Raw genomic sequence first — 69,387 nt, forward strand, 5'->3', positions numbered from 1 at the left:
GGATGGGTGAGATGCAAAGAGGGATGGAAAGAATGCATTAGAAAACCTGTACAGTGTCTGTGTTTATCAGGTGACCATCCACATCCTGGAAGGGGATGATTTAATTTCTATATTTTTTAAATAAATGTATTTAACAAGTCAATTTTTATTGTGCCTCACATTTTTGGCCACCTTCGTCTCCAGCTGAGCTTTCACTGCACCAAATTTCTTGCTACAGTGGCAAGAAGCATCTCTGTATTCTTCTCCTGACCTTCATTCCTTGTCCTCTACCCGTCCCATCCCGCACCAGGGAGCGGGGACCTTCCTGGGGCAGATGCAGGAGGATATCCAGGACAGTCATTGCCTGGGACGGGTGTCAAGGAGATCCAGGAGGGTGCAGTGTCCAGCTCTAAGTCCTGGGACACCCTGTGCCGTGCTCCCAACAGCCCCGATTTTCAGGAAGGAGCCACAGCAGCCTCCTGGCCATCCATGGATTTTTCTCCCAGGAATTCGCTGTGGAGCTTGTTTCTGTTTTCCTGCTCTTTGTGAGCTCCTGTCCACATGGCATGGAGCTGGAAGAGGTGGGAGGGGGCAGAACACACAGCTGGGGAACTCTTGAGGGCTGCTGTGTTTCTGGCACCCTGCTTTCCTCCTCTCCTTTCGTGTAGCTGTGGGCCGGGACGGAGCATTTTTCTGGGGGAGCTCCCGGTGCCCTGGATCCCTGCCCTGAAAGGGGAGGGCCTAGAGACGGCATCTCTGCCCTGCCCCACGCAGCCAGGCTGTCCCACAGAGCTCCTGCAAAGCCCTGCTCCTGCCCGCCAGGGCATTAATTAGCGAGGTTTTAATGAGGGAGGAAGGAACGGCGTTCATTAGGGAGGGGATGGCGGGGAGCCGCTCCGAGCCGAGGGGGCGAGGCCTGAGCGGGGTGGGCGGGGCCAGCGCTGAGGGGAAAAAGGGCGGCAAAAGGCTCAGCCCTGCTGAGGGGAAACGTCGGGAAGGAGAAGACAGAGTGAAATTGTTGGGGAAAAGGGAGACACGCACCCCGAACGGTGGCTGGGGAAAGCTCCACACATTCCAGCCTGCATAGCCCAGCCCCAAACCCAGGGGAAGCCCTGGCTAAAATCCAGGATAAACAGTGCTGAGGATCCAAGGAATCGGAGCCATGATCCGTGTGGAGAGTGTCCCTGACAGGAGGAACGTGAATGGAAGTGAGCGAGGCTGGGGCAGGAGGGTCAGAGCGAGCAGAGTAGGGGGAGCCTCTGTCCATGGCAAGGCCCAGGGCAGCCCTGTCCCAGCAAGTGAGCAGGGAGCGGATCCTTGAGCTGCTGCACGTTTGTGCTGCCCTCGCTCAGCCGGGAACCCCCTCATTGCCCAGGGGGAGCTGGTGGCAGTGGGGAGTGGGAGAGGAAAGAAGCGGAACACAAGGATCTGTCCTACAGCCACATGGACTGCAATGCCGTGTTCATGGGCTGTGCCAAATGGCTGCCCTGTTGGGAACAGAACCAGAAACCTCCACCAACATCCTAATTTACTGCTCTAGGGAAAGAAAAAATTCCCAACTTTAATATCAGGGTGGATAATTTAATATCTCCTTGGCATCTGGAGATCTATTATCTGAATCCAGTCATGAGTTTCCTTCAGGTCTCACCCTCGGGACCAGTTAAAAGACAGTGGGGTTAAACTCTTTCCCACTTGTTAAATCTGGATCATCCCGTTCTGTGAGGGACTTTCTTGGTTGCCACAGCCTTAACTTGCTGTGAGGCTTTAAGGATTAGAGAGCCTCCTACTCTCCTCACTTACCACTAAAGCCGTGGCTGCACAAGTTTACAAACAATGGGGCCACCTCTCGCCAAGTGGTCTAACATTTTAGAAAAAGGGGCCATTGGTCTTCAAGAGCTGCCCTGTGGTGTTCTTGCACTAGAACTCCTTTGGCCTGCTTCTGTTCAACACCCACATAAAATTCAAATTCTTTTTCCCTGTTTGGAAGGGCTAGGGCAGGTTCTTCAGTTTATCTGCTTTTTAAGACTTCAAAATTCTGACAGTAGTTTTGCCCATTGAAAAGTGACATCAACCTGTGAACACCACCCTTTAAACCTTAATCCCAGGAATTTCTCTTTCTCTTTGGTTTCTGGCTTTTGAAGAGGTCACAGGGCTCCAGTTCAGCCTCCTCCCCCCCAGGTCTGACAAGGGCACGGGGGGAGCAGGGCTGGCCGGAGTTCTGCGGTTCCCGGCGGGGGATGGAGACTGTGAAGTGACAGGAGCCCCTTCCCAGAGGGAAGTACTCCCATCTGTACTACTGGACTGCTCTGATTGTCAATCTTTGACTTCTTCAAAGGGTCATTGCTAAACAAAACCTTGGTTTTGCCTGCTGACATTGCTGGTCAGGTGGTGTCCCAGGAGATGCTCTTGATGGTTTCCTCTTTTCCTGGTCATGGCACTGGAGGAGGTCCAGGCCCAGGTGATGCCACTGAAGGAAATGTGCCCTCATCCCAGGGACGCTCAACACGGACTCCCCCAGCCCCTCAGTGCCCCGCTGCTGGTCACAGCAGCCCCTGCCTGGCTCCTGCCACCCACACTCTGGTCAGCCCTGCCTGCTCCTGGACATGGGGCTCAGCCAGGGCTGGTGCTGTGTGGGCTTTGCTGGTGGTACCAGCTGGACACTGGGGTGAGAGCTCCATGTCTTTATTGGAACAGAAGAGCTGTGCTGGGCCCTGCCCTGGCAGGAGGGACCCACCTTCAGTCCAGGCCACAGAGCAGGGCGGGTCCCTTCAGGGACACAGGGCCTTGCTGTGGGTGCTGGCAGCATCTGCACAGCAGCAAGCTGGTAATGCAGCTGTGCCAGGGACATTGGGCATGGGCATGGAGATGTGAAATGTGTGGTGCAGGTGTCCCTGAGGGAGGTGTTTGGCCTTTCTTGTGAAGCTGCAGAGGGGCACCTATTGAGAGAGGAGATGGCTGAGGTCCCAGCTGCAGCTGGCTCACAGGGACCCTCCTGCACAGCGGGAGATTCTCACTGTGCTCAAAGATTCCCTCTGAAGCCTAAGAGGGGAGCTTGTCAGAAGTCCCGAAAAATATCTGGGGAAAGGTCTTAGGCTAGTTGTTGAGACGAGGTACAAATCTCCAGCAGGAAAAGAGCCTCTCCAGTAGGCTGGGTGTTTTGGGGTGTCTTAGTTCTTCCTAGAATAAAGATTACCAATTGACTGCAATTTCAGTTTTTATTCTAGAAGTGTAAAATGTTCCAAGTTTTTCTGAATTCTAAAACTACCTTGAAAAATCCAGAACTACTAAGGAAATAAGTAAAAAAATGTTTGTAGATTTCTCTCTACAAAAAATATTTCTAAATATTTCTAAAAGTTTCAAATTTCTAAGAATGAAAAGCAAAGACAAAATGGGGTCGCCTTTACAGAATTCTAAAACTAATTTGAAAAATTCTAAACGACTATGGAAATTGGGAAGACATATTTGGGGTTTACTTTCTACCAATAATAATTCTAAAGAGTTGTAAAAGTTTCTAATTTCTAAAAATGAAAAACAAAGTCAACATGGTGCCCCATGCCTGGCTGCTGCCTGCCCAGCCAAGGCTGTGGCCAGCCAAGCAGCTGTGCCAGTGCTGGTGGTACCAGCCAGAGCCCAGAGCAGAAGCCCAAAGGTGTTGCTCAAGCCCTTCCCTGGCAGGAGGGGCCCACATTCAGGCCTGGCCAGGCACCAGGGCCAGCACCTGCAGGGACAGAGGGTCCTGTTCTGGGTGGTGGCGGCACAGCAATAAGCTGATAATGCAACTGTGGCAGGGACAACGGACACTGGCTTGCAGATGGAGGATGACAGGTGCAGGTCTCCCAGACTAACGTGTTTGGCAGGACATCTGGAGGTGCAGAGGTGCTCCTGTGGAGAGAGGAGGTGGCTGAGGCCCCCAGCTGCCGCTGGCACGCAGGGACCCTCCTGCACAGCAGGGCCCAGAGCGGCCAAGGCTCCCCAGCACGGCTGGAGCTGCTGGCACAGCTTGGCCCAGCTGGACAGCTGCCCCTCAAGGCCCCGGCGAGCAGGGGATGGCTCTGGGCAGGGTCCCTGGCCAGGAGCGGGCCCCAGAGCGCCTCTGCCTTTCAAGGGCAATCTCGTCCCCGCTCTTTCTCCTGCCCACCTTGCTTTGCCTCTGCCCGCTGCTCCTGGGGCTGCTCTTGGCCAGGCAGCCTCAGTGGCAGCCAGCACTGGCTGCAGCCCCAGCGGGGCTCCCCAGGACAAGGCCCAGCAATTAAGAGGCCAATTAAAAGCCTGGGCAGCAGCAGAACTCTCGGCAGAGTTATTTGGGCAACCAAGGACTAGCCACAAGTGCACAGCAGCCTCACTGGGAATGTTTCTATTCTACAATAGACTTTCAAAAGAAGCTGTTTGAGGGAAAGATGAACAAAACACTCACCGTTTTGTCTTCCAGCAATACCAGATTCCAACACTGCATAAAACGAGTACATGCACCAAACAAATCAGGCCTGCCATTACTTCTGGCCAACAGCGTGTTCCCTGACAGAAACCTCTTCCGATGTCCTTCTGGGAATTGGGAACACGTGTTGTGGTGCCGGCTGCATCTGTGGGAGCAATGGGCAGTGACAGCCCGTGCTGTGCTGCGCTGCTGAGCTGGCAGCATGATGGGTATGTCCAGGATGTTCTCTGTTTCCCCCAGAGCTGGGGCCTGCAGGCACCTTGTTGGCCCTTGGCACAGGCTGTGCCACCCAACAATAACCAGAAGGCCGGGAGCAGAGCCCGGGGGACAGCACAGCTGCTTGGGCAGTGGCTCCTTCCAGGGACACAGGCCAAACCCATCCCTGAGCCACTGCCACCCCTGACCCTCCCTTCTCCATGACATCTCCCCCAACCCAAGGGGACAGAGCCAGGCCCTGTCAGGGGCCAGTGCAGCCCCTGCCCAGTTGGGAGCCAGGGCTGGCTGTGGCCCTGGGCTCGTGGCAGGGCTCCCGCTCGGGGCTGCTCCTGTGCCTTGGGCCTCTGGGCGCTCATGGCTACCTCTGGGAGCAGCTGCAGTGGGATAGATGTTGGTGCATGAGTCCCATTTCCCAGGAGCTGGAAACGAGCTCCAGAGGCCTGGAAGCCGAGATGCCTCCAGCTTTGGCTGCTGCTGGGTCATGCAAGGGCCAGCCCTAGGGGAAGAGCTGCTGGCACACAGCCCCGCCAAGGGCTGAGCCCAGCACAGCAATTACCTCCTGTGTCTGGGCCTGTGCCTGGCATTGCCTTCTTTCCTGCCAATGAGCCACTGCTTCCTCTGGGCAACGTCTCCACCTGCATGGTCTTTTGGTCCATCCCTTGAGAAAGGAAGAGGCACAGCTGAACCAGATGGAAAAGTTCTTGATTTGGGTGCTGGCATTTTCAGGACCTCATGCTTGTCAAATATGGGGATAAGGTTCAAAAAATGCCTTGGCTTTTGGGCCAGGGCCAGGGCCCTCCCTCCTCCAAAAAGCTGCCAATTCTGAGCAGTAGTGAGGGGATTGTGCAGGGTGAGGGCACACACATGCACGGCTCTGTCCTGACACCTGCAGCGATGCTGCCCTGGCTGAGCTTTGGGCTCTGAGCTGGCAGCTCTCCCAGGAGGAAAGGCCTTCACCTACCCTCGCCATCTCCCAGGGCCTCAGTCCTGGACGTGGGTTGGGAAGCCAGATCACCTTCACCAAGAGGCTTGGCTGCAAGGAAAGGCAGGACAGAAGAGCTCCTGTGGATCTGTAGGAGATCCTCAGGCTCCCTGGGGCTGGCAAAGGAGCTGCACAAGGCACAGCCCTGGGCCCAGCCCCTTCCCTCTCTGCTCCTCTCCGTGGCTGCACAGAGCACATGGAAGGAGACACTGGCATTGCACATGGGAAGAAGATTGACAGCTAAATGCTCCTTTCTCCCACTGACAGCGATGCTGGGGGATCACTCAAGGCTCCAGAAGGGAGCAGGGCAAGGCTTCCAGAATCCTTCAGCCCTGAGATTATGTTAAGGGATATGGCACATGAGTGAGCTCTTGCCGCCTTGACATTATTCCATCAGGAAAAGCACATTGAGAACTTGCCTCCAGCATTCTCCAAGTCTTGCCAGCTGTCATCTAGCTGGGCTTCCAGATAATCCATGTCCTGATCCCAGTCTAGAAGCCAGTACAGATCAGAACCACGTCCATGGTGCGCTAGGATCCACTTCTGCCTTGGGGTAGTGGGCACTGCAAGGGGTTTGGGTTAGATCGTGAGTACCAGATGTCGATGGACATGGCCAAAGCTGCAGAGGGGCCTGGGGAGCTCTGGGCTGGCTCTGGTCACTCTCCACCCTCTTTGCAGTCCCTGTGCAACATCCCTGGTGGGGAGTGACAGGGCTAGAGCAGGGATCCTGGCTGCTGAGACAAAGGAGAAGGCTGAGGGACATGGACCCACCTTGTCCTCCCTGCAGCATTTCCTTCAGCATTTGTTTCATGGGTTTTGATGGCACATGGAGTTTCTGGTGTCCTGCAGCTTTGTTCTTTCCACTTGGAGGACCTTAAGAGAAAACAGTTCCCCTTTGCAGGAATGGATCCCAGAAAACCAGTGCTCAGCCTGTGGGGTCAGGAGGGACACACCACTCACCCCTGCGATGGGAGCCGGGCTTGCATACAGTTACCAACCCAGGAGCTGGGAAAGTCCTCGCTGCAGACACACCTGTAACTCAACAGCCACAGAAGCTTCTGTCACCTCTGCTCATCTGCACAGGCAGCACTGAGCCACGGGAGAGGTGAGGGGAACGTGATGGGCGAGGGCACACACGTGTATGTCTCTGTTTTGACACCTGCAGTGGTGCCAGGACATTGAAACTGCTTATTCTGCCAGGAAAGGACCATTGAGAACTTACCTCCAGCATTTCTCAAGTATTTCAAGCCATCATCCAGCAGGGCCTCTGGATAATGCAAGTTGTGATTCCAATCTAGAAGGGAGCCCAGATCAGAACCCTGCCATGGTGTGCTGAGATCCCCTTCTACTTTTGACAACTGGGCACTGCAAGGGTGTCGGGTAAGACCCTGGGTGCCAAATGTTAGAGGACAATGGCCAAAGCTGCACAGGGGCCAGAGGACCTCTGGGTTGGTGTCTTGTCACTCTCCAAGCTCTTTGCAGTCCCTGTGCAACATCCCTGGAAGAGGTGTCTGTATGGATGCTAAATCTGAACCACAGTGCCTGTACAAATTGCAGGCCGCATGGCTCCTCCGGCTGCCTGAGAAAGTATCCTGGGAAAAATATGAGAAGGAATTAAAACAATTCTCAGGGACACTAAACAGCCTTGCAGGTGTTGTTTTGCAGTCTCTTGTTTTCCCTTGCAGGAGGGAGTCAGAGGGGTAGAGTGCCCCTGACCAATGATGGTGATGTAGCACTTTGTTAACCAATAAGAGTTTCCTTTCTGTACTTTCCACGTATCTGTCTATAAGACAGGCCTGAAGCAATAAACTAAGGAATTCTCATGTTGTGACTCCCCTGAGAGTCCCGTGTCGTTCTTTCTTGCCGTTCCCAATTGGAACGACATCTGGTGACCGCCGACGTGAAGTTGAACCGACCCCCGAGGTCCGGTAACCCGACATAAACTGCAGCCGACCCCCGAGGTCAGAAAGCAACCGACGTGACTTCTGCTAATCCCCTGAGGGTAAGCAGCGAGCGGGAAAAAGCCAGCCCTTCCCCCTAGAGGGGTAAGTGGAATTCTTCCGGGCTTCCCTAGAGGAAGCTGGTTCTGGAAACCAACGGGATAGTGGAGCCCTGCCGGTGAGCGGGCTTGGAACGGCCTATCTTGGTGAAGCAGAGCTCAAAATCCCGGGTCCGAGCCATTAGCGTGTGCATAATTGCATTCGCGGAGCCGCCAAGATAAAGTCCTCATAATAGGGAACTGTACTTCAGCTGATGAACAGCTTGCCTACCTTGCATGGCAGGATGCCCTGCCCTGCATGGGACTCAGTGTTTCTGAAGATGCCATGCGTGCTTTATTTCAGTGGGTGAAAGAGCAAGGTTTTGATATAACTATGGACAATGCCTTTGATCTCGAGACTTGGTCGTCGATAGGTGACTATTTATGGTCGGAATTGACTAACGGAGATACCAGCGTGGGTGGCCTGGCGGCCACCTGGGGAGCGCTTTTTAAAGCGCTGAAACGGAGCCAGTCTGAGGACAGTGAAACTGGGAGGAGAAACTTTGATGCCGAAAGTTCCTCCGTTGTACAAGATAAGGGACCGGGAGATGAAACCGTAGATGAGCTGCATAGTGCTCTTTTAGCTCTGCCCAGACCTTCAGATGACTTTAGCGGCGAGCGGGAGCAATCTACAGCCCGAAAATCTCCCTCTCCAGAGAGGTTTGAGCGGCCGCCATCCGCGGAGCTTGGCGCGCGAGCTTTGCCAACGGGAAAGCGGCAGGAAAGCAGAGACTGCCCGCCTCTGCCTGTGCCACCCGCAGAGCCTCCGCCGGCGCCAAAAGCGCCACCGCCAGCCACCGCAGAACCCCCTTTCTCCAGCCCCTCCACGCTGGCCGAGCTTCTTCCTTCTGTGCCGCGAACAGAAGCGCAGACATCCCCGCTGCGGCCCGTCAGCGCGGCGGGGGAGGGGGAGAGAGTCAGCGCTCAACTCCCCCGCGCCCGGCGCGCGGGGAGCCGCTGGAGAGTCCGAGCGCAGCTCCGAAACACGGCGGGCCGCCGCCGCCGCCACCGCCGAGGCGGGGGAGGGGCCCGCCCAAAAAGACCCCCTGTGTACCAACGCGGCGGGGCACGCGGCTCCCCCCGGCAGAAAAACGGCGGGGGGGACCGGCGGCTTCGCTCTCCCCGCGCGTGCGCGAACCAATCCCCCCGGTACCAACGCGGCGGGGCGCGCGGCTTCCCCCGGCAGAGGAGCGGCAGGGGGAAGGAAAACAACAACCTCGCCTTCCCCCTGCGCCTGCCCGCCGGCGCCAGCCGCGAGAACCCCGAAAAACCCGAACTCAAGCCCAGATCTGGGGCCGGGGCCAGGCCCGTGGCAGGCATCGCCCCCCCCGCGCGTCCGAAGCACCGGCGAGAAAGCGCGGGGGGGGCCGGCGAACCTCGCTCGCCCCACGCGTGCGCAGGAGGCGCTAGCCCTGCGCCCACTTCGCTCCCCCCGCGCTCCAGCGGGGAGGCGCGGGAGAGAGAGAGAGCGCTTGCCGTGCTGCACTCCCGATCTGAACTCTAACAGCGGCCCCCCCGCACCCATAAAGGTGGCGGGGGGAGAGAAAGACAACGGCGGGCCACTCCACCGGGACCTTCTGCACCGACCCGAGGAGATGCCTCAATGAGTCCGTCGGCTCCAGCGGCCTGAGCCGTGCCAGCATCCATTCAGTCCTGCAGTCCCTGCGGGACCCAAACTTACTCACTAATTTGTATCTTTTAAATTTTGTGTTTACAGAACTGACAAACAGCCGTGAAGAGATGGTAACTTCAAATTCCCTAAACCTTCCTGAAATTCATGAACTACTGTTCAAACCCGACGAACAATAACAGGAACAACAATAAAAACTTTATAAATCCCTCAAAAATCCCTCAATTGTATTTGAAAAAAGAAAAAAAAAAAAAGCGGGATAAGAAGAGGGGATCAAAGCAGCATAAATTGCATATAAATTGCATTGTGCATTGTTTTTATCACTTTAGTGTTCTTTCAAACTACTCTATTGACATGTTAGACTGTCAATTCGAACAGACTAACAATGTTGTATATAGTTTTGTATAGTGTGTGTATTAATTCACTGAATTAGAAATATTAGACTCAACCATCAAGTCCTTGCAAAGAGAACAAATCCTAAATACCAAAACATAAATCAAAATTCTAAATTAATTCTAGATCAGCATCCATTCAAAGTTCTAGCAAAAAACCTCTTGAGCTGTGTTTGTTCTTTATTCTACAAGGGCCCAGTAGAATATAGAACAAACACTGCTTTTTTATTTAACAGAAAAGGGTGAGTTATGGATGCTAAATTTGAACCAGAGTGCCTGTAGTTATTACAGGCCACATAGCTCTCAGGCCTGACTGAAGGCTAGCCTGAGAAATTCATGAGAAAGAATTAAAACAATTCTCAGAGATACTAAACAGCCTTGCAGGTGTTGTTTTGCAGCCTGTTGTTTCTCCTTGCAGGAGAGAGTCAGGGGGGCAAGTGCCCCTGACCAATGATGGTGATGTAGCACTTTGTTAACCAATAAGAGTTTCCTTTCTGTACTTTCCACGTATCTGTCTATTAAGACAGGGCTGAAGCAATAAACTGGGAATTCTCATGTTGTGACTCCCTTGAGAGTCCATTGTCGTTCTTTAAAGCCGTTCCCAATCGGAACGACAGTTTTGAGAAAATTGAGAGAATTTTGTGAATTTTTTCTGGAATATTCTAAGGATTTTCATGAATTGTGTATGATTTTGAAGAGCTGTGGGAATTTTGTGTGATTTTTCTTCAATATTATGGGCATCTGTGGAGATTTTATGGGATGTTGCTGGAATTTGGTAGGGGTTTGGGAAAATGTAGGGAATTCTGTGAGATTTTCCTGGAATTTTGTGGGGCTTTTCAAGAATTTTGTGAGATTTTGAGGAGACTTGAAGATTTTCGAGGCATTTTTCTTAGATTTGGTGGGAGTTGGTTTAGATTTTGTGGGATGCTTCTGGAGTTTGGTATGGTTCTGGGAAGATTTAGGGAATTTTGTAGGATTTTTCTTGAATTTTTTTGACATTTGTGGAGATTTTCTGGGTTGTTTCTAGAATTTTCTGGGATATTGAGATGATTTAGGGAATTTTGTAGGATATTTTCTGGAATATTCTAAAGCTTTTCAAGAATTTCTTGGGATTTTGAGTAGCTGTGGGAATTTTGTAGGATTTTTCAAAAATATTGGCATTTCTGTAGATTTTGTGGGATGTTTTTGGAATTTGTTAGGGTATTGGGAAAATATAGGGAATTTTGTAGGATTTTTCTGAAATTTTGTGGATTTTTGTGTAGCTTTTGTGGAATGTCCCTGGAATTTGGAAAGATTTTGAGAAGATTTAGGTAATTTTTTAGAATTCTTTGGGAATTTTGTGGGATGTTTCAAGAATTTTATGAGATTTTTCTGGAATTTTATGGAAAATTGTGGAGATTTTGTGAGATGTTTCAGGAGTTTTGTGGATTAATGAGGATATTTAGGGAATTTTAGGGCATTTTTCTTGAATTTTGTGGGCATTTGAGGACATTTAGTTGGATGTTTCTGGAATTTGGTAGGGTTTTGAGAAGATGTAGGGAATTTTGTGGGATGTTTCTGGAATTCGGTAGGGTTTTGAGGAAAAGGCATTTTGAAGGCATTGAAGAAAACAAAGAGAAACACCTAAGGAAGTTCAAACTGCTGGCGGCTGATGGGAGTTTGTGTCCTCGCCAACAGCTGGCCATTTCTAAGAATTGACAGCAGTTTTAAGCACTGCAAAGTGAGATCAAGCTGTGAACAGCAGCTTAAGCCCTAAGGCTGGGAATTTCTTTGTCTCTTGGTTTGCTGGCTGTGAAAGGTAACTGAGCTCCAGCTGGCTTCCCGTCCCCGGCCCAGCCCATGCGGCCCGGGCAGGGGCTGGGCTGGGCCTGCCGCGGCTCCCGGCCGGGAGATGGGGCCTGCGGGGCTTGCCCCGGGCTCTGGCCGGGCCAGGCCGCTCCCTGGCTCGGCTGCACTTTTTGCTGGGACTGAATTCACCACAGACTGCCCAGGAAAGAAAGAAAAAGCTCTTGAGCTGCGGCGGGCTGAGACAGTGACCACACTCTCCAGAGCAGCCATGAAGAATCTTCCAGCGCACACAGCTCCAGCCGCTGCTCCGGCAGAGATCACAGAACCATCTACAAAGCCTGGGCAAGATTTTAACCTTTTCATTACCCAGATGAGACTTGCAGATTAATCCTTTTACCCAGAGAGAGAAAAAGAGAGGAATCAACATGTAAAGAGACTTCATAAACTATTAGAGACAGTAAAGAATTAAGCTTCAGAAGAGGTAGAGAATAAGGAGATGCTTTAATTAATCTGAAATATTTTTCTGTTAAAGCTATGGAGATGGACAATAGTGATCTGAAAAAAACTCCTTTAATTCATGACAGAGTATATTGGGAGGAATGGAGTGTTCAAAGTGTGGATTTTCAGCAAGAGGTGGAGTAATTGTGATACAGTGAGGTGCTGGAACCGAGCGGGGAGAAGTAATAGTTGAAGATTTGAGGCCTTGAGAGGCAAAGAGAAAACTTCTGTTTCCAGGGAGATTCACAGAGACAGATGCAGAGAACTTTTGCCTTTGAATAACTCATCCTTAAAATGACACCCCTAGACTCATTGACCCATACACACCTCAGAGTGATGTGAAATGGGAGGAGTGAACTGCTGACAGGATTTCTGGGCAGCTGGCATCAGAGAAATAGAAAACTATAACAGAAATAATTTTCTTGTGAGAAACTCCACAAATCAGCAGAAGAAGACTTCTGTTTCTCTACAAAGGGTGATGAAAAGACTCTAGCAAGAATTTGGACTGTTTTAAACACCAAAGGTCCAAAGTTTTTTGTCTCTATGTTGTCATGTGAACAAGAGAATGGTTGGGTAGTGGGGGATAAAGGGGTTTTCTGGAGGTTTATTCTGGTGTTCTTATTCTTGTAGTTTTGTTAATAAACTTTCTTTATTCCTTTGAAGTTTTAAGCCTGTTTTGCTCTTGTTCTAATCCCTATCTCACAGCAAAAAGTAACTACATTTTCTAGTAGTTATTTAATTTCAACTTTAAAACCATGTCAATGTCTCATCAAAATCCCACAAAATTCCACAAAAATCCACAAAATTCTACAAACATCCCAGAAAATCTCCACCAATTTCCACAAAAACTAAGAAGAATCTCTCAAATTCTTCAAATCTCCTCAAAATCCCACAGGATTCCTGAAAATTCCACAACATTCTAAAAAAATAGCACAAAATTCCTGAAATCTTCTCAAAACCCTACCAAATTCCTGAAATTTCTCACAAAATGTCCACAAATTTCCACAATAACTTTCAAAATTCTTAAAAAGACCCACAAAAGTACAAAAAATATCCCACAAAGTTCCCTAAATCTTCTCAAAACCCTGCCGAATTCCAGCAACATCCCACAAAATGTCCACAAACGTCCACAAATGTCCACACAATTTCGGAAAAATCCCACAAATTTCCCTACATCTTTTCAATATCCTTCAAAATTCTAGAAACATCTCACAAAAATTCCACCAATTTTCACAAAATCTAAGAAAAATCCCTCAAAATTCTTGAAAAGCCACACAAAAATCCAGAAAAATCCCTCAAAATCCCCTAAATCTTCTCAAAACCCTTCCAAATTCCAGCAACGTCCCACAAAATGTCCAAAAATGTCCACACAATTATGGAAAAAATCCCACAAATTTCCTCACATCTCCTCAATATCCCACAAAATTCCAGCAACATCTCATAAAATGTCTACCAATTCCCACAAAATCAAACAGAAAAATCCCACAAATTTCCCTAAATCTCAATATCCCAAATAATTCCTGAAACATCCCAAAAAATTTACTAAGTCTTGTCAAAATCCTACCAAATTCCTTCAACATCCCACAAAATGTCCACAAATGTCCACAAAATTATGGAAAAATCAAACTAAATTCTTGAAAAGCCACAGAAAATTACAGAAAAATCCCATAAAATTCCCTAAATTTTCTCAAAACCCTACCAGATTCCTGAAACATCTCACAAAATCTCCACAAATGTACACAAAATTCCAGAAAAATCCCACAAAATTCCATAAATCTCCTCATTTCCCCACAAAATTCCTGAAGCATCCCACAAATTCTCCACAAATTTCCACAAAATTCCGGAAAAATCTCTCAAAATTCTTCATTTCCTCTAAATCCCACAAAATTCTTGAAAAGCCCCACAAAATTCCAGGTAAATCCCACAAAATTCCCTAAATCTTCTCAAATACCTATCAAATTTTAGAAACATCTCACAAAATCTTCACCAATTCCTACAAAATTTCAAAGAAATCCCTCAAAATTCTTCTAGTCTCCTCTAAATCCCACAAAATTCCTTAAAATCCCCACTAAATTCCAGAAAAATCCCACAAAATTCCCTAAATCTTCTCACAACACTACCGAATTCCAGAAACTTCCCACAAAATCTACACAAATCTCCACAAAAATTCAAAAAACATCCCACAAAATTTTTAAAATTTTCTCAATATCCCACAAAATTCCAGAAACATCCCACAATATTCCCTAAATCTTCTCAAAATTCTACCAAATTCCAGAAACATCCCAGAAAATCTCCACACATTTCCACAAAATTCTATAAAAATCCCTCAGAATGCTTCAAGTCTCCTCAAAACCCCACAAAATTCTTAAAAAGCCACACAAAATTCCAGGAAAATCCCACAAAATTTAATAAATCTTCTCAAAACCTTACGAAACTCCAGAAATATCCCACAAAATGTCCTCAAATGACCACCAAATTCAAGAAAAATCCCACAAAATTCACTAAATCTTCTCATTATTTCACAAAATTCCTGAAATATACAACAAAATCTCCTCAAATTCCCACAAAATCCCCTAAATCTTCTCAAAACCCTACCAAATTCCAGAGACATCCCAAAAAATCTGAACCAACTCCCACAAAATCTAAGAAAAGTCCTTCAAAATTTTTCAAGTCTCCTCAAAATTCCACAAAATTCTTTAAAAGCCCCACAAAATTCCAGAAAAATCCCACAAATTTCCACAAAATCTAAGAAAAATCGCTCAAAATTCTTCAAGTCTCCTCAAAATGCCACAAATCTAACAAAAATCTCACAGAATTCTGAAAATATCCCACAAAATCTACTCAATATCCCACAAAATTCCTAAAACATCAAACTGAATCTCCATAAATCTCGCAAAATCTCCACCAATTCCCTCAAAATCTAAGAAAAATCCCTCCAAATTCTTCAAATTTCCTCAAAATCCTACAAAATTCCAGAAAATTTCACAAAATTCCAAAAAAATCCCACAAAATTCCAGAAACATACCACAAAATTCTTAAAATTTTCTTAAAATACAAAAAATTCCAGAAACATCTAACAAAATCTCCACCAATTCCCTCAAAATTCTACCAAATTCCATAAACATCCCACAAAATCCACAAAAAATTCCTCAAAATCTAAGAAAAATCCCTCAAAATTTTTTTCAAATTTCCTCACAATCCCACAAAATTCCAGAAAAATCCCACAAAATCCCCAGAAATTCTCACTAAATCTAAGAAAAGTCTCACAAAATTCTTCAAGTCTCTTCACAAATCCCACAAAATTCCAGAAACATACCACAGAATTCTTAAAATTTTCTTAAAATCTCAAAAAGTCCAGAAACATCTCACAAAATCTCCACCAATTCCCCCAAAATCTAAGAAACATCCCTCAAAATTTTTCAAATTTCCTCAAAATCCCACAAAATTCCAGAAAATTTCCCAAAATTAAAAAAAAAACCCAACAAATTCCAGAAGCATCCCAGAAAATTCGTTAAATTTTCTCAAAATCCCACAAAATTCCAGAATAATCCCACAAAATTCTTGACACAGCCCACAAAATCTCCACAAATTTCCACAAAATCTAAGAAAAATCTCATCAAATTCTTCAAGTCTCCTCTAAATCCCACAAAATTCCAGAGAATCCCACAAAATTCCAGTGAAATCTGATGAAATTGTTGGCATTCAGGAACACAGATGATTTTTCCCCATGGCTGCTGTGGGGAGTGTGGCCATTATCTGAGCACAAAGCTGCAAGCTGCTATCTTTCCCTGCCTTTAGTGGCAGCCTGTGGTGAAACTGAGCAGCGGCACAAAGTGCAGGCCAGGCAGGGAGCGGCCTGGCCCGGCAGCCCCGCTGTGCAAGGCCCAGCCAAGCCTCTGAGAAGGGGCTCCTGGCACTTGCCAGTCTCCATCCTCCCCGGGAAGCGCAGAGCTGCGGCCAGCCCCGCTCCCCTCCCGTGGCCTTGGCTGGCCTGGGGGGAAGGAGGCTGAAGCCGAGCCCTGCTACCTCTTCAAAAGGCGCAAAGCAAAGAGAGCCAAGAGAAATTGCCGGCCTTAGGGCTTCAAGTGCTGTTCCCAGCTTGATGGCACTTTGCAATGGGCAAAACTGCTGGCACTTCCCAGCAATGGCCTCTTATGGGCCAGGAGAAAAACTCCTCTCAGCCTCCAGCAGCTTCAACTTCCTTAGGTGCTTCTCTTGGTTTTCTGAAGTGTCAGTCCATCAGACGTGACATTTTGAGAAAATGTAGGAAATTTTGTGGGATTTTTCTGGAATTTTGTGTATTTTTTGTGGAATTTTGTGGGATATTGCAGAGATTTAGGGAATTTTCTGAAAGTTTTGTGGAATTTTGTGGGATTTTGAGGTGGTTTAGGGAATTTTGAGGAGTTTTTCTGGAATTTTGTTGGACTTTGAGATAATTTACAGAATTTAGTTAAGGTTTTTTGTAGGGTGCATTTTATGGACTATTTGTGGAATTTTTCAAAGTTTTCAGGAATTTTGTGGAATTTTCTGAAATTTTTGGGATTTTGAGGAGAATTCAGGAATTTTGAAGGAATTTTGTTGGATGTTGTGGGAATTTGAAGAGATTCAGGGAATTTTGTTGGGTTTTTTGTGGAATTTTGTGCATTTTTTCAAGAATTTTGTGGGATTTAAGGAAAAATTAAAGCATTATGGGGTTTTTCCAGTACTTTTTGTGGAATTCTTCTGCAATTTCGTGGATTTTTTCGGCAATTTGTGAGATTTAAACAAAGTTTAGGGAATTTTGTGGAATTTTTCTGCCATTTTATGGGATTTTTGTGGGAATTTTGTCAGATTTTACTGGAATTTTTTGGGATTTTTTTATTAATGGAGAAGACAATGGATATTTTGCCAAACCTCCTTTCAAACAACAATACATCGATCAGCACGACAGAAAAGAGGAAAAGAAAATCTTCCCCAGTTAGAACAGAGCCAGAGTCCCACCATTTTCCCCTCCACTTTCATTTCTTTTCTCCATTTAGAGGCAAACCTTCCGTCTCCAAAAGCTTCCATCTCTCACTTCCTGATGCCGTTTGCCACCCTTTAGCCTCGACCCCCACGGATCTGAGTGCTGTCCATGTGGGGCTGGGGATGCTCAGCCTGGAAAGAGAAGGGGCTGGGGAGGCCTCCCTGCAGCTCTAGGAAAGATGGGCACAGAGAGGAGAAGGCTTTCAACTGCAGGAGTGAGATTGAAGTTGGATCTAATGCAGCTGCTCTTTTCCACTCCGGCTGCTGGGCCACTGGCCCAGGCTGGGCACAGAGGCTGGGGATGCTCCATCCTTGGCAACATCCAAGGCCAGCTGGGAGCGGGGCTCTGAGCAACCTGTTCTGGGGGAAGATTGCTCAGCTTGGAACAAGATGGTCTTTAGGGTCCCTTCCAAGCCCAAGCACCCAGGGATTCCATCATTCTAGCATCTCCCTTGTCCACTTCAGCCTGGGCCTGGGCTCCTGGCACTGATGTCACAGTGCACGCTCCAGCTAGAACTTCCAGCATCCAGCAACGGCCACAACACAACCCTTGGCTCCTTGTGTCAGCACGCTCTTCACCCTGCTCCAGGCCTACCCCTGTCACCTTGTTGTCACCTGCTCCCTCATACCCCCAGCAGTCCCAAAAGCTCCCCGTTGAGTGCATTTTGCTCTCCATCCCTGCAGGATGTCTGCATTTGCTCCAAAGAAGGTATGGTACTATTCCACGGAGGTGGACACCCCGCAGCTGCATGGCTGGGCTGGAGCTCTGTGGGATAGTGTGGGAAAGGGACCCCACTGGGAGATTTTGCTACCTCTGCAGGCTGGCACAGACACAGAGGAGGAGATGGAGGTGGATACACAGATGGATACGGACGAGAAAATGGAAATGGATGGAGAGAACACCAGAGAGGAAGAGATGGATGTGGATGAGACAGAGGAAGAAATGGAGGTGGACGTGGAAGACAGTATTGAGGAGATGGATATTGATGTAGAAGACGAGGAGGAGGACATGGTGTTGGGATGAAGAGCGATGCCAGCAGCAGAACAGGCAGGTGCTCCCCACAGGCAGAGTGGGTCCCCTGCTGCCAGCCTGGGGCTGGGCTGGGCACTCCCTGCTCAGGGACACGCTAGCCCATGAACTGGATTCTGCTGGCCATCCCTGGCCTGGCCTGGGCTTGCTTTGGGCCACACAAGCCCTGTTCCAGTGCCTGGGCCACAGCCCCCAGCCCCAGCCAGCCTCACTTCTGGCAGCAGAGTCCCACTGTGCCAGTGTCCCAGCCTGGCAGCACATGGAACCACCCCTCCATGCCTGACTGCACTGACCGTGCTACTTGTTTTTCTTCCAGGACTGAGGCACATCCCGGACACAGATGCCACCCTGCTGTATATACGTTTTACAGTTGTTGTGTTCATGATAGATGTTTTAGAGTTTGCTTAAGTGTTCTGTAAATACATTTCATGTAGTTTTGTTAGATATGTTCTTAGGTAAATAGGTTCTATAGTTTGTTGTTGTTCTTGTTACCAAGGCTTGGATGTCCCTGCGGGAGCTGGCACAGCCACCCCAGGAGTGGGCTCCCTGTGCACAGGGGGTCCCACTGACAGAGCTCACCCTCTCCTTGCAGTTTCTCTGCACACACTTGGTAGCTGGAGGGGCAAATCCCAGTGGGCCCTGTCCCATGGCATCCCACATGGGAGCAGGGCTCAGCCTCATCCATGGCTCTTCCCTGGCTAGCCCCAGGGCTAAGGAGGCTGCACTGGGCTGCGGGCAGCCTGCTTCCTGGGCACCCTGAGGGGCTGGAGCCAGCCTGGAGGGAGCCTCAGCACAGGGGCCTCTGGCCTACATGCACCAAGATTTCCTTTGGAAACCCCCTCTCTCACCACACTCTGCTACAAGCACAACATCAATTGTTCCTCCTAGTTAAAGGGGAGACCTTAATTGGCACAAATTTGTCCCTTGGACTTTCTAGCACAGCAAATGTCAGCACTTGTAATCCCTGTTCTGCACTCCCTGCTCGGGCACCAAGACATTGGAACCTGCCAGAACATCTTGAATTAGCACCAACCTGCAGAGAGCTACAGGGGGAGAACCTACCCCCAACCACACAGGGACATTGATGGGCTGGGGCAGAGCTGAAACTAAAGTATTTTAATGCCAAGAGACAGGATTTTTTATTGCTGAATTCATTCTCCCAGGACAAGAATGAAAGCTTTCAGTCTCCTCACCTGCCACACACGTCTATTGCCAAGGTTTGCTTCTGGGTTACGACTGATTTTTATTCATCTCTTCACAACTCTGATGCTCTTCCTGCCTAAGGTACAGAGATGATATTTCAGATATTTCAGAGCCAGGTGAGCTCAGCACAGCTTGTGCAACACACAGAATTTCCAGACCCACAGATTCAGGCCATGCAAACTGATACTTTTTCATCTCTGTGCAAAGATCACTGCAAGGATGTCAGTGATGTGCCACACACTTCTCAGAGCTGTCCCTTCTATCCAGCTCTCCCCAGTCACTTCACACACTTCACTCCAAGCACTTTCTGATAGAATTCAGTAGCAGATGGGATTTCATCCTGGCTTTTCTTCCTTTTCTCCTGAGCTGTCTCCAGACACAGTGTGTGGGCACTGCAGCAGCATGAACGTGGCACCTCCCTGACACAGAGATTCATGTCACAACTTTTCATCCAAAGCAGCAAAGAAATGATTCCCACTGGCTCCCACACGGCTCCCTGGCAACTTTGTGCTGCTGCAGCTCCAGCACCAGCCCTGGTGCACAGCAATTTCAGGAGGAGACACACCAAAGGAATCAGCCATTCCCAGAGAAGAAACATCTGTTTGCATGGCCCAAATCCCCACAACACTGCAGACTGTGCTGACCCTGCACACTCTGCATTTGCACTTCAGCCTCTGTGCCTCACTTTTCCTCTCACTAAAGTCCCCCCAGTTTCCCTCATGCTCACATTCCCCAGAGAATTCAAAGCAGCATTAGGAGCAGGGAGAGATGATGGGAGCTGTCCCAAGGCTCAACAAAATTTCTCAGGCCTGACAATTCTAGCCAAGGACAGAGGAAAAACCTGCATGGAAGAGGTGTGAAATCAAAGCAGTCATTAAATTTAGGTAGAATGAGAGAAGCTGAAGAGGTTTTCAGTGTTTGCAACAAGATTAGCAGCTCCAGGCACAGGAGGGATGCGACATTTTCCCCACTGTAACAACTCTGGGATGCAAATTGCATCTCAAATCCTTCTCCCCAGCTCTGGGACTTGTTCAGCCACCCACATGGTGCTGAATTTTTCAAGCAAAGTGGAAGCTGGTCAGAGAGGTGGCTTGCAAATCCAAATCACAGAGGACAGCTTGGAAGCAGCAGCCAGAGCAAAGAGAGGCAGAGCCTGGCCCTGGGGTGCAGCACAATGTTGTGGTTTAGATTTCCTAATTTTGTTTCCTGGCCAATGCACCAAATAAATGTCATGGTTTTAAAGCAGCAGCTAAAAAATTACAAGAAAACTTACTTATTTCTTGCTGTGAGATATACATTAGAATAAGAGCAAAAGAGGCTTAAAACTTTAAAGGAATAAAGAAAGTTTTTTAACAGAACTACAAGAATAAGAAAACCAGAATAACTTCCAGAAAACCTCCTTCTCCCCCACTACCCAACCATTCCTTTGTTCACATGACAACATAGAAACAAAAAACTTGGAACTTTGGTGTTTAAAACATTCCCAATTCCTGCTAGAGTCTTTTCATCAGCTTTGTAGAGAAACAGAAGTCTTCTTCTGCTAATCTATGGAGTTTTTCGCAAGAAAACCATTTCTGTTATAGCTTTCTATTTATCTGATGCCAGCTGCCTGGAAAAAATCTGTCAGCAGTTCACTCTTCCCATTTCACATCACTCTGAGGTGTGTATGGGTCAATGAGTCTAGGGGTGTCATTTTTAAGGATGAATTATTCAAAGGCAAAAGTTCTCTTCATCTGTCTCTGTGAATCTCCCTGGAAACAGAAGTTTGCTCTTTGCCTCTCAAAAGGCCACAAATCTTCAACTATTACTTCTCCCTCTGTTTCAGTATCTCACAGCATCACAATCGCTTCACTATTTGCTCTAAATCCACCCTTTGAACACTCCATTCCTCCCAATATACTCTGTCATGAATTAAAGGAGCTCTTTTTCAGAACACTATTGTCCATCTCCATAGCTTTAACAGAAAAATATTTCAGCTTAATTAAAGCATCTCCTTATTCTCTCTTCCTCATCTAAAACTTAACTCTTTCCTTCACAGTCTTTGACGGTTTTATGATGTCTTCTTCATGTTGATTGTCTCTCTCTCTCTGTCTCTCTGGGAAAAAGGAGTAATCTGTACGTTTTATCCAGGTAGTAAGAGTTAAAGTCTTGGAAAGCTGCAGATGTTGATGGTGTCAGGTTTCAGTTCAGCAGCAGAAACTGCAAACCAAGCCAGGCCGGCCGGCTCCGTTTCTCCCCCCCCGCCCTCTGCGGCCTTGTCCGGCCTGGAGGGGGGAGGAGGCCGAGACAGAGCCTGTTACCTCGTCAGAAGCCAGAAACCAAAGAGAACAAGAGAGCCCTGGCTTTACATCTCAAGGTGGTGTTCACAAGTTGATCTCACTTTTCAATGGTCAAAACTGCTGTCAATTCTTAGAAATGACCAATAATTGGTCACAAGAAAAGACTCCCATCAGCCTCTCGCAGCTCCAACTTCCTCCCAGCTCCCAAAGCTGTCTTAAAGGTAAAGTCACCCCATGACACACCTGTCTTCCAAAACGAAGACAGATGGGGAGTTTCTCCATCCTCCTTACCTTTGCAGGGCCGGTAGAGGTCTTGATTCCCCATGCTCTTTTTGTGGGGCTTTTTGTGTCTGTCCCCCTCCAATATGGGGGGGCTCGAGTTGTGTCTGTGCCCCTCCGACTTAGGGGGACAGGGGATATTTGCTGCCCCCTTTCTGCTTCTGGGAAGCCTGTGCGGGCTCTTTGTCCCCCTCTGATTTGGGGGGTGCCAGTGTTGTCACCATCCTGGCAGCCCCCAACCACTCTTTGACCTTTTCCAGACCAAGGGTGTTCTCTGTCCCGTTGCAATTTGCGGGGCTGGCACAGCCACAATTCCCCTCCTCTTTGGGGGGGCTGGCAGTCTCCCCTTCCCACTCGCACTTGGGGGCTACTCTGGGCCCCATTAATCTCTTATTTTGGGGGGGTTGGGTATTTATCTCCCTTCAGTTTGGGGGGCCCAGGGATCGTCTCCATCCTCCTCCAGTTTTGAGGGGCCTGGGAGTAGTCTCTGCCTCTCACCGATTTGGGGGGACTGGTGCAGGCTCCACCCTGCTCTGATTTTGAGGGACAACCTGGAGGAAAAGCATCAAAAGCTTGACAAAGGCTGAAGGGAACGCTCTGATTACCCCTTTTGCCAAGAGGTTCCCTTAGCTGAAGTTGCTAACAAGGACCAGACTCGCCAGCCCGCAGTGGCTTTCGGGTTGTTTTATTTCCTGGGCCCTCAGTCCTGCGTGGGACACGGGAACTGGCTGCTGCAGAGGCTGCGGCAAGGCATCAGAAATGCCCGCCCAACACCCAAGGATGGTAGAAGATCTGCTCCAGCACTGGCCGATCCATGGGGTGCTTGGACAAACACCAGCGGATCAGATGCTGGCACTCTGGGGAGAGAAGGCAGAAAGCAGCGCTCACTTGCAGAAGGCTCCTGCCCAGCTGCTCCCGGTGCCTGCAGAAGCCGGGCCACGCTGCGTGTGCTCGGAGCTGCCCTGGGCGGGAGAGAGGCACGGCAGGATAAGCTGTGGCCTTGATTGGGAGGTGGCCCCTGCCTGGACCCACCACCGCTGTTTGGCATCCCTGGGCCCGCCGTGCTGGGCCTCGCACGCTGAGCCCACGCCCGCTGCCCGTGGCCATGTCCCACCCTTGGCCCCGGCCATATCCCTGCTTGCCACGGCCCGCTCTGTCCCGCTGTCCCCGCTCACTCACCAGCTCGTCCCACGGCAGGACCGTGTCCTGGGCCACGCACTTGATGGCCACCTGCAAGCCGTGGAGAGAGGGGGGCTGAGCTGAAGCCTGGCTCCAGGACACTTGCTGCTCCTCCACCTGCTCCTGAGATGGCTCCCCTGGATCAGGCTGGGCTCACACTTGGACCTGTGGGCTTTCCCTGGCCATGTCAGTGGTCAGGGTTGCACCCGTGTTCTTGAGGTTCAAGGGTCCAAGTGAGCTGGGAGACCTGTCCCTGGGCTCTGCACCTTCTGCAGGCTGACAGGTCTGGCTGAGCCTCTCCGAGGGATGGAGGCTGTCAGAGATAGCAGAGGCTCCTAGCACCATGGACATTCTCTGACAGCCTGAGCTTCTTGCATGGGTGGCAGGTGTTTTCTGCTGTGCCATCCTTGCAAGGGTTGAGGCTCACCCAGGGATGATGAATCTTGCTGGGAGCAGCCTCCTGAAGGGATGGCGGCTTCTGGAGAAGCTGGGCGAGCCACAGCAGGACACGTGGCCTCACTTCATTAGCTTCTCCAGTTCTTTCTACATCGCCTGCCACATCCCAAAGAAGAGCGGCACAAATGTCCCATTGTGTGCCCAGTGCCGGATCATCACTTCCTGCAGCTCTTGGGCCACTGCCACGCAGGGACTGCAGCTGCAGGAGCTCTCCAGAGGGCTTGCGGGAGCACCTGGCCGCTTGCGAGGGGTCGCCCGAGGCCTGGAGAACCTGGGAGCTGCAGGGGCTGCTCGGTTCCTCCATGAGCCTCTGGGCCTAACCCTGGGGCGCTTCCATCTCCTCCTCGTCTGCTGCCTCTGTGGTTTCCAGTGGCCAATGGCCCACCAGCCACAGCAACCAGCAGCAGGACAAGTGCAGGCATCGGGATGCCACCGTCACACATGGCTACGGCACGTCCCATGGTGACTGCACTGGCAGCTGCGGGGGCTGGCCCGGTTTATATAGGGCTGGCGTGGTGATGTCACAGTGCTGTGGCCAGGACAGCTGTGTGACATCATGGCCCTGCATCACCCCAGCGCTCAGCTCCTTTGTGACATCACGGCCCCACCCAATTCAGGGATCACACAACTGGCTCATCCCTGAAGATGAACATGGCCGGGAAAAGCCTGGAAATAAGAACCGGAGCTCAGCCCCTTGCAATGAATCCTTCCCTGGAGCAAGTGGCAGCACATCAGGAAGAGTGCTGCTGCCACCTGTGTCAAGCCCCAGCTCCCAGAACGCTGCAGCGGCACCAACTTCAAACAACCACTACCCTGTGCCAGAGAAGATCCCCCAGAGACAAAGGGAGGAGAAGTTCTTCTGTCTCTGGGGAGATCTCCTGAAATGTCTGGCAAGGACTGCAAGAGTTTTTTCTTAGCAGCTCACCAACTTCTGCAGAGCCTCTGTTGTAAATCAATCAGGATATTCCAAAGAGCGCTCATTCTTGTCCCACTGCTCTGGTCTTGACTGCCATAGGGTTCCTTTCTTCCCAATAGCTGGCACATGCTGCGTTTGGATTCAAGATGGGAATGCTGTGGTTCAGTCAGGGGTGGTTTCTTTTCTGCTGAGGAGGGCTTGCCCTTTTCCAGGACTTTGCAGTGTCCCTTGGTATAATGCATGTTTTCCACTGGGAAGGGATGGGTGAGATGCAAAGAGGGATGGAAAGAATGCATTAGAAAACCTGCACTGTGTCTGTGTCCGTGTTTGTCAGGTGACCATTCACATCCTGGAAGGGGATGATGTAATTTCTATATTTTTTTTATAAATGTATTTAACAAGTCAATTTTTCTTGTGTCTCACATTTTTGGCCACCTTCATCTTCAGCTGAGCTTTCACTGCACCAAATTTCTTGCTACAGTGGCAAGAAGCATCTCTGTATTCTTCTCCTGACCTTCATTCCTTGTCCTCTACCCGTCCCGTCCCGCACCAGGGAGCGGGGACCTTCCTGGGGCAGATGCAGGAGGATATCCAGGACAGTCATTGCCTGGGACGGGTGTCAAGGAGATCCAGGAGGGTGCAGTGTCCAGCTCTAAGTCCTGGGACACCCTGTGCCGTGCTCCCAACAGCCCCGATTTTCAGGAAGGAGCCACAGCAGCCTCCTGGCCATCCATGGATTTTTCTCCCAGGAATTCGCTGTGGAGCTTGTTTCTGTTTTCCTGCTCTTTGTGAGCTCCTGTCCACATGGCATGGAGCTGGAAGAGGTGGGAGGGGGCAGAACACACAGCTGGGGAACTCTTGAGGGCTGCTGTGTCACTGGCACCCTGCTTTCCTCCTCTCCTTTCGTGTAGCTGTGGGCCGGGACGGAGCATTTTTCTGCGGGAGCTCACGGTGCCCTGGATCCCTGCCCTGAAAGGGGAGGGCCTAGAGCGGGCATCTCTGCCCTGCCCCACGCAGCCAGGCTGTCCCACAGAGCTCCTGCAAAGCCCTGCTCCTGCCCGCCAGGGCATTAATTAGCGAGGTTTTAATGAGGGAGGAAGGAACGGCGTTCCGCTCCGAGCCGAGGGGGGCGAGGCCTGAGCGGGGGGCGGGGCCAGCGCTGAGGGGAAAAAGGGCGGCAAAAGGCTCAGCCCTGCTGAGGGGAAACGTCGGGAAGGAGAAGACAGAGTGAAATTGCTGGGGAAAAGGGAGACATGCACCCCGAACGGTGGCTGGGGAAAGCTCCACACATTCCAGCCTGCATAGCCCAGCCCCAAACCCAGGGGAAGCCCTGGCTAAAATCCAGGATAAACAGTGCTGAGGATCCAAGGAATCAGAGCCATGATCCGTGTGGAGAGTGCCCCTGGCAGGAGGAACGTGAATGGAAGTGAGCGAGGCTGGGGCAGGAGGGTCAGAGCGAGCAGAGAAGGGGGAGCCTCTGTCCATGGCAAGGCCCAGGGCAGCCCTGTCCCGGCAAGTGGGCAGGGAGCGGATCCTTGAGCTGCTGCACGTTTGTGCTGCCCTCGCTCAGCCGGGAACCCCCTCATTGCCCGGGGGGAGCTGGTGGCAGTGGGGAGTGGGAGAGGAAAGAAGCGGAACACAGCTGATCTGTCCTACAGCCACATGGACTGCAATGCCGTGTTCATGGGCTGTGCCAAATGGCTGCCCTGTTGGGAACAGAACCAGAAACCTCCACCAACATCCTAATTTACTGCTCTAGAGAAAGAAAAAATTCCCAACTTTAATTCCAGGGAGGATAATTTAATATCTCCTTGGCATCTGGAGATCTATTACCTGAATCCAGTCATGAGTTTCCTTCAGGTCTTCACCCTCAGGACCAGTTTAAAAGACAGTGGGGTTAAACTCTTTCCCACTTGTTAAATCTGGATCATCCCGTTCTGTGAGGGACTTTCTTGGTTGCCACAGCCTTAACTTGCTGTGAGGCTTTAAGGATTAGAGAGCCTCCTACTCTCCTCACTTACCATTAAAGCTGTGGCTGCACAAGTTTACAAACAATGGGGCCACCTCTTGCCAGGTGGTCTAACATTTTAGAAAAAGGGGCCATTGGTCTTCAAGAACTGCCCTGTAGTGTTTTGCACTAGAACTCCTTTGGCCTGCTTCTGTTCAACACCCACATAAAATTCAAATTCTTTTTCCCTGTTTGGAAGGGCTAGGGCAGGTTCTTCAGTTCATCTGCTGTTTAAGACTTCAAAATTCTGACAGTAGTTTTGCCCATTGAAAAGTGACATCAACCTGTGAACACCACCCTTTAAAAGTTAATCCCGGGAATTTCTCTTTCTCTTTGGTTTCTGGCTTTTGAAGAGGTCACAGGGCTCCAGTTCAGCCTCCTCCCCCCCAGGTCTGACAAGGGCACGGGGGGAGCAGGGCTGGCCGGAGTTCTGCGGTTCCCGGCGGGGGATGGAGACTGTGAAGTGACAGGAGCCCCTTCCCAGAGGGAAGTACTCCCATCTGTACTACTGGACTGCCCTGACTGTCAATCTTTGACTTCTTCAAAGGGTCATTGCTAAACAAAACCTTGGTTTTGCCTGCTGACATTGCTGGTCAGGCAGTGTCCCAGGAGATGCTCTTGATGGTTTCCTCTTTTCCTGGTCATGGCACTGGAGGAGGTCCAGGCCCAGGTGATGCCACTGAAGGAAATGTGCCCTCATCCCAGGGACGCTCAACACGGACTCCCCCAGCCCCTCAGTGCCTCGCTGCTGGTCACAGCAGCCCCTGCCTGGCTCCTGCCACCCACACTCTGGTCAGCCCTGCCTGCTCCTGGACATGGGGCTCAGCCAGGGCTGGTGCTGTGTGGGCTTTGCTGGTGGTACCAGCTGGACACTGGGGTGAGAGCTCCATGTCTTTATTGGAACAGAAGAGCTGTGCTGGGCCCTGCCCTGGCAGGAGGGACCCACCTTCAGTCCAGGCCACAGAGCAGGGCGGGTCCCTTCAGGGACACAGGGCCTTGCTGTGGGTGCTGGCAGCATCTGCACAGCAGCAAGCTGGTAATGCAGCTGTGCCAGGGACAGTGGGTATGGGCATGGAGATGTGAAATGTGTGGTGCAGGTGTCCCTGAGGGAGGTGTTTGGCCTTTCTTGTGAAGCTGCAGAGGGGCACCTATTGAGAGAGGAGATGGCTGAGGTCCCAGCTGCAGCTGGCACACAGGGACCCTCCTGCACAGCGGGAGATTCTCACTGTGCTCAAAGATTCCCTCTGAAGCCTAAGAGGGGAGCTTGTCAGAAGTCCCGAAAAATATCTGGGGAAAGGTCTTAGGTTAGTTGTTGAGACGAGGTACAAATCTCCAGCGGGAAAAGAGCCTCTCCAGTAGGCTGGGTGTTTTGGGGTGTCTTAGTTCTTCCTAGAATAAAGATTACCAATTGAATGCAATTTCAGTTTTTATTCTAGAAGTGTAAAATGTTCCAAGTTTTTCTGAATTCTAAAACTACCTTGAAAAATCCAGAACTACTAAGGAAATAAGTAAAAAAATGTTTGTAGATTTCTCTCTACAAAAAATATTTCTAAATATTTCTAAAAGTTTCAAATTTCTAAGAATGAAAAGCAAAGACAAAATGGGGTCGCCTTTACAGAATTCTAAAACTAATTTGAAAAATTCTAAACGACTATGGAAATTGGGAAGACATATTTGGGGTTTACTTTCTACCAATAATAATTCTAAAGAGTTGTAAAAGTTTCTAATTTCTAAAAATGAAAAACAAAGTCAACATGGTGCCCCATGCCTGGCTGCTGCCTGCCCAGCCAAGGCTGTGGCCAGCCAAGCAGCTGTGCCAGTGCTGGTGGTACCAGCCAGAGCCCAGAGCAGAAGCCCAAAGGTGTTGCTCAAGCCCTTCCCTGGCAGGAGGGGCCCACATTCAGGCCTGGCCAGGCACCAGGGCCAGCACCTGCAGGGACAGAGGGTCCTGTTCTGGGTGGTGGCGGCACAGCAATAAGCTGATAATGCAACTGTGGCAGGGACAATGGACACTGGCTTGCAGATGGAGGATGACAGGTGCAGGTCTCCCAGACTAACGTGTTTGGCAGGACATCTGGAGGTGCAGAGGTGCTCCTGTGGAGAGAGGAGGTGGCTGAGGCCCCCAGCTGCCGCTGGCACGCAGAGACCCTCCTGCACAGCAGGGCCCAGAGCGGCCAAGGCTCCCCAGCACGGCTGGAGCTGCTGGCACAGCTTGGCCCAGCTGGACAGCTGCCCCTCAAGGCCCTGGTGAGCAGGGGATGGCTCTGGGCAGGGTCCCTGGCCAGGAGCGGGCCCCAGAGCGCCTCTGCCTTTCAAGGGCAATCTCGTCCCCGCTCTTTCTCCTGCCCACCTTGCTTTGCCTCTGCCCGCTGCTCCTGGGGCTGCTCTTGGCCAGGCAGCCTCAGTGGCAGCCAGCACTGGCTGCAGCCCCAGCGGGCTCCCCAGGACAAGGCCCAGCAATTAAGAGGCCAATTAAAGGCCTGGGCAGCAGCAGAACTCTTGGCAGAGTTATTTGGACAACCACTGACTATCTACAGGTCTACAGCAGCCTCACTGGGAATGTTTCTATTCTACAATAGACTTTCAAAAGAAGTTGTTTGAGGGAAAGGTGAACAAAACACTCACCGTTTTCTCTTCCAGCAATACCAGATTCCAACACCACATAAAACGAGTAAATGCACCAAACAAATCAGGCCTGCCATTACTTCTGGCCAACAGCGTGTTCCCTGACAGAAACCTCTTCCGATGTCCTTCTGGGAATTGGGAACACGTGTTGTGGTGCTGGCTGCATCTGTGGGAGCAATGGGCAGTGAGAGCCCGTGCTGTGCTGCGCTGCTGAGCTGGCAGCATGATGGGTATGTCCAGGATGTTCTCTGTTTCCCCCAGAGCTGGGGCCTGCAGGCACCTTGTTGGCCCTTGGCACAGGCTGTGCCACCCAGCAAAGCCCAGAAGGCCGGGAGCAGAGCCCGGGGGACAGCACAGCTGCTTGGGCAGTGGCTCCTTCCAGGGACACGGGCCAAACCCATCCCTGAGCAGCCACTGCCACCCCTGAGCCTCCCTTCTCCATGACATCTCCCCCAGCCCAAGGGGACAGAGCCAGGCCCTGTCAGGGGCCAGTGCAGCCCCTGCCCAGTTGGGAGCCAGGGCTGGCTGTGGCCCTGGGCTCGTGGCAGGGCTCCCGCTCGGGGCTGCTCCTGTGCCTCGGGCCTCTGGGCGCTCACGGCTACCTCTGGGAGCAGCTGCAGTGGGATAGATGTTGGTGCATGAGTCCCATTTCCCAGGAGCTGGAAACGAGCTCCAGAGGCCTGGAAGCCGAGGTGCCTCCAGCTTTGGCTGCTGCTGGGTCATGCAAGGGCCAGCCCTAGGGGAAGAGCTGCTGGCACACAGCCCCGCCAAGGGCTGAGCCCAGCACAGCAATTACCTCCTGTGTCTGGGCCTGTGCCTGGCATTGCCTTCTTTCCTGCCAATGAGCCACTGCTTCCTCTGGGAAACGTCTCCACCTGCATGGTCTTTTGGTCCATCCCTTGAGAAAGGAAGAGGCACAGCTGAACCAGATGGAGAAGTTCTTGATTTGGGTGCTGGCATTTTCAGGACCTCATGCTTGTCAAATATGGGGATAAGGTTCAAAAAATGCCTTGGCTTTTGGGCCAGGGCCAGGGCCCTCCCTCCTCCAAAAAGCTGCCAATTCTGAGCAGTAGTGAGGGGATCGTGCAGGGTGAGGGCACACACGTGCACGGCTCTGTCCTGACACCTGCAGCGATGCTGCCCTGGCTGAGCTTTGGGCTCTGAGCTGGCAGCTCTCCCAGGGGGAAAGGCCTTCACCTACCCTCGCCATCTCCCCGAGCCTCAGTCCTGGACGTGGGTTGGGAAGCCAGATCACCTTCACCAGGAGGGTTGGCTGCAAGGAAAGGCAGGACAGAAGAGCTCCCGTGGCTCTGTAGGACATCCTCAGGCTCCCTGGGGCTGGCAAAGGAGCTGCACAAGGCACAGCCCTGGGGCACAGCCCCTTCCCTCTCTGCTCCTCTCCGTGGCTGCACAGAGCACATGGAAGGAGACACTGGCATTGCACATGGGAAGAAGATTGACAGCTAAATGCTCCTTCCTCCCACTGACAGCGATGCTGGGGGATCACTCAGGGCTCCAGAAGGGAGCAGGGCAAGGCTTCCAGAATCCTTCAGCCCTGAGATTATGTTAAGGGATATGGCACATGAGTGAGCTCTTGCCACCTTGACATTATTCCATCAGGAAAAGCACATTGAGAACTTGCCTCGAGCATTCTCCAAGTCTTGCCAGCTGTCATCTAGCCGGGCTTCCAGATAATCCATGTCCTGATCCCAGTCTAGAAGCCAGTACAGATCAGAACCACGTCCATGGTGCGCTGGGGTCCCCTTCTGCCTTAGAGAACTGGGCACTGCAAGGGGTTTGGGTTAGATCATGAGTACCAGATGTCAGTGGACATGGCCAAAGCTGCAGAGGGGCCTGGGGAGCTCTGGGCTGGCTCTGGTCACTCTCCACCCTCTTTGCAGTCCCTGTGCAACATCCCTGGTGGGGGGTGACAGGGCCAGAGCAGGGGTCCTGTGGGTTCTCTCAGACAAAACTCCCTCCATTCCTCCTGCCCCTTCGGCCTTTTCCCCACCCTGGGCACCCCTTTGCAGCCCCTGCCAGGTTTTGGGACGTGTCTCCCATGGATGGACCCCAGCAGGACTGCTCAGTAGCCGAGTGCCCTGAGCCTGCTGGGGATAATTCCTCTGGGCTGTGCCGGTCTTGGCCGGGCTGTGCCTGCACTGCCAAGCAGCAGAGATGGCAGCTCAAGCCTCAGCAGGGCTCAGGCCCAGAGGCACAGCAATTACCTCCTGTGACTGTGCCTGGCATGGCCTCCCTTCCTGCAGCAGAGGCTGCCCATGGGCCACTGCTTCCTCCGGGAAACGCCGCCTTCAGCACAGCCGCTCTGTCCACTTCTGCAGAAAGGGGCAGCTGGATCAGATGGAACCATTCCCCACTGGGGAAACTTCAGGAGGCAATGCTTGTCAAAGGCATGGTTAAGGATCAAGAATCCCTGAAAATTTTTTGGCATTGGCCAGGGCCTACACTCATCAAAACAGCTGCCCTTTCTGATCTACCTGGGGACCGAGAAATTGCAGGGGATCTCAGTGTGAGCATGACCCCTGCTGCACTTTGGGCTCCCTGCCTGCTGATGCCAAATGCCTTCCTGCAGAGGCTGGGGAGAAGCTGCAGCCAGGCCAGGCTGGGAAACAGCCCTGCAGGCCGTGAAAGCAACAGTGAGGCAGCGAGGCTGCCATGGATTTGCTTCCCGCTGTGCAAAGAAAGCCCCTGGCTGCTGAGTCTCAGGAGAAGGCTGAGGGACATGGACCCACCTTGTCCTCCCTGCAGCATTTCCTTCAGCATTTGCGGAGTGATTTTGGATGGCACATGGAGTTTCTGGTGTCCTGCAGCTTTGTTCTTTCCACTTGGAGGCCCTTAAGTGAAAATAGTTCCCCTTTGCAGGAATGGATCCCAGAAAACCAGTGCTCAGCCTGTGGGGTCAGGAGGGACACACCACTCACCCCTGCGATGGGAGCCGGGCTTGCGTACAGTTACCAACCCAGGAGCTGGGAAAGTCCTGCCTGCAGACACACCTGTAACTCAACAGCCACAGAAGCTTCTGTCACCTCTGCTCATCTGCACAGGCAGCACTGAGCCACGGGAGAGGTGAGGGGATGGCGCAGGGTGAGGGCACACACGTGCACGGCTCTGTCCTGACACCTGCAGCGATGCTGCCCTGGCTGAGCTTTGGGCTCTGAGCTGGCAGCTCTCCCAGGGGGAAAGGCCTTCACCTACCCTCGCCATCTCCCAGAGCCTCAGTCCTGGATGTGGGTTGGGAAGCCAGATCACCTTCAGCAAGAGGCTTGGCTGCAAGGAAAGGCAGGACTGAAGAGCTCCTGTGGCTCTGTAGGAGATCCTCAGGCTCCCTGGGGCTGGCAAAGGAGCTGCGCAAGGCACAGCCCTGGGCACAGCCCCTTCCCTCTCTGCTCCTCTCCGTGGCTGCACAGAGCACATGGAAGGAGACACTGGCATTGCACACAGGTAGAAGATGGACAGCTAAATGCTCCTTCCTCCCACTGACAGCGATGCTGTGGGATCACTCAGGGCTCCAGAAGGGAGCAGAGAAAAATTTCCAGAATCCTTTAACCCTCACACGACCTTAACAGAAACGGCACATAAGTGAGCACTTTCCACCTTGACAGATTATTCTGTCAGTACAAGTGGCAATTCAGAACTTACCTCCAGCATTCTCCGAGATTTTCAAAGTCTCATTCACCAGTGATCCCAAATAATTCAAGTCATGTTCCCAATCTAGAAGGAAGCACAGATTAGAACCATGTCCATGGTGCGCTGGGATCCCCTTCTGCCTTAGGGAACTGGGCACTGCAAGGGGTTTGGGTAAGGCTGTGGGAGCCAGATGTCAATGGACATGGCCAAAGCTGCAGAAGGGCCTGGGGAGCTCTGGGCTGGCTCTGGTCACTCTCCACCCTCTTTGCAGGCCCTGTGCAACATCCCTGGAGAGGCAGCAGGACCAGCCCATGGCCCCTGGGGACTCTCTCCCTCCCACAGAGGAAATCCTCCCTAAAGCCCTGTGGAAAACCATCCCCAACTCTTCCCAGGAGAAGGAAGTGCTGTCCCAGGAAAGGGAAGCCAGGCCGCGGGCTCACCTGCTCCCTGTGCTCGCTGCGGAGCAGCCTGGGCAGCCCTGTCAGGCAGGGCCACTGCCAGGAGGAGCAGGAGGAGGAGGCGCAGAGCAAAGGCCATGGTGCCTTGCCCTCTGCCAGTCCTGCAGCTCTTGCTGCCACCACTGTCCTGACACCGCTGTCCCAATGTCAGCACCGCTGCTGCCGCCGCCGCTGCTGCCGCAACAGTCGTGGTCAAGGACTGACTGCTCGGTCCTCGTGGTGCTGTGCAACCACGGGGCTCTGGGACCTCTGTGACCTCAGAGCCTGCTGTCACCTCAGCCTGCTGTCACCCCACAGGCTGCTGTGACCTCATGGCCAGCGTGGAATTGTGTGGGGAGTGGGATCTGCCTTCTTCACCAGGGAGCTCATCCTGCCCAGCAGCTCTGCCCAAGGGCTATGACAGGGTCCCAGCCCAGCTGATCCCACAGGCTGGGGGATGAAGGGATGGAGAGCAGCCCTGCTGAGAAGGATTTGTGGCTGCTGCAAGGAGAGAGGCTGGACATGAGCCAGCCATGTGCCTCTAAAGGAGGCTGCCCAGCAGCTTGAAGGAGGTGATTCCACCACCCCTCTGCTCTGGTGTGAGCCCACCTGGAGTACTGCATCCACCTCTGGGTGCCCAGCACAGAAAGGACATGGTCCTGTTGGAGCTAGTCCAGAGGAGGGACAGAATGCTCTGAGGGCTGGAGCCCCTCTGCTTTGGAGACAGGCTGGGATAGCTGGGGGTGTTCAGCCTGGAAGAGGGAAGGCTCCACGCAGACCTGATTGCTACCTTTCAGTACTTTAAGGGAGCTTTTAGAAAAGACAGGACAGAATTTTTAGTAGGGCCTGTTGTGACAAGACTGAGGGGGAATGTTTTCAATCTAAAAGACAGTAAATTCAGACTAGACCTAATGAAGATGTTTTTCACACTGTGGGTTTTGAAACCCTGGCACAGGTTGCCCAGAGAGGTGGGCATCCATCCCTGCTGACATTCAAGCTCATGCTCTGAGCAACCTGATCCAAAGGTGTCCCTGCTCACTGCAGGGCACTGCACTAGATGGCCTTTAAATGTCCCTTCCAAGCCAAGCCATTCTGTGCTGCTGTGCACCAGCAGAGCAGTGCTGGAATAATGCTGGGGTGATGATGCTGGCACCTGTGTTTTGGTAGTTGTGCCATTTAGCTGTTGGCCAAGAGAGGATTGATGGGCTGCACAGTGAAGTCTGCAGAGAACAGTGTGCTCAAGGAGAAACAGGAGAGGAACAGGGCTTCCAGCTCAGATAAATGCATTTTGCTGCCCATTTCTCGTTAAGAAATAAAGCAATGTTCTGAAGATCCCTTCAGTGTGGGTGCACTATTGGCTGTATCAGTGCTTGTGTTCTGTAAAACAGGTGAGTTGTTACAGCTTCTTGCCCCATTTACCACTGGATAAAATCCAAATACTACATTGCTCCATGTCTCCTTTCTTCCAAGTAAAGGCAGATTTTGTTCATTCTTCAGTGGGACATATTCATCTGTTGACAAGCAAATTCTTCTTGCCATTCACACAATGTTGATTTGCACTAATCAGATTATAATTAAGACCTACCTCTCACTGTAATTAAGGCTGATGGATTGTGAGGCAAAGTGTTGCATCATTTGCCCTGGAGAGAGTTTTTCTCTAATTCAATGACATTTGGAGACAGCTGTAGCCTACCATACTTCTGGCATACTAGAAATGAAAAAACAGCCATGGAAACAGGCTGTTCTATCCTTTCCTCCTCCTCCTTCTCCAAGGTATTTTAATCCCTGAAGTCTGAGCTCTTCAGCTGCCTCACAAACATTGTTTTATTTCACATAGGTATCCATCAGGACAGTGGCTGTGAAACTTGGAACAATGTAGGTTTAGAGCAGCAAAAATAATAATCCATTTCCCAGGTTAAGCCAAGCATTTCCCAAATAACTCTAGCTATCGTCAGGGATGTTTCCAAAAGTATCACAGTAAATGTTGGGAGTGGGGAGAGAATGTGAACAAAATTAAAAATACAGCTTTCTGAGATCTTTTTATTCCTATAAAAACAGAGTCAAAATTGTTTATAGATAGAACATTAACTAAGAAGTGAATAAGAGATTGTCAAAATAATAGCTTGGGAAACAAAAATATCTAAATAAAAATAAGTTAACATGTGGATTTATAAGAAAACAATCATACTAAGAAAAAATAGACCTACCAAATCTAAAAACAATAAGGCTGCCTCATCTGTCTCAATAACAAAAAAAAACCAAAACCAAACACCATTGAAAATAATCAGATCCTCAAGACCATTACTATATACAGGACCCTCCAGGTAATGGGAATAAACAAAGGAACTTTTGAACAGTTTTTTATTCTCCTTGGGCTGGGGGAGCTGTCACAGGGAAGGGAGGGTCAGGGGTGGCAGTGGCTGCTCAGGGATGGGTTTGGCCCGTGGCCCTGGAAGGAGCCACTGCCCAAGCAGCTGTGCTGCCCCCGGGCTCTGCTCCCGGCCTTCTGGGCTTTGTTGGGGGGCACAGCCTGTGCCAAGGGGTGGCAAAGTGCCTGCAGGCCCCAGCTCTGGGGGAAACAGAGAACGTCCTGGCCGTATCCAGCGTGCTGCCAGCTCAGCGGTGGAGCACAGCACAGGCTCACGCTGCCCATTGCTCCACAGATGCAGCCGGCACCACAAGACATGCTCAGAATATCTGGGAGAGCATGAGAAGAGTTTTCTACCAGGGAACACATGGTTTGATTAAGTTAATGGCCATTGTGGCTGGTGGAGCAATTTTCCTGATGATGTGCTATGCTGGAATCTGGTACTGCTGGAAGATAAAACAGTGAGTGTTTTGCTGATCTCGGCCTCCAACAGCTTCTTGAAAGGCTGCTCATAGTCGGGAAACATTCCCAGTGAGGCTGCTGTGCACTTGTGGCTAGTCCTTGGTTGCCCAAATAGCTCTGCCGAGAGTTCTGCTGCTGCCCAGGCTTTTAATTGGCCTCTTAATTGCTGGGCCTTGTCCTGGGGAGCCCGCTGGGGCTGCAGCCAGTGCTGGCTCCCACTGAGGCTGCCTGGCCAAGAGCAGCCCCAGGAGCAGCGGGCAGAGGCAAAGCAAGGTGGGCAGGAGAAAGAGCGGGGACGAGATTGCCCTTGAAAGGCAGAGGCGCTCTGGGGCCCGCTCCTGGCCAGGGACCCTGCCCAGAGCCATCCCCTGCTTGCCGGGGCCTTGAGGGGCAGCTGTCCAGCTGGGCCAAGCTGTGCCAGCAGCTCCAGCTGTGCTGGGGAGCCTTGGCCGCTCTGGGCCCTGCTGTGCAGGAGGGTCCCTGCGTGCCAGCGGCAGCTGGGGGCCTCAGCCACCTCCTCTCTCCACAGGAGCACCTCTGCACCTTCAGAACAGCAGCCAAAGACTTTAATCGCTGAGAAGCTGACCTCTCATCCCCACTCTTCACCTCTGTCTCCCTCTGCTCTGCTGTGGCTCCATCCCCGTCTTGAGTGCGTCCCAAGACCCACACCTGCAAAGTGAGACCCTCTGCCCCTGAGCCTCCTGGCCCTGGTCCCTGGCCAGGACTGAAATTGGGCAGCCCCTGTCCACCAGAGCAGGGCTTGGCCCATGGTTTTTGTTCCAATAAAGAGATGGAGCTTTCATCTCAGTGTCTGGATGGTACCACCAGCAAAGCCCTCATGGCACCAGCCCCTGCTGAGCTCCATGTCCAGGAGCAGCCGGGGGTGTCCACAGTGTGGGCAGGCAGGAGCCAGGCAGGGGCTGCCATGACCAGTGGTGGGGCCACGAGGGGCTGGGGGAGCCCATGCTGAGCGTCCCTGGGCTGTGAGGGCACATTTCCTTCAGTGGCATCACCTGGGCCTGCACCTCATGAGGCACCCAGGGCTAATTTGGGCTCTCTGCTAAGGTGTGCAGGGATCCCCCATGAGGTGTGCAGCGGGGTTAAATTGAGAGGGTTTTTTCCTCTTCTCAGCACAGCAAAGGGGACACTCTTGGCTGAGGTTTTGCAGAGCTGGGAGGAAGCCTCTTGCGAGCCCTTGGGCCCGGCCTGTGGGCACAGCGGGCAGGCAGAGCCCATCCCTTGAGGCCAGTCCGGGCTGCTCAGGCCAGGCCGGGCCGGGCCAGGTGAGGGCCCCGGCAGGGAAGGGCCGTGGCCGTGGGCTCTGATGAGGCTGCCGAGCTTCACCCTGGCCCTGTGCTGCAGCCAAACACACATTTACAGCCACAGCCATTCTCTGGGGCACAGGAGGCACCCAGGGCTGGAACTGAGGCCATGGCTTCTCACCCTGAAGGGAGGATGGCTCTCTTGGTTTGGAGGGCACAGCTTAGATCCCAGTTCCCTTTGTAAACCTGCTGGGGAAGTGTGGAGGGGCAGAGAGTTCCAACCCTTCTCATTGGGAAGTGTGGCTGATGCTGTGGGGTTTTTCAATTTTTTGCCCTCTGAATTTGTGTCCTGGCAGAGGGTTAAGTTTGCTTGCTCTCACAAAGGCCCTTTTCTTCTTGGTGCTCAGTGGGACTGCAATGCAGCCGGGGTTGAAGGAGGATCTGCGGCCGCTCGGGCCATGATTGTGGGACACCGTGTGGGACCTGCTACTTTTGGCTGTGATTTGTGGTGCTGCTGGTTCAGGCCTTTTACAGTAACTGACTTCAGTTTGTTCACCTTGTCACCATGGCTGGGAATAAATCTCTTGAACACCCTTGTAGTATTAAGAGGCAGGCATTGCTTTCTTGAAGTGCTGCATGCACAGGCCATGGGGATCACAGGGCCTTCTTGGTGGGGTCTTCAGGGAGCCTGGTGGTCATTGAGGGAGGAAGCTGATTCTACTGGAAAAAAGAGGGTTTTCCATGTGTGGAAAAGAATAACCTCTCACTTCCTCATCCCTTTCTATACAAAGTTATGCAGGCAAGTGCATTCAAATATCTCTATCTGCATTGTCAACGTATTTTTCTTTCGATATCTATCTGTCTATCTATCTATCTGTCTATCTATTTATCTATCTATCTATCTATCTATCTATCTATCTATCTATCTATCTATCCACCTACCTACCCACCTACCTACCTACCTTACTAATCTATTTCTATGCATGAGGTTTTGTTACTTTATAAATTATGACATTTCTATTGAGAGCTGGAAAATGATACCATCCATGTTTGATATAGCAAAGCTTGGGTTTAGGAACACACAAGAACTGTGATTTCTTTCTTGCTAGACATATGCTGGCTTGTTTAGATTGACTTTGAACTGATATCCTGCAAAGCTGGAAAATGCCTGGTGGCCATTGCTGTGATACCCTTAAAAATCCTTTGTTCATTTTTATTTTTTTCTTTTGTGCTGGTTGGTAAATACCTTTCTTCCTTAAGCTGTGTGCTGGCAATACTGGAGGTAGAAAATAACAGAATACTGTATCTTTTAGATACTTGATAGCTGTCCTGTGAAATTTTATTGTAGTATCTTCTGTCTAATACCCACTCAGAATTAAATCAGCTGGTCAGCTACTGAGCACAACTTACTGCACAGCTGCAGCTCAAGTTTCCACAGTGCAAGTGGCTTTTTCTTCTTCTGTACGTGTATCAAACACAACCAAGTGCAAGGCTGCTGACAGAGGAAAGAGCCTTGTTTAGTGGAGCCTGGACTTTGGGAAGGTGGTAGCTGTTAGATCAACACCCAGCAAACTGCCTAAATTCCTTTTTGTGACTGCTGTCTGGTGACTTTGGCCTGGCTTCTTGAGGAGGTTCAATTTTCATTTAGAAATGGCACGAGAACACTCCGTGTGCTCCCGTGGAGCCAGGGCTGTCCCAGGACACATGGAGCTGGGACAAATGGCACATTGATTTTCATCTCAAGAAGCCACCTGAGCTCCTCATGGCAGCAACCCCACGCACTGCTAATGGATCCATTACAATTAACTCAGCACACAGCTTGGAACTTGAAGCTCTGACATACGGAGCTTGTTCAGTTCTGCCATGGAGGAATGGAGTTTGGAAACAAAGAGGTTTAGCAAGGAGATCCACGCACAGCTAAACTCTTTGTACTCTAGCAAAGGAAGTCTTAGGATGCAAACCCTCACCCATCCTCTGGTTTTACCCCTCCAATGAGCCAAATTCTTGGTCTTCATTCCTGTGTCAGTAGGAAAATATGACAGGGAAGTGGAGATTTTCCTTGGCTTCTTCAGCTGGCCAGCTTGTAACCTCATCCTCTGCCACAAACAGGAACAGACAAACTGGGATTTTGTTATGAAACCTACTTGGTGTTTGATTTTACCCAGAAGTAACTGAGATTCACTGGAATATTTACAAGCCATAAATGATGGATTTTTTGTGGTTGCTAGAATCTTTCCGATTTTACAACTTTTCTGCTGCACGAGAACCTGGCACTTGCAGAACTCTTGCCCCATGCACTTCTCTAGTGCTTCTTGCAGAGAAGTGCTTTGGGATTAATCAGGATGAGTGCCACGTTCACGTGTGGTTTCTGGAGCCCACAGGAGAGGGAATTGTCTTTGCTGAGGGCACTGGCTGTCATTCCAACACCTGCATCACTTTTTCTACAAGTAATCCTTGTGAGAAAGGTTGTTCTTTGCCATAGAGATTTTTAGTCCACATTTTTTATCTCAAACAGCCAAAAGTTTTCCATCTCACACGTTTCTGATGCTGATTTTTCCATTCCAGTCTGTTGTTGGCCTTGTCAGGAAAATTCATCTACAAACACCAGAGGTTTATGTCTAAAAAGGAGACAGAGGAGTCCTTTTACTTGATTTGAATAAAGGGAGAGGCCATGGGCCATTCTCCTGGGGTCTCTCAAATTTTTGGAGGACACAGCCTCCTATTTATCCGAATTTCCCAGCCACGTCCCTGTCTCTTTCCCCATTGGCTGAGGTACTTGAGAGGTCCAGACTCCCCGGAGTGCCTGATACCTAAGATTCCCCTCTAATGTATAACCCTTCTTCTTCATTTTTAATTCTTATGGAATTTATGGTTTTCCCCCATTGTTTCTTTCATCTTTCAGTATCAAATTTCATTTATCAGCAAACTTACAGTTTGTTTGTAAAGGCAAATATCTTTTTTCCATTCATCAATCAGAGGAATCCTTCCCATTGTTTCTTTTATCTCTCAGTGCTAGTTTTATTTACCAGCAGACCCACAGCTTGTTTTTAAAGACAAATCTCTCATTCCTCTCAACCTCTCTTTTTAAAAAAAATTTCTTACTAATTGTCTTTACAAACTTTGGTTATCATTGACTTTATTTCCTATTCCTCGATTTTCTTTTTTGTTTTGCAATTATTTGCAGTGACATCAATTTCTGTCCTTTTGTAGCTATTCCTGGATTAGTAGCTATGGCTACTACCTGCATCCTCTTTATCAAATGTTGAAGAAATTGTACTAAGCAAGGGATCATGCATGCTAAAAGATAAGAGTTGCTACAGCACAAGAAAAGCATTTGTTAAACCCACAGTTTACTAGATAACCACGAAAACACCTCTTATTCTCATTCTTTCCATGTTTGGACTGATACATGAGTTAACTTTCCCATTGCTTTTGTAATTTGTTTCACCACCTTTTAGCTATCATTTAATTTGCCACACTCTCCCTTCTTCTGCTGACAGTGTTTGCATTTCTAAGCTGTCACACGAGGCTTCTACCTGCAGTTCCATTTAAATCTGTTTTGTTGGATCTGGACCAGAACCTATTACAAAGGATTTGAGTTTTGTTTCAGTGTTGCTACTTCTACTGATCATCACGGACAACACGTGTCCTGCTTGTGGAATTGTTTTGGGGGCAGCTTAAAAATAAGGGCTCCAAAAAACCTTCTCTTTCCCCTCTGCTTTATAGCCTTCAAAATCTTTTTGGTAATTATGGAAGGAACACCTTGCTTAGCTGCTGGTAGTGACCTTAACAAACATTTGATTCTATTTGCCTTGATATCTGAAACAATTATAAGGAGGGAAGCTGGGGGTCTAACACTCTGAACCTAAAGTCTGGTCAAAAATGCTTTTTCCCACGTATGTGCTTCTTGTTCTATTTAGACAACAAATGCTTTTTTTCAGAAGAATGAAGCCACCATAGACTTCCTTCTTCATCTCAAAATCCTGTTTATTATGGACTTAACTCGTTGTTTAGGTTTGACTGGGCTGGCCACCCACAGCCAGTCTTCAGATCTTCCTGGCCTTCCACAGACTTCACAATTTTTCAGGTAAAAGGATTTGCTACTTCTTCTCCTATGGTTAAAAATTACTTTTCTACTTTTGGCTTCAACTTCAAGTGGCTGACAATATCAAGGTAAGATTATTAAGACAAACATTTTAATGGTGTAATTTAATTTCCTAACTTAACTTTTACTTTCATGTTGTCTTTACACGACCTGTAAAGGCGAGTGAAGGCACAGAAAGAGCTTTATCATAAAGAAAACAATGACAGTGAGGATTGGCCTCTAATGACTGGAGATTTGAGAGAAGGGATGCCCACACAAACTATTTCAGCAGCCAGGCTGTGGGAGGCACACGGGGCTTCCCCTGATGTTGATGGCCTGGCTACTGCTCCAGTCCCCTCTTGTGGAGCATCAGTGGCAGCCTGCCGAGCTTCTCCTCTAGCTGAGATGTCTGAATTTCTGGGGCCTTAGAGACCTTGACTCGAGAGGGATGGCTCTACCCGTGTTCAGCTCTCCTGACGGCTGTTTCTGTGCTCAGCAACACTTGCACAGGTCTACACTACTTTGCTGCTGCTGCTGCTGCTTCTCTCTACTCCTTCACTAGGACTCAATTTCCTGGCTGGATGTTGTGAACAGCAAAGTCTAAAGGCAGGCTCTGTGCTAGCTGAGCTTCTTGTCAAAGAGCTTTTACAAGAGACACTATCCAGGCTACATATTGTTTCCAATAGATATCCTTTATCCCTACCCCCAGGTAATTCTCAAGGCTGAGGATTACCAAGATAAGGAATTCTAAACATCAGTTCAAAGGGAGATAATTGAGTATCCCCACTGGGTCTGGCCCTTCTTCTTGCCCAAGCCAGTGGCAAGAGCCGGCATCTTAGTTTCTATCACCAGCTTCAGAAGGTGTTTCTTTATTTCCCCATTCATCTTTTCATCTCAGCCAGAACTCTGGGGGTGCCAGGGGCTATGGAGGTTCCATTGGATCCTTAAAGCAGTCAAAACTCTGAGACATAAACTTTGAAGAATTTAAGATTTTAGAGAAGCTGAGGCCTTTATTAGAAAGAAGCCTTGCTAAATCTAAATAAAATAAATAGATGGGCCTTGCTAAAATTAAAGGGAGCTAGAGAAGCTTTGCTAAAATAGAGGTTAATCATTGGCTAATAACTAATTGTCTGTCAACTCTATGCTTGTTCAGCTGGGCTTATAATGAGAAGCAATGAATCTGGTAAGGAACTTGAAGAACAGAAGAGAATTGCAAATCAGAAACTCCTGGAAGACATGAAACTAGGAGCCCAGCCAAGGGTCCATTTGTCACTTTGCATTGAAAAGGTAGAAAGGTCAGAAGGAGGAAGAGCCATATCCCTTCCCTCCCTTCTCTCACCCCTCCTCATAAAAGGACCACCAACCCATTTCAAGGAACAAACTACGCATGCTTAATTGCTTTTTTCCTAATTAGCATAGGAAGCAGAGTGTGGGTGGCAACGGGGTTATGAATATGCATTTGTGTTCCATATTTCTGGAAATAAAAAGCCTGTATTCACCTGTATTCGGGGCCGTGTGTATTAAGGGGTGATCTGACACATCGGCCCAGCGCTGCTAATAATCATACACTTTTTAACCCTGAACCAGTTCAAGAGTCTTTGTCTGTCTCAGTTGGATAGTGATACTAGACCATATCCATATTTTAGTAAATCAGTCTTAGAATGCAGCCAAAAATTGCATGTGGAAAAAGGAAAAGAACTGGTGGGTTTGGGAAGAGGAGGATGGATTTTGTTAACAGCACATTGGAAACAGCACCAAGAGAAGGAACAATTGTTTTTGGAATGCTCCCATGTGAAGGTACAGCAGGTTTTAGTCTTGAGCTCAGGTTTGTTTGTGCAAGTGAAACAACAAAAACAACAATGATGATGATGATAATAATAATGATAATAATAGTAATAATTATAATAATGATAATAATAATCAATAATATATATTTATATCCAAAATTAAAAATTGATAATGTGCAATAATGTTGACAATACTAATTTGTGAGCTTAGCTTGCTCACTGTAACACTAAATACCCTACAAAAAAGGACTAGCAAAGACCCAAATGTCAATGGTAAACTTTGTGAATTGTATACACAGAATAAAGGAGGAAGGGGTGAAGTTGGCTGTTTTTATATGGTTTGCTGATGCTGTGATGTGGAATGCTTTGTCTGTTCCTGGGAAAAATACAGAGATTAAAACTGCTGGGTTTTTCATGTACCACACTATCCACAAATGGCAGGATTGGTTCCATGGCTGGAGAGGCTGTTAAAAGAGCAGTTGATAAAATGAGGAGATGGGAACCTGTCCCGGTGGAGAACCCATCTCCCAGATGGGCTCCATGCCCTTAACAATGGGCCCACTGGGAAATGGAAACCCCTGGGTGTGCACGGCTGCACCCAATTTGCAAACACAGCCATGGACAGTGAGACTTGGACCGCCTGGGAAATTGTTCTGGCTGTGATGGCCCCTGCCAGGGCCACCCCAGAGGCTGCAGGGCTGGACCTTCATGCACTGGAATTCATTAGGAGAAATCAGAAGCAAATGAGAGTTTACAATACAGGAATAAGAATTCAGATTCCTCCAGGACACTTTGGTTTGATAACTGCTCATTGGAGCTTGGCCTTGCAAAGGGCTCATGTCATGGGAGGAGGAATTGATGCAGATTATCAAGGAGAAATTGAAGTAAGTCTGTTAAACAATAGTGAACAAGATTTGGTTTTCCACCACAATGCAGGGTAATACAGTTATCAATATTGCAGTTTTAAAAACAATTGTAAAAAAAGGACATCCACCTCAAATCACCTCCATTTGTGGAGATAAAAGGTATGGATCCAGCAGTCCTAATAAAGGAGCCAGAGTGTGGGTCCAGAGGCCAAATGGCCCTCCCAAGCCAGCTGAAGGAACAGCTCTGGGCAAAGACAACACTGTTTGAATCCTGAGACCTGAGCAGGAACAATGGGAATATGTCCCTGCAGCCAAGTGTTCTCTGCCAGAACAAGTCGATGGGATGGGATATTGTTTTACAGACCCTGCCAGACCAAATCTCCCTGTTTGCCCCAACGGCCCCTTTGGAGAATGCTCAGATCCACAGGGCTCCATTTGAAGGCTGATGTGACCCTGAGGGACTTCCACACCAATTCCAGCCAGGAGCCTGGCTGTCCCTCAGGGACTGGGACCCGGCACCTCTCCAGCCGAAGGGAAAAGGACCCCAGCAAGCCTTGTTAGCCACAGACAGCACAGTAAAGCTGAACAGCAAAGGACCTTGGGGACATTATTCTGGAATTCAAAAGGTGCCAGCTCCATGGACAACAGAATTATTGTTCCTAACGTGAATGAGGGTGAGGAAAAAGAATGAGTAAGCTTGTGATGGTAAAGCACAGAAATCCTTTCACATTGTGGCCTCCAGCTAGAACAGGGCTTGGTTTCTCCGGAAGGGAAATCTCAGTCAATCCTGTAAAACTGATAATTGCAATCCTGTGTTCCACAGCAGTTTTCTGTCAGTGTCCCTGCACTGGATCCGTTACGAGTCAGAGCCCATTGACAGAGTTTTGGCCACCCCACAGGGTGAGCCCTCCGAGGGAACCCCATTCCTCCCAATCTGAGCTGAGAACATACCCAGCAATTAGTTACATTGAGTATTTTGGCTATTTTGATCTTTAAATTTTCAAAATAATTTTGATGACTAATGCCTTGATTAAATTCAGAGGTGTTTCTGGCAAACAAAGATCCTGTCTGACTCTCAAGATTCAACTTACAGGTGTTGGGGGTTAGGTGTCCTTTATTTTCTATTTAGTTCTGGCTTGCCTGTGGAATTTTTACTCATGACTTGCAGGGAAAACTTAACTGCGGGTACCTGGTGGGTGCTTGAGGAAAAACAAAGAGTTTGGCTGGGCCCAAGGGGGGAAGGGGGCAGGAAAAGGGGGGAGTGGGGACAGTTTGGTGGCTTCTTCAGCTTCGGAGAAGAACACTTTGGGTGCAGAGCTGTTGTGGTGGGGAGAAGGGAATTTCGCCATCACCCAGATGGAGCTGCTGCTTCTTCTCCTTCTTCCCTCTTCGTTGGTGGCCTCGCACCCCCTGTCCTGCCGGGACGTGCGGCAGTGCCAGCCACCGCCACGGAGCTGCTGATCCACCTCAGCCACTGGCCCGGGATCTGAGCTCATCCCTGCTGTTCCAGCTGAGTGTTCCTCAGAGCCCTGCAGGAGCACCAGCACTGACTGCCAACCCGAGGGGGTTTGTGAAACAAAGCCTCTCCTCCATCCTTTCCCGTCTCAGCCCAGAAAGCTGTCACGGGGTCCCTGGCTCTGTTTTCTTGCTAATGCTGTAGTTATTGTTGTTTGTTTGCCTGGTTATAAATACTAGTAAAGAACTGTTATTCCTATCCCCAGATCTCTGCCTGAGAGCCCCTTGATTTCAAGATTATCATAATTCGGAGGGAGGGGGTCTACATTTTTCATTCCAAGGGAGGCTCCTGCCCTCCCTAGCAGACACCTGTCTCCAAAAACCGAGACATTTCCATGAGTAAATTTTACAAAGTTTTCAATAAAATTCTTATTGATAAATTTGACTCCATTTCATTTCTAACAAGCTGTTCCTAAAGATCCCGTCAGGCTGTCTTAGACACTTTGGGCAAGGGATTCCTTCCAAGCTGGGCCACTTGGGGGGGGATGGGGGCGGCCCCAGGGCGGAGGGCAGGGTGTGCAAGGGCCCTTTGTGACACGCTGCAGCACGGTCACCGTGGGATGGTGGCAACGGGAGCAGATGTCAAAGGGCCCTTTGTGACACGTGCTGACATAGGAGCTGGCGGTGACAGGACCACGCCACAGTGCTCGGTGCACGCGACGGGTCAGGACGCGCCAGAGCGGTGCTGTGAGGAGCCCCCGCACAGCGCACTCCTTTGTGTCGGACCTGGAGCTTTTCTGAAGCACTATTACTACAGGTGACCTCGAGGCCAGACCACAGGTCTTGCTGACTTGTGGCCTTGCCGAGGCTTCCTTCTTAAGGTTCTCTTGAGGGCAGACCGTGGGACTTGGTGACCCGGAGCTTTTCCGAGGTGTCGCCCATCCCTGCAGTCTCTGCCCTTGAGACCAGACCACAATCCCTGTTGAGGAGCCTCCTGTCCTTGTGGCAGGAGCCCTCAAGACCCAAGTGCAGGACTCGCTGTCTTGCAGTCTTGCCAGGACTTGAGTCTTGCAGGTGCCTTCCAGGCACGACTGCAGGACTTGCTGACTCTGAGCTTTTCCGAGCCATCTCTCCTGCAAGCAGCCATAAATCCAGTCACTGCCATGGAGCAGCGACCCCCAAGAGTGCCCAAGTTGGCCTGGCTTGAGGAGCAGGAAGAAGAAGGCTCTGGAGCTGTCCTGGCACAGGAGTCTGAAGAGGTGCAGGAGTTCCAGGCACCACAGGAGGGTGAGTTGCAGAGCTCGGCCTTAGGGCTAGTGCCTGTTGCCAGCTTGGCCCCATCCCATTACATGCCATGCCATCCCCTGGTGCTGTTCCTATGGAAAGGATTGGAGAGTCTGGAGGAAGATATGGAGCAGCGACCCCCAAGAGTGCCCAAGCTGGCCTGGGTGGAGGATGAAGAGGAGGAAGAGGAAGAAGGCCCTGGAGCTGCCCCAGCACCAGAGACCGAAGAGGTGCAGCAGTTGCAGCCACTGGAGGAGGGTGAGTGGCAGAGCTGGGCCACAGGGCTGGTGCCTGCGGCCATCTTGGCCCCATCCCATCCCATTGCATCCCATCTCATCCCATCCCACACTGTCCTGTGGACACACACCCATGGACAGCACAAAAAAGGGGCTGGGGCTGCCCCCGCAGCAGTGGCCGTGCTGCATCCCCTGGGGCATCCCGGGACTGTCCCTGCCTGGGGAACGCAGGGCTGGGCTGTGCTCTCCGGCCTCTCCTGCAGCCCCTCAGCTCTGGCTGCTCTTTGCCAGATGCAGCCATGGACGGCACACAAGAGCAGGACACCGCCCGTGGCCGCTTCCGCAGAGCAGCGCAGGTACCTGCAGCCATCCCCACCTGCGCTGGGCCTGCTGGCACTGCTCAGCCCAGCACCGCACTTGGAGCACTCCATGCAACTTCCCTGCCTTCCTGCCCTTCTCCTACAGTTTCTTTACCAATACATCAAGAGAATTGGCAAGGAAGACACCAGACCTATGGACACTGAGGTCAAAGCATCCTCAGAGGTCTTGGTAGAACAGAGCAGCGCTGCCCAGCTGGATTTGCTTGTAGAGACGGCTCTTTTCAATCCAGAGCAAGTAAGCAGCCTGTGGCCAGCCTTTGATCCTCCAGCAATTGCTTGGCTTTCCCAAGCCACGCCTGCTGCTCACTTGAAGCTTTTGAGGCCATGGCAGTGGGCTGGAAGAGAAGCACTTGTCTGGGGAAGAAGCTGGGCACATTGCTGACTCCCTCTGCTAGCATTCCAAGTCTCCCTGTGCCTTCTCCAGGTGCCCGGCGTGGTGAGGTACATCCACCAGTGGCTCATGGCCAATGAGGCTGCTGAGCACAGGATGGACTGGGCCCTGATGCAAGTGGCCGAGGCAGAGCCTGATGATGTGGCCATCACTCTCCTGCGGGTGGCCCCAACGTGTGACAGGTATGGGGCCCAGCTGCCCCGAGGCCTCAGGGCTCCCCAGCCCATCACCCTGTACAGCCCGGCCCAGGGCTGTGAGCAACACAGACTTCCAGGGCCCTCTGGCTGCTCCCTTTGCCAGCCCTGCTACAAAGTCGGCCCCCGAGCCTGCTGCCGTGCTGCCAGCCTGCCCCTCAGGGGCCTGTCCCCACAGGGCTGGGCTGCCTGGCTGCTGCTGCCGCTCAGGGGCAGTGGGCATAGGCAGAGCTGGCGGCCAGCTCAGCTCCCCGCTGCTGCCCAGCCCACGGTGCTGTGTCTGACCCCGCAGAGCTGCTATGGCCATGTGGACGACCATCTTGCTCTCGCCCTGGATTTCAGAGGAAGTGACACCGCTCCTCATCAATGTGGTGGGGAGCTGGCCGCAGAAAAACCTGGGCACCTCTGATGGGGACAAGACGGCTGTCTTTTCCCTGACTGTGAGTTTCGGGAGCTGGCCTTTGCTCACCGCAAGTCCGGCCGCCTCTCCAGCAGCTCTGTTGCCTCCTTCCCCCACTGCATCTCCCTGCTTCAGGCACTGGCCACAAACCTGGCCTAGGGGCAGCTTCAGGGCCACCAGGCCCGCTGCTCCCCCTGCGTCTGCCCCGGCCTCTCCCTGCCACGCTCAGGCCCTGCCACACGGACGCCCCGGCACTGAGCGCTGTCTCGGCCTGCTTTGTCCTCTGCAGGCAACTCTGGTGATGTGGAAGATCCTCCAGGGGCCCTGTTGCCCACAGATCCTCACAGTCTATTTCCCCCGCCTCTTTGTGCATCTGCTCTTCCAAACGTACTTCAGTACTTTGTATATGACAGAGGACGTCCATACCTTCTGGAAGGAATGCCAGGAGCAACACGGCCTCTCCACCAGCCCCAACAGGTGCTCCATGCCACTCCTCCTGTCCCTGCCACTTCCCCAGCCTCGGAGCCAGCGCTCCCAGCGTCACCTGGGCTTTGCTGTGCACACAGGTTTGCAGTGCAGACCCTGAAGGCCCTGCTCTGCAGTCTCCACTTGGAGCATGTGGTGGTGGCAATGGAACGCAAGCGTGGCTGGGACACGCTGCTCTGTGCTGACACCCACCACTATGCCGTGGGTCTGCTGGCCAGGTGAGCCCCCCTTCTCCCCACTGCCTCTGGCATTTGTGCCCCCTGCCCGGGATGCCCCCCACAGTCCCCGTGGCCATGGGCCTGAGGGCCTCGTCACCGAGGGATGGCCAAGGAGACTGCAAAAGGCTGCGAGAGGAACCTGTCCTGGAGCAGCCACATCTCAAGGGCCCAAATCGCCTCACAGGGTGCTGGGGCAATAGGACAACTGTGTCCATCAGTCCTCCGCACCCTTGCTGAGACTCTTTCTGCCATTTTCTGCCTTCCAGGGTAATGCGCCGTGCATCCATCCACTTGTGCAAAAGCATCTTAAGCTACCTGCTTGAGGTGCTCAGCAAACCGTTGCCACTCTGGGATGTCTCTGCCATGGCATTCCTTGTGGAGGTGAGCCTGATGGCCAGCACTACCTCGCTCAGCTCCCTGCCTGCCCTGTCCCCTGGCAAAGCCACAGCTGCCTGGGACGGCACCTGCGCCCTGTGCTGCTGCCTGAACCCAGCCCTGCGCACTTCCAGGCTCCTGCCGGCCGGCTCCCCTCTCACTGCCCTGTGCCTTTCAGCTCCTAGATTGCCTGGACTTGAGTGACTGTGGTGACAGCCTAATGGACATCTTGTATAAGTACCTGTGGTACAATTCCACAGAGATGCATCACCAGGTGCTCAGGGCTCTCCTCCTGCTAAAGGACCGTCCCTCCATGGTGAGAAGGGGGCAGCAGCTGAAGCCGTGTGGGCAGCATGAGGCTGGGCAATGCTGTCACTTGGCCTTGGCTGGCCTTTGCCTTGGGCACTGAGGCAGCTCCTCGCAGCTCTCCTGCCTCCTGCTTCAGCTGCCCGAGTGCTTTGGGACAGCCCTTTGGCCTCTGGGCCCTGCGGCAGCTGCCCGGGCTTTCACACCCTTGTGTTCTGCACAGGCCGAAAGAATTCAGAGCCTGACAGGAAGACTAGTGCACCTCCTGTGGGACTTGGACAGTGACGTGGCCAGGATGAGCACTGCTCTTCTGAGCCATATTTTCCTGAAAGAAGACACCCCAATATCCTGGCGCAGGGCCCTGCAGCTGGCTGAGCCGCTCCTGAAACTCCTGGACAATGTAAGGCTCTGTGCCCCAGCCACGGCCACTGCCTGCTGCCCGGACACTTTGTGCCCTGTGCATTTGCAGACCTGTGCCGATGTGGGCCATAAGAAGCCAATGATAAGGTCATTTTTCCTTCCTTCCTTTCATACAGCCTGATAGCCACGTGCAGCTGCTCTCCATGTCTCTCCTTCAAAGAGTGATGTCTTCGGCAGAAGAAGAAGGAAGAAAGCCCCTGAAGGAACGAGTGTACCAGAGCCTGCTCCCACTCTTTTTCCACTGCCAAGATGAGAATCGGCATGTGGCAGAGGTGAGGACTCCTGGGCTGCTGCTGCGCCTTGGCAGGGGGCTCAGCTGCCTCCTGCCCTGACGCAGGCTTGCAGGCTGCAGCCTCCTCCAGCCCTTGGCACTAGGACACTCCTGTGCCCTGCCTTGTGGGGCCATTTGCGGCTCTGCTGCTCCCCAGGCCTCTCGGACAACGCTCCTTCGCGCGGCTGACTTCCTGAAGAGGCCAGACCTGGAGAAAGCTGTGAGGAAGGAGAAGCTGTGGAAGTTTGCCAAGCTCGTGGTAAGGACAGCCTGGAAATCCCAGCCTCAAGCTACAGAAGCCCCCTGGCCCCGGTGGTCGGTGTGTGGGGCTGGCAGCTGTGCCCCTGCCCACTACTGCAGCCGGGGGCCGCACGGCTTCTTCTCCAGCCGCCTGTGGCCCCGAACCGGGTGCCGATGGAGCCCCAGCCCAGCGGGGCTGCGGGCCGGGCCGGCACCGCGGCTCCCCGGGCAGCAGCCGGCCCTCTGCCCCCTCCAGAGCCCGGCGCCAGCAGCTGCTGGCCGGGCCTCAGGGCTGGCCGGGCACGGGAGGCCGGGACTGGCCGCAGGCAGCAGCGCCCGGCCGAGGGGCAGAGCCCGCGCCAACCCTTCCCTCCTGCCGCTCTCTCCAGCTGGCAGACCACAGGATCCCCTTGGCCGAGCACCTGCGCCGGGCCCTACAGTACCTGCAGGACCCACAGGAGACCCTGCGAGCGACGGCCATCAGGGTCATCGGTGAGTCCCGAGCCCGGGCTCCCTCCCCGCCCCGCCGCAGCTCGGCCCCAGCCCCGGCTGCTGCCCCGGCAGCGGCACCCGGGCCCGGCGCCCTGGAGCCCCGGCTGCCCTCGGGGCTGCTGCTGCCGGCCTCTGGCAGCCGTGCCCTTGGGCTGAGTCAGGATGCGGCAAGGGCCCGGGCTGAGCCCTGCCGGGGCAGGAGGCCCTGTGGCCACAGGGCTGGCAGCGCCGCTGGCAGGGAGCTGTGCTGCTGGGACCCTGACAGGCTCTGTGTTCTCAGGGATGGCCGGGGAGCAGCTGAGGGGGCAGCACGCAGAGCTCCAGGTCTTGTGCAGAGGTGAGCCAGGGCAGCGGGCTGACAGCAGTGGCTGTCGGGGGCAGCTGCAAGCCCTGGCCAGGCTGTGGAGGGCTCTGCTCCCTGTGCCGATGAGGGGCGGCGTGGGCATAGCACAGTGAGATTTCAGGGCCACGTGGGGCATTTGTGGCCAGCAGCTTCGGGCTGACCCCCTTGGTCCCTGCTCCCTCCTGGCCAAGGCAAGAGCTGGCTGGCATGGCCCTGGCAGGGGGCTCTCGCTGGGCCCCCGCAGCTCTGGGGTCTGAGCGTGGCTCTGTTTGTCTCTCTTGCAGCCCTCGAACGCCTGATGGAGGACAGAAGCGGTGCCGTGTCAGACCTGGCACTTGAGACGCTGTATGTCCTCCGGGCCATCCAGAGTGCCCGATATTCCATCCTCCAGAGGGTGCACGATCAATTCCTCAGGGCATGGAGGACACGGCCTCGTCTGTCGGGCCTGGGCTGGCTGCGCTGCTGGAGATGTGCTCAGCGCTGATCTGGGACGTTCTGTTTGCTGGGGCCACCTGGGCCAGCCGGGAGTTTTTATTTCATAAGGATTGTTTTCTTCTATTTTTTTCTTTTTAGTATGTACATAATATAGGATATGTTAGGGCTGAGAGGCTCTATCTTCTGGGGCCACATGGGCCATCTGTTATTTTTTTTTTCATAGAGATTATTCTTTTCTTCGTTTCGTTTCCATCTAGTATGTAAATAATATAGGATATGTTATAAACCACAAGAGTCCCAAGACCTTTCTTTTGCTGCCCAGGTTGTGTGGGGCATAGGGGAAGAGAGGGAAAAGGGTTCTTGTGCTCAGCAACCTGCCGGGGCGTGCAGTGGTGCAGGGGAAATGGCCAGAAGCCCCTTGGCCTTTGGTGGTTGTGCTGAAGCCACAAGCCCTGTGGCAGGCAGGAAGCGCTATCTGTGTCCTGCTGCCCGTGTGTTGGTGCCGTGATGGCTGAGGAGCTGCTGGAGCTCCTGTGGGGCTGCGGCGCTGCTGCTGGGCCAGGCTGGGGGAGCTCCTGAGGGCACGGGGTGCTGGGAGGCCTTGAAGGGATGAGGGGCTGCGGAGGCCCAGACGGGACAAGGCAGTGGGAAGGCACAAGGGGGATGTGTGAGGGAGTGGGTGGCAGGAGGTTCCAAGGGGACAGAAGGCCCTGGAGGAGCCGGGGTGGTGGGAAGCACTGAGGAATTGGGTGTCAGAGGCCATAAGCAGCCCCCGGGCAGCCGCCTGGTCCCTGACACCCGGCTGCTCCGGTGCTTCCCCAAAATGTCCCCCAGGCCTGCAGCAGAATGCCTGGAGGCTGGGACATCACCCCAGCGGGAGGGTGGGGACAGCCCGAGGTGCCCAGGCTGGGCTGGCTGGGGACATGGAGGGCAGGGGGTGCTGCCAGGCCACGGCCACTGGGTGCCTCCAGGAAGGGTCAGTGGGCAGAGGCAGGGCTGGCGGCCAGCCCGGGCCCTCGCGGCTGCCCAGGCCACGCTGCTGTGACCGAGGCCCCCCTGACACAGAGCTCGGGGTCCACAGAGCTGCTTCCACCATGGGGAGGGTGGCGATGTCTCCTCCAGCAGGGCTGCCCAGTGGCTGCTGCCCAAGCGGCTCTGGAGCCCACAGAAACAGCAGCAGAGTGTGCCCAGGAACAGCAGCAGCCCCAACGTCGGCACCTGCGCACTGAGGCGTCCCCAGCAGCCCAGTGCCAAACAGGGGGAGGCTGTGGGCACAATTGCCTTTGCTTTGGCAAAAGGCTTCAGCAGAGTTGGCCACAATGGCTTTCTCTTCACTTGCAGCCTTACAACAATGCTTGCCAGCTTCAACTGCAGCCTGTGCCCGTGACTGACTTGGATGGCCGTGCTTGAGGGCGAGCTCGCCTTCCACACTCAGGTGTCCCAAGGCAGCGGCATTGGCGCCATCCTGAGAAAGAGAGAGAGAGAGAGAGTCTGATGGGGCAGGAGCCCTGTGCTGCAGCTGCCCTCCCTCTCTTCTGTCCAGACACCTTAAAGACACATGAAACCAAATCCTGGACTTGCTTGGAACAAAGGAAGAAGCAGCATGCGCTGAAAAAAAGCAGGGACTTACACGGCTCAGTTTTGCTCTCCACTTGGGCAATCCCAGAATCCCTGAGCACTTGGTGTTGCAAAGTATCATCAACATCATCCAGTCTCCAACCACCCTGCCATGGGCACAGGTGGTGTGCAGGCACAGGTGTCACTAGAACTGGGAGAACACTTTTCCATGTTGACCTTTTCCTCTCCTGGATTTCAAGCAAAGATGAAAAAATCATCTGGTGAATGACAGGTGAATAGTGTAGCTCACAGAACTAGGAGTAGGAGTCTCCAGTGGCCCATGGTGTGTCCATTCAACCATTGTTAGATTGTCCAGTTGGAGCTCAGCGCGGTGCAGCCCGGGCACAGGCACCAGGCTGGTCCATTTCAGCATCCCAAAGTCTTGGTGGCTCCCTGTGCACCCATTGTCTCCTGAATCCATTCTTGAATTCCCAGTTACTGCTGTGCAGGACATGAGAACACAGTGTCAGGAAAATCAATTCACGAACACCAGAGGTTTATGTCCAAAAAGGAGACAGAGGAGTCCTTTTTCTTTATTCGAATAAAGGGAGAGGCCATGGGGCATTCCCCTGGGGTCTCTCAAATTTTTGGAGGGCGCAGCCTCCTTTTTATCCTAATTCCCGGCCGCTTGTCCCTTCTCCCTTTCCCCATAGGCTGAGGTACTTGAGAGGTACAGGCTTCCCGGAACGCCTGATACCTGGGGTACCTTCCCCCCCCCACTCCCAATGCATAATCCTTTCTTAACTTTTTGGAATTCATAGTGTTCTTTCAGTGCCTCTTTGATCTTCTACTGGAATCCATCCCATTGTTTCTGTCGTCTCTCACTGATAGCTACATCTTATCAACTGACCCACAGCTTGTTTGTAAAGACAAACTCATCATTCCTCTCAATCCCTCCTCTTTTAATTTTTGTTAATAATTGTCTTTACAAACCTTAGTTATCATTGACCTAATTTCTTGTTCTTGTGTCTTTTTTGGCTTTGCAATTATTTGCAGTGGCATTACTTTCTGCCCTTTTGTAGCCATCTCTGGATCAGTAGGCACGGCTACTACCTGCATTCTTTTGATCACATGTTGAATAAGTTGTATTAAGCAAGGGATCATGCATGGTAAAAAGATTAGAGTTGCTACAACACATGAGAGGAAAAAAAGCATTTGTTTGACCCATAGGCCACCAGGTAACCATGAAAACATGTCCCATTCCCATCCTTTCCATGTTTGGACCGGTACATGGGCTAACTTTCTTATTCCTTTTGTTATTTGTTTTACCACTTTTCCATTGTCATCTATTTGCAAACAGCAGTTTGAGTCATTCAATTTTCCACATACCCCCCCTTCTTCTGCTAATAAATAGTCTAATACCATTCGATGTTGAAATATTGCATTTCTCATCTGAGTAGACTGGTCAGCAAGAAGGTCAAGAGCTGTAGCTGTCTGGTTGACTATTATTTCAAAGACAGCTTGCAACCTAATTATCCGATTTAGATTATAAATGGGTTCTCTGGCATCTGATATTAATTCATTTGGGTTCCAGGTAGCTGGTCCATAGTGTTGTATGATCCGTTCAGGTGGCCGTTCATCTTTTCCCCACTTTTGGGTGCTCCTTCCAACCAGGGATGTATCAATAGACCGCTTCTCTCTAATTAGATCATCATATACTTTGATTCCTAACTGATTTCCTTGAACTTGTGGTAGCAGAAAGAACAATGGTCTAATATACCCCACATAACATATTCCTGACCAGTTTGGAGGTAGCCTGCGGTAAGCATTTTGGCCACAAATCCAGTAATGCCCCTTTAGAGCCCAGGTCCCATTAGCGAAGGGACCTTTCCAATTTTCATCATCAACTGGTGGGTCAAAATACAGTTTGCTTCCAGGGCCTAGTGGTCCACCCACAATAGTTGCCTCGCCATAAGAATCACAATATTTACATTTCCAAGCTCCTACATGAGGTTTCCACTTGCAATCACATCCCAGATCTGTTTTATTAGATCTGGACCAGAACCTGTTAAAAAGGGTTCTAGTTCCATTCCGGTGTTGCCATTTCCACTGATAGTCTCGGACAACATGTGTCTTACTTGTGGAATTATCCCAGGGGCAGCTTAAAAATAAAGGGTCAAAAAACTTATCCTTCCCCACTGCTTTACAGCCTTCAAAATCTTTTTGGTAATTATGGAAGGAACACCTTACCCAGCTACCATTAGTGAGCTTAACATGCGTTTGATTCCATCTGCCTCTATATCTGGAACAGTCATAAGGAGGGCAGTTGGGGGTCCAACAATCTAAACCCAAAGATAAAGTCCAGTCACAAACGCTCTTTCCCACATATGTGCTTCCTGTTCTGTTTAAGCAATAAATGCCTCTTTCAGAAGAATGAAGCTGCCATGGACTTCCTTCTTTGTCCCAAAATCCAGTTCCATTATGGACTTCACTCAAGGTGCTAACCCACCATTTAGGCTCGACTGGGCTGGCCACCCATGGCCAGCTTTCAGATCCCCCTGGCCCTCCGCAGACCCAGCAGTTTCTAAGGTTAAAGGTCTTTGCTACTTGTTCTCCTAAAGTAAAAAAATTATTTTCCCACTTGAGACCCCAACTTAACTGAAAATATAAAGGTAAAATTATTAAGAGAAACATTCTAATAGTGTTATAACCTAATTTCTAATTTTCAATTTCACGTTGTCTTCTACACCACCTGTGGCAAGTGAAAAGCACAAAAACAGCTTATCATAAAGAAAGCAATGACAGCATGGATTGGCTCCCAGTGTCTGGAGATTTGAGAGTAGGGATGCCCAGACTATTTCAGCAGGCAGTCTGTGGGTAGGCACTCAGGGCTTCCCCCGATGTCGACGCACCAGCTACTGCTCCAGTCCACTCCTGCGGAGTGTCAGTCGCGGCTTCCCATCCTTCTCCTCCAGCTGAGATGTCCAAACCTCTGGAGCTTTAGCGACCTTGACTCGAGTGTGATGTGTCCACCCGTGTTCAGCTGTCTTGACGGCTGTTTCTGTGGTCAGCAACACCTGGAAAGGTCCACGCCACTTAGCCACCAGGGGTGCTTCTTTCCACTCCTTAACTAGGACCCAGTCTCCTGGTTGGATATTATGCACAGCAAAGTCCAAAGGCAGGGTCTGTGTCAGCTGAGCTTCCTGTCGAAGAGATTTCACAAGAGACAGTATCCGAGCCACATACTGTTTTAGATATACATCACTTATCTCTACCCCCGCCCCAGGCTGAGAATTACAAGGATAAGGAATTCCAAACATCAGTTCAAAAGGAGACAGTTGAATATCTTCCCTGGGTCTGGCCCTGATTCTTGCTAAAGCCAGTGGTAAGAGCCGCAGCCATGGCATTTTCGTTTCTATCACTAGCTTCAGAAGATGTTTTTTTTATTTCTCTATTCATCCTTTCAACCTGGCCTGAGCTTTGGGGATGCCAGGGAGTGTGGAGGTTCCATTGTATCCCTAAAGCAGTCATTACTCCTTTAAGAACTTTTCCAGTAAAATGAGTTCCTCTATCTGAGTCTATCGCTTCCACCATCCCATATCTTGGGATTATTTGTTCCAAAAATACTTTAATAACTGACCCTGTAGTTGCTGAAACAGCTGGGAAGGCTTCTGGCCACCCTGTTAATTGACATACTATTACCAAAAGGTATTTAAACCTCCCCACTCGGGGCATCTCAGTAAAATCCACTTGGCACCTCTGGAAGGGACGTACAGCCCAAGGCCTCCCGCCCCTCGCCAGTTTCTTTGTAACTTTGTTATTTGTCTTAGCACAAATCAAACAACCATCAACAGCTCGTTTTGCCAGAACAAAAAGACCCACAGCAGCATACATTTTGAGGAAGGCTTCTGCTATCCCTCGGGAGCCCCAATGACTCCCTTCGTGGAGCTGTTTTAGCAGTTGTGAGGCTAAAGCTTTTGGTATCCACTGCTTACCATCTCTTGTAAACCAATTACCCCCTCTTTCTTCTGCCCCACTCTTTTTAACTATGTCAAGTTCTTCTGGTGAAAAAGACAGCTTCTCTGGCAAGGGGGCAGTTACTGGGAGCAAGGGAAGTAACTTAGAGATTTCTGGCAACAATGCAGCTTTCCGAGCTTCTTCATCAGCCAGTCTATTTCCTACTGCCTCTTCCGAGCACCCTGCCTGGTGTCCCTTGATGTGTATTATTGCTACCTTTTTTGGTAAATTCACCACTTCTAATAGGCGGGAGATTAAGTTCTCATGAGCCAACGTTTTTCCTCTGCAGGTTAATAAACCTCTCTCTTCCCACAGTTTCCCAAATGCGTGTATCACACCATATGCATATTTAGAATCAGTAAAAATATTTACTGTCTTGTCTTGGTATAACTCACAAGCTCTCACGAGGGCATACAGCTCGGCCGTCTGAGCTGACCAGGTGGCTGGTAACCTCCCCCCTTCCTTTAATTGCTTTCCACTCACGACAGAGTATCCTGTAAATCGTCTTCCTTCTATTACCTTAGAAGACCCATCAATAAACACGTTTTCCCCCTCAGGCCACGGGATGTCTCTCAGATCATTCCTTGCCCTAGTTTGTAGATCTATTACTTGAATACAATCATGGAATTTTCCTTGGCTCCCTTCCTCAGGGCCATTCAAACAGGAGGCTGGGTTAAAACTTTCCTTGCTTTTAAATTCTAAATCCTCCTGTTCTAATAGACAGAATTCATACTGTAGTAACCGAGAGCTGGTCATCCACTTAGAGGCTCTCTCAGTTAACAACGCTTTAATCTGGTGTGAAACTTTAACAATCAGATAACCCCCCCTTGTCAGCTTTCGGGCCTCAGCCACCATCAGAGCTGTGGCTGCGCAGTTCTGCAGACAATAGGGCCAGCCTCTGGCCACCGGGTCTAACAGTTTCGAAAAATAGGCAACCGGTCTTTGTGTTCCCCCATGCTCCTGAACCAAAATTCCTTTTGCATGTCCCTGTGTAACATCTACATATAATTCAAATTCTTTTTCTATATCTGGAAGAGCTAGGACTGGGGCCTTAACCAATTTGTCTTTTAATTTCTTAAAACTTTGTTCTCCTTCGGGTGTCCATACCACAACATTAGGACTGTCTTGTGTTAAAAAGCTATATAAAGGTTTGGTCACAACAGAAAAGTCTTCTATCCACACTCGGCAGTATCCCACCAACCCTAAAAACTGTCGTAATTCCCTTTTTGTTTGGGGTAATGGTACTTGTAGAATTCCTTGTATTCTTTCTGGATCAATACACCGTAACCCTCCAGTTAAAATATGCCCCAAATATTTGACCTGTTTCTCTACCAACTGTGCTTTCTTTTCAGACACTCTAAGTCCTTTTTTAGCAAGAAAATTAAGCAGTTTCACAGTAGCTCTTTCAACCATCTCCTCCTGTTCCCCTGATAACAGTAAATCATCCACATACTGCAACAACTTTACCCCGGAAGGTGGAGTAAATTCTCTTAGTATTTTTTGCAAAGCTTGTCCAAACAAAACAGGTGACTCTGTATAACCCTGTGGGAGGACTGTCCAGGTCAATTGCTGTTTTACCATTTTACCTCCTTCCTCTTGTTCCCACTCAAAGGCAAAATACTGTTTACTCTCTTCTGTAATCGGACACCCCCAGAAAGCATCTTTTAAATCCAGTACTGAATAGTACTGATGTGAGGAGGGGACCTGGTTCAGGATTGTATAGGGATCCGGAACTGTGGGATGCCTTGATTTGACAATTTTATTTATTATTCTTAAATCTTGCACCATTCTGTAGGTTCCATCTGGTTTCTTAACTGGCAGGATAGGGGTGTTATAAGGAGACATGCACGGTTCCAACAGACCTGCCTTTAGCAGGGACTCAATGATAGGCTGTAACCCCTTCCTTCCCTCCCTTGAAAGAGGGTATTGTTTTTTTGACTCAACTTGTCCTGGTTGCTTCAAAGTAATTTGGAGAGGCTCTATGTCTAATTTTCCATATTTCCCCGGGGCTGCCCACACTTCCGGATCTATTTCAGCATAAGCTCTCTCAGACATTTTACACAAAGATATTACAGTGCTGGACTCAGTGTCATTTTTTATAATACTGATTTGCATTCCCATTTTTGCCATCAAATCTCTCCCCAGTAAATTACAATCACAATTAGGAACAAACAGGAACTCATGCATTTCAAACTTGTCCCCCATATCTATTAACAGCGGTTGAATAAAATGCACTCGCTCATCTTTTCCGCTTACTCCTTGAATAACCAATGACCTTTTTGACAATTTCCCTCCTTTAGGTATAAAATTTAAGGTGGATCGAGAGGCACCTGTGTCTACTAGAAAACACACCTCCTCTCGATCCGGACCCACCTTAAAAGTTATCAAGGGCTCCTGAGTGGTGGGTCCCTGGTATAATGGAAGCCCCTGACATCCCTAACAATCCATTTCCATTATCTTCTGGACTTCTTCCTCTTGTGGGTCCAGCTCTTTCTGTGGGCATTCCCTTTTCCAATGCCCTTCTTTCCTGCAGATGGCACATTGGTTCCTCCCCAGCCGCTGTTTGGGTCGGTTCTCCCCTGTCGAGGGGGGAATGCCCTGGACACCTCCTTGTGGCCGACCCCGTCCCCTCTGCCCCGGGGGACCCCTTGGACCTTGTGGTTTATTCTTTTGGGGCTGCAAAAACTCTGCCATCATCTTTGCCTTAGCTCTTACTTTTTCTTCATCCCTTCTTACATATATTTGCTGTGTTTTTCTCACCAATTCTTCTAGAGGCTTATTCTGCCACTCTTGATCTTTTTGTACTCCTTTCCTTATGTCAGGCCAAGCCTTAGTAACAAATTGTACTTTCAACAATGTGTCAAAGGCTGGTCCTTCAGGGTCCATCCCCCCATGCTTCCGCAAGGCATCCCTAATCCTCTCTAACCAATGAGAGGGGCTTTCTTGTTTCTCTTGTTCTAACGACATAGCCTTAGCTATGTTGTTAGTTCTAGGAGCTGCTGATTTGATTGCCCTAATCAAATAAGCACGGTAATCACGGAGGCGAGCCAGGCTGGCCTGGTTATTTGGATCCCACTGGGGGTCCACCTGTGGGATGGCATCATCTACTGTAGGTACATTAGGTCCAGCCCCCCCCACTGCCTGTGGATGTTCATCCTCCCACAGCTGCCGAGCTTTTTGCAAAATCATTCGTTTCTCTGATGGCCCAAACAAAATCCCCAAAAGAAAATCCCAATCTTTCCAGGTATAATCTGCATTTCCCAAATATTCTTCTATCTTTTCCCCCACCCCTATGGGATCATCCAAGTATGGTGGTAATTCTTTTTTTAATCCTCTTATATCCTGGGTAGTAAGTGGTATAACTACAAACCCAAATCCTCCCCCTTGACCTCCCAAAGGGACTTGGCGGAGTGGCATTTGATGGACCCCTGTCCCTTGGGTCCAGGGGGCTTCTGATGCTCTAAATTGAGTTCCTCTTCTAGTCCTAGGGGGTGATATGATATGCTGCTCCCCCCCCCCCCCCCCCATTGTTATTTTCAGGTGGAGCTGTAGGAACAGCATTTCCCTGATCCTTTTGTCCTGGAAGGTGAGGATACAGGGCATCTGCAGCTGGCCCTGGGTCAGCTGGTAACACCGGAGGACAAGACGGGGGAAGGTGCTGAAAAACATCCCAGTCTTCACCGTTTTCCTCTTCCCACCCTTTTTCCTCTTCTCCTTTTTTTCTTAACACATAGATTTCTCCTGTTGCTTGTTTAAACCATATCAATCCACATTCTCTTTCAATCCATCCTTTCCAATTCTCCTCTAGATACCTCCACAGAATTCGGCACAAATGAATTCTATCTGTTCCATAAGATGGCCATATAAGTCCATTCGGCAACTTATACTCTGGCCATACATAATAACAATATTTTACCATCATCTCCATAGTGACTTCTGGGTGAATGCATAATCTGTCCCAAGATCTCAGCATTCTCCCCAAGGGACTCTCCGGGGGTATTGTGGGATCGTCATCCCTTTTGCCAGGACCCCTTCCCGGCTGTACCCTTGCAACCCTCCATGGGTGCTCTGTTTGACCTGTGCTACCCTCCATGGGTGCCCTCCCAGGTTTGCCTGTGCTACCCTCCCTGGGTGCCCTCCCAGGCTTGCCTGTGCTACCCTCCCTGGGTGCCCTCCCAGGCTTGCTCCCCGAAGATCCCATTTTACTCACCGGTGAGGTTTTCAGTGGTCCTTCCCTGTGGACTCTTCACGGACCCCCCTGGTCCGCCTCTCGTCTGTCTCCTGGACAGTCTCGGGAACCCAATCGATCGCCCGGTGCCGGCCGCCACCAAGGGGAGCTGATCACCAAAACTGGGTGAGGCGCGCCTTCAGCTCCGCTCGCTGCCCGCCGCCCCGGACGGTGGAAATATCCCGGACCGAGCCCCCAAAAATTGTCAGGAAAATTAATTCACGAACACCAGAGGTTTATGTCCAAAAAGGAGACAGAGGAGTCCTTTTTCTTTATTCGAATAAAGGGAGAGGCCATGGGGCATTCCCCTGGGGTCTCTCAAATTTTTGGAGGGCGCAGCCTCCTTTTTATCCTAATTCCCGGCCGCTTGTCCCTTCTCCCTTTCCCCATAGGCTGAGGTACTTGAGAGGTACAGGCTTCCCGGAACGCCTGATACCTGGGGTACCTTCCCCCCCCCACTCCCAATGCATAATCCTTTCTTAACTTTTTGGAATTCATAGTGTTCTTTCAGTGCCTCTTTGATCTTCTACTGGAATCCATCCCATTGTTTCTGTCGTCTCTCACTGATAGCTACATCTTATCAACTGACCCACAGCTTGTTTGTAAAGACAAACTCATCATTCCTCTCAACAGGAACAGCTTGTTTGGCTCATTCTTGCCTTTGCTGCTCCTGCCTAAAGGAATCATCAGGACTATATGCTGATGGAATGGGATCGCCAAACAGCAGGGACTTTGTAGTGTCTAAAACTAAAACCTTGTCCGACTGTTCAGGCACTCTAAAATCACGGGGGAGAATGACAGCTTTGGTATGGAAGAATCCTAGAAATCTTGACTTGTGATTTTTCTTGTCAAGGATTTGAATGCCAATGTGGAAACTACCAAAATATTCAAACTTGTTTTCATTGGCAACCCCTTTGAAATGGCATCAGCAGAGCTCCAGGGGACAGGGTATGACAGTGGGGACAGTACTTGGCAGATCATGGGATCTTCAGATGTGGGAGGCAGATATTTTGCCTGGGTAGAGATCGAAGTTCAAGTTTTCCCATGGTTTGGCTTGACTGGTCATTGCAGGTAACTTTAATCAAAGCAAAAGGATGTAAAAGCAGAGTTTCTGGAGAATGTGCACTAGGGAGGAAATAGGGAGAAAACCTTGAACACAGCCAGCAGGCTCTGGAAAAATTCTAAAAGTTAAAATTAAAAATAGATGTAGCTCTCTGACTGTTCAGGCAGGCCTCTTTGTGTCACTCTGGAGGTGATAGTAAAACATTTTAAAATCTTAAGAAATTCGGGAACTCAGAAAGAAAGTTAGGCTTGGCAAGCCCTGGGAAAAGTAGGCCCTGGGAAATGTTAGGCCTTGTGCTTGCTAAAGATCATGTGAAACTGCACCTGTGTAATCAATATATGATAAATGATAGAATTGTTAGATGTGATTAGATATAATTATTGTTTAAAGAACATGAGGAACAATGTTAGGGGCCTGGGGCATATCATGAGAAATCCATGCTTGGGTAAAAACAATGCATACAATAGAACAATGTAAGTTTAATAATTAATATGTAAGTTGTATAATGATAGCGTATAAAACATGTTCAGCTCAAAACCAAGATGGGTCAGTGTCTTGGTTCTAGAAGACAGGTGTCCGCTAGGGAGAGCAGGAGCCTCCCTTGGGATGAAAGAATGTAGACCCTCTCTCTCCAAATTATTATAAATTTGAAATCAAGGGGGCTTTCAGGCAGAGATCTGGGGATAGGAATAACAGTTCTTTACTAGTATAACCAGGCAAACAAACAAACAATAACTACAGCAATAACAAGAAGACAGAAACAGGGACCCCGGGACAGCCTTCTCGGCTGAGATGGGATGGAGGAGAGGCTTTGTTTTCACAAACCCCTCGGGCAGTCAGTCCCGGTGCTCTTGCAGGGCTCCGAGGAACAGTCGGCTGGAACAGCAGGGATGAGCTGAGATCCTGGGCTGGTGGATGAGGTGTATCAGCAGCTCTGCGGCGGTGGCTGGCACTGCTACACGTCCCGGCAGGACAGGGGGTGCAAGGCCACCAACAAAGAGGGGAGAAGGAGAAGAAGCAGCCGCTCTGTCTGGGTGATGGTAAAGTTCCCTTCTCTCCACCGCAGCAGCTCTGCGACCCAGCACACAAACGTCCTTCCCCGAAAAACCAAAGAAGAACCAGCCCAAAAACTGTCCCCACCCTCCTTTTCTGCCCCCTTCCCCGCCCTGGGCCCGGCCACTCATTGTCCGTTGTGAGCACCCCTAAGTACCGGTAGTTAGGTTGTCCCAGCACATAATGGGTAAAAATTCCCCGGGCAGGCCAGAAGGACAAAACAAAAAAAAAAAGGACACCTAACCCTCAACACTATCCACCCCGAATTTTTTCCCATACCAAAATGTTACATCAAATATTAAACCTTTAAATTATACACGAACACATACTACTTTAACTATATACATATGTACATGCAGATACAGATACAAGCACAGTGTCATGGGTAGTTCACCCTAAAACCAGGTCCCCTTGGGGTATGCACCGGGTCTCTCCATCTTTTTGCATCACCCACCAAGTGCAACCCGGTCCTTGAGCAAAGACAACTCCACGGATTGGACTGTCTTTGCTGGAGGCAGAATTAACCCAAACAGTTTTTCCCAGCATACCTCTCATATGTACCACTGGAACCTTATCTCCATCTTTCGCTCTAAAGGGCTCAGATTGGGCAGGGTTTGCTCTGTTAGTGGAACTTCGGGTGTTCACCAACTATGTGGCTTTTGCTAAATTAATTTCCCAGTTCTTGAAAGTTCCCCCACCCAGTGCCTTCAAGCTGGTTTTAAGCAAGCCATTGCACCGTTCAACGTTTCTAGCAGCAGGTGCATGGTAGGGGATATGGTACACCCACTCAATGCCATGTTCCCTAGCCCAGCTATTTATAAGGCTGTTCTTGAAATGAGTCCCATTGTCTGACTCAATCTCAGGGGTACCATGCCTCCAAAGGACCTGCTTTTCAAGTCTCAGGATGGTGTTCCGGGCAGTGGCATGAGGCACAGGGTAGGTTTCTAACCATCCAGTGGTGGCTTCTACCATCGTGAGCACGTAGCGCTTGCTTTGGCGGGTTTGGGGCAGTGTGATGTAGTCAATCTGCCAGGCTTCTCCATACCTATATTTGGACCAACGCCCACCATACCATAGCGGCTTCAACCGTTTGGCCTGCTTGATCGTGGCACACGTCTCACAGTCATGGATAACCTGGGAAATACTGTCCGTGGTTAGATCCACCTCTCGGTCTCGTGCCCACTTATAGGTGGCATCTCTCCCCTGATGACCTGAGGCATCATGGGCCCATCGAGCTAGGAACAACTCTCCCTTGTGTTGCCAATCTAAGTCTATCTTTGACACCTCTATCTTTGCAGCCTGATCTACCTGCTCATTGTTTTGGTGCTCTTCATTAGCCCTACTCTTGGGGACATGGGCATCTACATGACGGACCCTCACAGACAGTTTCTCTACCCTGGTGGCGATGTCTTTCTACTCATCAGCAGCTCAGATTGGCTTTCCTCTGCGTTGCCAGTTGGCCTTTTTCCATCTTTCCAGCCATCCCCACAGAGCATTGGCTACCATCCATGAATCCGTGTAGAGGTAGAGCTTTGGCCACTTCTCTCTTTCAGCAATGTTCAGGGCTAGTTGAACAGCTTTGAGTTCAGCAAGTTGGCTTGATCCACCTTCTCTTTCAGTGGCTTCTGCGACCTGTCGTGTGGGGCTCCATACGGCTGCTTTTCACTTCCGGTTCATCCCTACGATGCGACAGGAACCATCAGTGAACAGAGCATAGCGTGCTTCTTCTGCTGGCAGTTGGTTGTACGGTGGAGCTTCTTCAGCCCGTGTCACTTGTTCCTGCTCCTCTTCATCAGTGAGACCAAAGTTTTCACTTTCCGGCCAGTTTGTAATTATCTCTAAAATCTCAGGGCGATTCGGGTTTCCAATACGGGCGCGCTGTGTGATGAGGGTGATCCACTTGCTCCATGTAGCGTCGGTGGCGTGGTGGGTAGCAGGAACCTTTCCTTTAAACATCCACCCCAGCACTGGCAGTCGGGGTGCCAGGAGGAGTTGTGCTTCTGTGCCAATCACTTCTGAGGCGGCTTGAACTCTTTCATAGGCAGCTAAGATTTCCTTCTCTGTGGGAGGGTAGTTGGCTTCAGACCTTCTGTAGCTTCGGCTCCAGAATCTCAGTGGTCGGCCTCGAGTCTCCCCAGGCACTTTCTGCCAAAGGCTCCAGGACAAACCATTGTTCCCAGCTGCAGAGCAGAGCACGTTCTTCACGTCCGGTCCAGTTCTGACTGGGCCAAGGGCTACTGCATGAACGATTTCTTGTTTGATCTGAGCAAAGGCTTGTTGTTGTTCAGGGCCCCAGTGGAAATCATTCTTTTTTCGGGTAACCAGGTAGAGAGGGCTCACGATCTGGCTGTACTCAGGAATGTGCATCTTCTAAAAACCTATGGCACCTAGGAAAGCTTACGTTTCCTTCTTGCTGGTGGGTGGAGACATTGTTGTGATCTTATTGATGACCTCAGTGGGAATCTGACGCTGTCCGTCTTACCACTTTACTCCCAGGAACTGGATCTCTCGAGCAGGTCCTTTGACTTTGTTCTTCTTGATGGCAAAGCCGGCTTGTAGCAGAATCTGGATAATCTTTTCTCCTTTCTCAAATACTTCCACTGCTGTGTTCCCTCACACAATGATGTCATCAATGTACTGCAGATGTTCTGGAGCCTCACCTTTTTCCAGGGCAGCCTGGATCAGTCTATGGCAGATGGTGGGGCTGTGCTTCCACCCCTGGGGCAGTCGGTTCCAGGTGTACTGCACTCCCCTCCAGGTGAAGGCAAACTGAGGCCTGCATTCTGCTGCCAGGGGAATGGAGAAAAATGCATTAGCAATATCAATTGTGGCGTACCACTTCGCTGCTTTGGACTCCAGCTCATACTGGAGCTCCAGCATGTCCGGCACGGCAGCGCTCAGAGGTGGAGTCACTTCATTCAATGCACGATAGTCCACAGTTAATCTCTATTCTCTGTCAGACTTGTGCACAGGCCAGATGGGGCTGTTGAAGGGTGAGTGGGTTTTGTTGACCACTCTTTGGCTCTCCAGCTCTCTGATCATCTTGTGGATGGGGATCACAGCATTTTGATTTGTCTTATACTGCCGGCGGTGCACTGTCGAGGTGGTAATTGGTACCCGCTGTTCTTCCACCTTCAGGAGTCTTACTGCAGATGGGTTCTCTGATAGTCCAGGCAAGGTGTTCAATTGCTTAATGTCTTCTGCCTCCACAGCAGCTATTCCAAAAGCCCACCTGAGTCTCTTTGGGTCTTTGTAATAGCCATTTCTAAGGAAGTCTATGCCCAGAATACACAGGGCCTCTGGGCCAGTCACAATGGGATGTTTCTGCCACTCCTTCCCAGTCAGGCTCACCTCAGCTTCCAACAGAGTCAATTGCTGCGATCTCCCCGTCACTCTAGCAATGGAAACAGGTTCTGCCTCCACATGTCCTGATGGCATTAGGGTACACTGTGCACCAGTATCAACTAAAGCTTCATATTTTTGTGGCTCTGATGTGCCAGGCCATCGGATCTACACCGTCCAAAAGACCCAGTTTTCCCGTGCTTCTTCCTGGCTAGAGGCAGGGCCTCTCTAGCACTGGTCATCTTCTCTTTTTTGGGCATACATGCTAGAGGTTCTTCCAAGGGGATCATCTTCTTTTCTGTAATATCTGCCAGTTTGGTCACGGGAGGTTGAGGCTACTTTCACTTTAGTGGAACCTTTCTGGTTACTGGTTCTCTGCCTGAGTTGACGCACTTGTGCTGCCAGGGCAGAAGTGGGTTTCCCATCCCACTTTCCCATGTCTTCCCCATGGTCACGTAGAAAGAGCCACAGCTCAGTTCGTGAGGTGTACCCTCTCTCTCTAGCTGGGGGACGTGGGGCTTGGAGTTTTGGGCTTGTGACTCGCACTGGTGCTATATGGGAACTGTTCTTTCTCATCTCTTCCCTCATTTCCCTCATCTCTTCTTTGAGTTCCTTAATCACAGCAGAAATCTTAGCCTGATGTGGGCCATGGACCATACTGGCGAAATGTCTAAGCCTGGTGGAGACAGAACTCACCGTCTCTCGGCTGTTATCGGCATTAATCGTTGCAATATAGGTGGTGTAGTCACGTGGCCCTAGATTTGCCAGACTCCACAACATCTGCCCAGTGCACCTGACTTTGTCGGGGTCATTATCATGCTGTCCACCCCTCCCAAAAAGGACCTCTAATATTGCCACTTCTCTCAGCTGTTGGATCTCTTCCTCAATGGTTTTCCATTCTCTTCTACGATAGTGCTCTTCCATTCTCTCTCTGTGGACAAACCTCTCTCTTACACTCATCAAAAGCCGCTCCCAGAGGGAAAGGGGCCCTTGCTCCCTGACGAATATCTGATTCACACCTGAGTCCTGCGTCAAGGGTCCCACATTCCTTGCCTCACCACCATCCAGCTGCACGCCTGTACCCATAAGGTCCCAGACCCGAAGTAACCAGGTTGTATAAGGCTCAAGCCCCCGCCTCACAATGTCTTTTTGTAACTTACGGAGACTGTCATATGTCAGAGACTCAGTGATGATTTCAACTTCTGGTTCCCCCGTGGGTTGTGAGGACCCTCCTTTCTTATCCTTATCAACAGGGTGCTGTGATTTCATCTTAGACTTCCTCGTTTCCACAGGAGCAACAGCTGCTGGCTGTGACTGCTCTTGTGGTTCAGCTGGAACCTGGACGGTTGTAACATCTGTGGGTTCCACTGCAGCACTATCAGACTCTCTCTCTTCGAGGCAGGGGGAGGGTTTCCCAGCAGCTGAGGAAATGCATCCCTTTAGCATCTCACGTATCTCCTTGACCAGAACCCCCACCCACTCTGGATGGTTCATTTCTGAGGTGGGCTGTGGGGTAGGGGCAGGCTCTGGTGCAGCACCCCCTGTCTCTGGGGCTGTGCCAGGCTCTGGGGCAGCACTCGCTGTCTCTGGGGCTGTGCTAGGCTCTGGGACATTACCCCCTGTCTCTGGGGCTGTGCCAGGCTCTGGGGCAGCACTCTCTGTCTCTGGGGCTGTGCCAGGCTCTGGGACATTACCCCCTGTCTCTTTCCCTTTGTCTCTGAAGGCTAAGTAGAACAGGCCTATCAGCAACACCAGCCACTGTACGATGTCATTAGCATTCAGAGAAGATTTTAACCCTTCGAAAACTGGCTGTGTAGGCCCAAGGAACTGGGTGAAAGGTTGGGAGAAAATTTCCCCAACTGTCTTTTTCTCCCAGTAGGTACCATTATTAAAGTAACCCAAAAACCATCCAGTTAGTGTGTGACAGCTCTGAATCCATGAGCCCGCCGTCCAGAGGACGTTAAACATCCATGAATTCCTCACCTTATCAATCCACAAAACAAGCTGGATAATAGCCACAGTAGCCTTAGTTATAGGACCCATATTTAGGTAAGGTACAGAAAATGGGAGAAATATAGATGTGACCACATGCCCCGCGAACCTGGGTAAGCTCAACAGCATGGTTCTACCTAACAAGATTTCTAAATCCAGCAAACAAAAGTTAGGTCATTTAAGAACTGTTATTCCTTTATTGCCCTTTTCTTCTCAGTGCCCCACGTTGGGTGCCAAAATCTGTCTTGGTTCTAGAAGACAGGTGTCCGCTAGGGAGAGCAGGAGCCTCCCTTGGGCTGAAAGAATGTAGACCCTCTCTCTCCAAATTATTATAAATTTGAAATCAAGGGGGCTTTCAGGC

General features: G+C 50.7%; 2 protein-coding genes and 1 long non-coding RNA gene across 4 annotated transcripts; 1 reads left to right on the forward strand and 2 right to left on the reverse strand.

The window, feature by feature from the left end:
* Nucleotides 1-22,422: 22,422 nt before the first annotated feature.
* Nucleotides 22,423-25,368, reverse strand: LOC147645866 (uncharacterized). The gene is made up of 2 exons (XR_015282098.1): nt 22,933-25,368; nt 22,423-22,610 (listed from the first exon to the last, which is right to left on the reverse strand). It is a non-coding gene; the product is annotated as an uncharacterized LOC147645866 (long non-coding RNA).
* Nucleotides 25,369-27,725: 2,357 nt separating this feature from the next.
* Nucleotides 27,726-33,324, reverse strand: LOC147645867 (uncharacterized). Of its 2 annotated transcripts, XM_086874173.1 has the most exons (11): nt 33,023-33,324; nt 32,595-32,666; nt 32,151-32,222; nt 31,877-31,948; nt 31,688-31,789; nt 31,163-31,270; nt 30,580-30,723; nt 30,139-30,210; nt 29,734-29,835; nt 28,938-29,103; nt 27,726-28,406 (listed from the first exon to the last, which is right to left on the reverse strand). In XM_086874173.1, exons 1-11 carry the CDS (start codon nt 33,117-33,119, stop codon nt 28,181-28,183), a joined length of 1,233 nt encoding a protein of 410 aa, XP_086730299.1. In that variant the 5' UTR covers nt 33,120-33,324; the 3' UTR covers nt 27,726-28,180. The 2 variants fall into 2 exon arrangements, with proteins under 2 accessions (XP_086730299.1, XP_086730297.1); XM_086874171.1 differs by lacking the exon at nt 31,163-31,270 and having other exon boundaries at nt 33,023-33,243.
* Nucleotides 33,325-45,899: 12,575 nt separating this feature from the next.
* LOC147645868 (maestro heat-like repeat-containing protein family member 7) lies at nt 45,900-52,063 on the forward strand. The gene is made up of 16 exons (XM_086874184.1): nt 45,900-46,590; nt 46,690-46,845; nt 47,115-47,179; nt 47,289-47,438; nt 47,628-47,776; nt 48,081-48,228; nt 48,478-48,665; nt 48,755-48,892; nt 49,159-49,273; nt 49,446-49,583; nt 49,797-49,973; nt 50,110-50,265; nt 50,422-50,523; nt 50,894-50,996; nt 51,277-51,333; nt 51,624-52,063. Exons 1-16 carry the CDS (start codon nt 46,467-46,469, stop codon nt 51,821-51,823), a joined length of 2,166 nt encoding a protein of 721 aa, XP_086730310.1. The 5' UTR covers nt 45,900-46,466; the 3' UTR covers nt 51,824-52,063.
* Nucleotides 52,064-69,387: the final 17,324 nt, after the last annotated feature.

The sequence above is a fragment of the Cyanistes caeruleus genome, unplaced genomic scaffold (assembly GCF_971803275.1).
Source record: "Cyanistes caeruleus unplaced genomic scaffold, bCyaCae1.hap1.1 HAP1_SCAFFOLD_153, whole genome shotgun sequence".
NCBI classification, from domain to species: domain Eukaryota; kingdom Metazoa; phylum Chordata; class Aves; order Passeriformes; family Paridae; genus Cyanistes; species Cyanistes caeruleus.

Excerpts from the sequence above, each read along its gene's own strand:
- LOC147645867 (XM_086874173.1), bottom strand. The coding sequence starts at position 33,119 with ATGGCCTTTGCTCTGCGCCTCCTCCTCCTGCTCCTCCTGGCAGTGGCC. Across the intron at positions 32,667-33,022 it reads GCAGCGAGCACAGGGAGCAG|ATTGGGAACATGACTTGAAT; the intron begins GTGAGCCCGCGG and ends GCTTCCTTCTAG. Across the intron at positions 29,836-30,138 it reads GGCTCGGGGAGATGGCGAGG|GGATGGACCAAAAGACCATG; the intron begins GTAGGTGAAGGC and ends TCCTTTCTCAAG.
- LOC147645868 (XM_086874184.1), top strand. The coding sequence starts at position 46,467 with ATGGAGCAGCGACCCCCAAGAGTGCCCAAGTTGGCCTGGCTTGAGGAG. Across the intron at positions 47,180-47,288 it reads GCTTCCGCAGAGCAGCGCAG|TTTCTTTACCAATACATCAA; the intron begins GTACCTGCAGCC and ends CTTCTCCTACAG. Across the intron at positions 48,666-48,754 it reads CTCTCCACCAGCCCCAACAG|GTTTGCAGTGCAGACCCTGA; the intron begins GTGCTCCATGCC and ends CTGTGCACACAG.